The 72089-nt window shown below is 38.7% G+C and overlaps 4 protein-coding genes across 4 annotated transcripts; 1 reads left to right on the forward strand and 3 right to left on the reverse strand.

Moving 5' to 3' along the window:
- Positions 1–20136: 20136 nt before the first annotated feature.
- LOC132622456 (premnaspirodiene oxygenase-like) lies at positions 20137–23737 on the reverse strand. Its single transcript, XM_060337063.1, has 3 exons — positions 23008–23737; positions 22251–22528; positions 20137–20436 (listed from the first exon to the last, which is right to left on the reverse strand). Exons 1-3 carry the CDS (start codon positions 23702–23704, stop codon positions 20293–20295), a joined length of 1119 nt encoding a protein of 372 aa, XP_060193046.1. The 5' UTR covers positions 23705–23737; the 3' UTR covers positions 20137–20292.
- Positions 23738–25605: 1868 nt separating this feature from the next.
- On the reverse strand, positions 25606–31551 carry LOC132622953 (TMV resistance protein N-like). Its single transcript, XM_060337646.1, has 5 exons — positions 30863–31551; positions 28677–29760; positions 28268–28543; positions 26810–27949; positions 25606–26709 (listed from the first exon to the last, which is right to left on the reverse strand). The coding sequence occupies exons 1-5, from the start codon at positions 31378–31380 to the stop codon at positions 26038–26040; spliced, it is 3690 nt and encodes a 1229-aa protein (XP_060193629.1). The 5' UTR covers positions 31381–31551; the 3' UTR covers positions 25606–26037.
- Positions 31552–40389: 8838 nt separating this feature from the next.
- Positions 40390–41428, forward strand: LOC132622173 (uncharacterized). Its single transcript, XM_060336723.1, has one exon. It carries the CDS (start codon positions 40455–40457, stop codon positions 41091–41093), a length of 639 nt encoding a protein of 212 aa, XP_060192706.1. The 5' UTR covers positions 40390–40454; the 3' UTR covers positions 41094–41428.
- A 915-nt stretch (positions 41429–42343) lies between these two features.
- On the reverse strand, positions 42344–43564 carry LOC132623438 (uncharacterized). Its single transcript, XM_060338195.1, has one exon. It carries the CDS (start codon positions 43452–43454, stop codon positions 42582–42584), a length of 873 nt encoding a protein of 290 aa, XP_060194178.1. The 5' UTR covers positions 43455–43564; the 3' UTR covers positions 42344–42581.
- Between the last annotated feature and the right edge of the window lie 28525 nt (positions 43565–72089).

Raw genomic sequence — 72089 nt, forward strand, 5'->3', positions numbered from 1 at the left:
AACAGCCCAACCCAAAATTCATATGTAGAAATTAAAATATTAAAAAAACAGAACCAATCCTTCCACAAATGAAGGATCCTTCTCTCCAGGAGCTCTTAAGCAAAAAATGCGTGGAAATAAAATGTTCATTCTAGGATTAATCTTTTTCATTTTGATAATTTTCCTTTTCTTGTAATAATTTTAATTAAATTCAAAATGTTTTCCTGATTCATTTTCATGAGCGAAAATAAAATGTTGTGGCTTGTGATGCTAACTGTTGAATGATGGAAATCTCATGATTGTGGTACGCAAACAAAAGTATTAGAGGAGGAAATACCCATGGATAAGCTTGTCCTTGATTATTTAATTATATGCTTAACGACTAAATTTTGAGGAGAATTGTTCTTGAAAAACATTTAATTACCTTTGTAAATATTATATTGGTTGATATAAATATAGATAAATATTTACCAACTTTTTTTCAATCTTAGGGCATATTGGCCATTTTTTCCAATATATATTGAAAGTTACATTATGTTGGATAGCAGGAAATCAAATTTTATGGAGTAATAGAATTATTATTATTTGCATGTGAAGTAATAATTTTTTTCAAATTTATTTTAGAATTTTAATATCCACGTATAAGTTTTAGATGGGTCGTTTCTTTTTAATTGAGTTTGTATCTATTAGATTAAAAATAAAAAAGAATAAAACAATATTACCCATCGGCAGTTGAATTTTTTAGTAGGTGTGATTTTTGTGTTAGTAAGCTCGTTTTGTGACTTTTGTGTTAGAAAACATAATTAAGTAACTTTGGTGAAAACAAATTTATGTGACTTTTGTGTTAGAAAATATAGTTAAACGACTTTGGTGAAAAAAATGATAGTTATATGATCATTTGTGAAATTTACCCACCAATTTACATTTACCATACTTACCAATCCCCCAGCGGAAAAAAGATCTGTCACCAATTTTTGGTCTTGACTCAAAACACAAAGTATAAAGGTAAGCTTTTCAACAAATCTGTCACCATCTATAAAATTACAGGAAGAACATATATGCCATAGCCTATCAAGAAGATTAAGTTTAAAAAATTGATGTAAATATCCTTCAAACATAAAAGATATGATATTTAATTCAAGTCAATTCCCTTTAATAATCCTTAGTGAAGCCTGGCCAAGTAAATGCCAAGCAACAAATACTTCTTCTGTCGTTAATTAGTTTTTTTTCCCGTCTCGCATGTTTAGTTGTTTAAAATTCAGTGGCTTAGGTCAGTAAGAGAGAAATTGCTGGAAAATTAGGTATCTTCTTTTCTAAACGTACATAAAAAAAATAGTACTCCTTCCGTCTCAAATTATTTGTTGCTTTATTTTGTTTACTCGCCCATTAAGAAAAATTAATTAGGAGGGGTATTTGACTTACTTTACCCTTATTTATATCCAAATTATATTATAATCTCTCTCCATTAAATATTTACTCTATTTATATGTCATTTTCATTAATGATAAAATTCTACCAAAGATAAAATGAAAAAAAGTAATTAATTATATTTTGAACTTCTAATACGTCAAATAATTTAAGATAACTATTTTTAATAATCACGATAAATATTTTGAAATGGGGGAAGTATCATATAAAGGTAAAAGAGGAAATATATATGACATAAGTTCTAGAATTCCTCAGAAGCTCGTACAGAAACACATTTAGTACCTCGATTTCATTTGCCCAACAAAGAATGAAACTTAACTAAGAAGGCCAAGGACAATGGGATGGATCCCCTCCAGTAACTAATGGTCCAGTAATATTCAATAGTACTCTAGATTGAAGCCACGTGTCTCATAAATTTTTAAATACCCAGATTACATCTCTTCTTTTCTACCATAACTCCCTTTCTCTCACCTTAAAAATATTTACGGAGGCCACAACGTTGTATCCTGCTCTTGCATTTAATCTAGCTTGCAATGTCAACTTGCCTTTTCCTTTGTTTCCAGAGAGCAATTGAATTATACACACTACACTAATTGTGTTCCTCTCCTTGTATCTAATTTCACTATAGCACAGAGATTGCCAATGCATGAAGTAACCCAAGTCAGAGTAGAACACAAGATCTGTTTCGACTACATTGCCATAATAAAAGAATGTCTGCTTTACATAAAACTGACTGTGCTTTACATAAAACTGTGTTAATACGCTTGAAAACTGAGAGGTCACACGCAGCATGCGAATTAGAGAAAAAGCTATGAGCCCGTTTGGATTAGCTTATAAGCTCGTCAAAACAGCTTATAAGTCATTTTTAACTTTTTTTGCGTGTTTGACAAAATAGAAAAGTGCTTAAAATAAGTTTAAAATACTTAAAATAAGCCAAAAATAAGAAGTTAGGAACCCCAACTTTTTTCTTTTTGCTTAAAAGTCATTTTGATTTGATTAACGATTTTACTATTCTATTCCTTATATTTTCTTTTAATTCCAATGTTACCTTCACTGTCAAAAAAAGTGCTTAACAATACTTGTGTATCAAACACACCAACAACTTTTTTTCAGCTTTATCACTTTTATCCAAACACATAACTACTTATTTATAAAATAACTTTTAGTACTTCAAAAATACTTTAAGCACTTATACTTGAAAGTCACTTTTTTGCCGCTAATTCAAACGGCCTCATAGCTTGTGAATTGGTCATTTTCAATAAATTTAAATTTCGAATTTGTAGAAAGAAAATTTCTATTGGATGAGCTTTTCGTTACTTGGTTGGAGTTCCCTATTTGCTCTTTCATTTGGGAGAAATGAATCTGGGCCTTTGAAAATTTATGGGACGCGTGGCTCCAATCTAGAGTACTATTGAACATTACTGGACCATTAGTTACTGGAGGGGATCCCATCCCGAGGAAAATAATAGGGCTAACGAAATCCAATATAGGCAAGTAGGTAACAGTAATAAAACAGGGAAGACTCTCTGCCTGATCACTCTATTACTTCCTTCCATGTTATTGCAACGACTTAATTCCACTAATTACAAGATTAAAACCTCCAAACAAACAAATCAACCAACTGTAGGCGAATTTAAAATTTCAATCTTATAGGTTTTGAATTTTCGAACAACTTTAAGTGTTAATAATTAAGTTCTAAATTTAGCATGTGTATACATTTAATGAACTTTTCAATACAAATACACTGTTGGAACAAAAACTATTGGTTTGGCCAATTGGTATCTGTTTAGCTTATGATAAGTACTCCCTGTGTCTTTTCCCACCAACTACTGATCATATTTCTATTAACATCACATTTCTATGCTAATATCACCGACGACTTTATTGAAAATAAATTGAGCTAGTATTTCATTTACTTGTGCGACTATGTACATTATCAGTTGGCGAGGATCATGTGTACATTGATTGGAATTCTTTAGAGGCAAATAAAAAAGCGAAACATCAAACAAAATATTTTCACTTTCAGCTTTACAAAAAAGTCCAAATTTTAAAAACGTCACGTCTTATCAGACTACTTGTCAAGAAAGACTATATAAAAGGGAAAATTAATCCTAAAAACTGTTTCCAGATTGGCATAAATATTTTGCTGAAAGTTAGATAGCCAAATTATATGTAAGACTTAGATATTGATCGTTACGTATCAAAAAGTCTCATTTAAATAGGGGTGAAAGATGAGAAGGGTTGAAATATTTTCTTGAAGGAGTCGTAAATGGTTCTATAATAACTTGTTGACAGCCATGAAAGGGCCACCAGATTTAAAAAAAATCATGAAGAAAGTGGCCTTTTACACTATTTTTAGTGGTCCATCATCGTGTTCTAATCAAACACTGTTGGTGATTAATTAGACATAATGTTTGGTTGATAAATACAAGTTTAATTTAGCTCACCTTATTATCTCAGTTCTCAATTTGCCAGTTAATGCCTATTCTTATATATCCCCTTATTTTGGGTGATCTACATAAATAGAATTATTTTGCGACATTATTCGATATTTTCCCCTTAAGAAAGTTGTGCAAAACTAATTAATATTCGTGCCAAAAATTGGAGTTCAATTCCTGGCTAATCACCATAAGACTTCCTAACCACAAATCATGACAGATAACGGAAATTTAGTACAAAAAGTCTTGGCGGATCATCAGAAATTCTAATTGATGGGCTTACCGCAAGTCCCGTCAAATTATCAGAATTTTAGTAAAAATATTGTGTCATAACTTTGGAGAAATTGTTCATAAATTCAAGGGTCACTAGGAGTTTTTTAATGGATTAACTTGACACAAGTCCACAATTTTAGTAGGGATCTAGTAGCTTAGTTGCTTAACTACCTGAACTCTTACCTTGTTGGTGCATGTTCGAATTTCCACGTTGTAATTCCCTTTCCCATTTTCCTACCCCCTATGTAATAATAACAATTTTTTTAAAAAAAAGTCTACAATTTTAGGACAATTTATGTCATAATTTTGAAATAAATTGTCCACATATTGACGGATCACCAAAAGTTTTTAAGAAATTTCATCAATACAGTTCCAAATTGATCCAGATCAACTACAAATGACTCCAAATCTGATATCCTCCATTGTAATATCAATCCTAAAAATTCTTAATGGTTACATCAACTGATATCTTCAAAAATCAATAGACCTACTTTGTCTTCTTTAACAATAAAGCCAAAAAAGCCTCAGAGAAGGGGTAAAAAAAATGATGGAAGATGAGCAGAAATTCAGACGGATATATATTTGCACGAATTTTCTTTAACATAAAATTAAGCATCAGTCATTAAGGAGGACACTAGTGAAATTTCTTATTTCCTAAACTGTTAAGTGTACCCATTGGTTGACTGAATGAACTCTCATTATCTCCTTATATGATCTTGATAATTTTTATCTCATGTTTTGATTTTGAGTTAGACCCGAGATTGACACATTGCTATACCAATTATTCTCTATAAGAACATTTATTTTAAAGGCCAAGTGAATTTTTGAATTGATTTCTCATATTATGTTATATTATATGCTCTCTATAATGACATTTCACTAAAGCAAGCTAGCAGCAAAAAAATATCATAACAACGCTGCCATAAAGAGGTCTGATTATATCATATTGTTACGAAAGATACTACTAATTATTCGATCAGATATTAGAATTAACTAGAAGAATTTAAAATTGTGGAAAAGGAAAAGATAATAAAGCATTAATTACTGATATCTCATTATACCTGAAGTCTACATTTCTTCCATCTTCTTATTCATCTGCTTTATTAATTCTAGCAATCAAATACCAGTATTACAAGTAGCAATTACACACAAATTATCTTTTCTTCTGCAGCTAGAACCAGGAGTTTCAGTCACATCAACATCCTTAGGCTTCATCCCATTAGGCAGCTTCCAATTGAAATTGTAAATTAGTTGTGCTAAAGGAAGCTCAATATTTGCTAAACCAAATAAAATTCCAGGACACATTCTTCTTCCTCCACCAAATGGCAAATATTCAAAATTTTGTCCAATAAATTCCACATTACTAGCATTAATAAACCTCTCTGGTAAAAAACACTCAGCATCCTCCCAAAATTCAGTATCTCTATTAATTGCCCATGCATTCACTATTACTTTTGTTTTTATTGGAATGTCATATCCATTAATTACACATTGGTCCCTGCATTCTCTTGGAAGTAATAGAGGAAGTGGTGGATGTTGTGTACGGTAAAAACCGGATATGGGTCAAACCGGTGGAACGAGAAACCGAAGGAAGGAGGGAGCAAGAACATACATGAAGACTTTCACTCTGAACCGGAGGAACGCCTGTCCGGAACCGATCGGGATGACCATTTGGTCCGGTTCCTTCATCACCGAGTTGCTCGAGGCCGTTACCCCGAGTATCCGTGCCATTTGGTCCGGTTCCTTCATCACCGAGTTGCTCGAGGCCGTTACCTCGAGTATCCGTGCCATTGGTCCGGTACAGCCGTTGCACACAGGCCACACGTTAGTAGCGTCCTGCCATGGTCAACCACCAACCATGCGTGTGTTAGACCATACGGTCAACCTAATCCCACCAAATCCGTTCAGAGTTGTCCTTATTATTATTATTTTAACAATTTGTATGGTATGAGACCCATGGAGGCAACACTATAAATAGGACTCATCCCCCTCCTTTGAAGGGGTTGGCTTATTCATTTTCAATAACACTTGTAACATCAAAACATATATACAAACTCTCTCTCTCTCTCTATGATCTGATTCGGTCCATAGTAACCATTTGCATCTTTATTGTATTTCCTCAAACAAATATTGCATGTCATTCAACAAGCATTAATATCCTTCATCAATTGCGTTCCTACATAATTTCCATATACTCTATCCCCTACGGTATTTGTTGAGATTCAAACACATATCCTATACCTACTTATAAATTCAATTAGTTTCCCGAATCCGGGGTAAACAGTTTGGCGCCCACCGTGGGGCTAGGATAATAGTGGTCTTTGGTCTTGATTTCTATCATATTCATCAAAATCAAAAACATCTCCTACCGGTCTCTACAAAAACGGACTAAATGGCCAACATCGAACAATCCGTCCATGTCAACAACACCGAGATTGTGGCGGAAAATGAAGGCAGCGGACTACGGGGATTGCCAAATCCCGCTGACTCGAACCTCGTCGATTCGAGGGAGGGGCTCAACCGGCAAAATTCCGTGGACCAGGAGAATGCCGCCTTACCGGCCACTGATCCTCTAAATACTCACAATTCCGTTACGTTGTCCCGGACCCAGGGCCGGAGAGAACCGGACGCACCAAACGACGGTGTTAACTTACGTTTAATTTTTGAAATGTTGCAGGAACAAAGAGCAGCAATCGCCGAGCAAGGAATCGCAATTGCCCGGTTGCAGAATAGAAAAGGTGAAGCAGAGCCGGAAAAGGCAAAGGGTACCGCCGAAACCGGAAGAAACGAGGCATGAATTGTTGAGAGCGACGGCTCCGGAGCCGGTTCTTCTACCGAGGTTCTAAAGATGCTCGAAACTTTGGCAAAGCGGGTATACTCAACCAAAAAAAGGGTCGAGACATACAATTCTCGGGTGGACCAGATCCCGGGGGCTACGCCTTTACTGAAGGGGCCGAATTCAAAAAGGTACATCCAAAGGCCTTTTCCTCCGAGCGCACCCCGAAACTGATCCCAAAGAGGTTCAAAATGCCCGATATACAGAAATATGATGGCACGACGGACCCACACGAGCATGTGACCTCATACACCTGTGCCATAAAAGCCAATGATATGGAGGAAGATGAGATTGAGTCAGTGCTGTTGAAAAAATTTGGGGAGACTCTATCAAATAGAGTGTTGACGTGGTATGACCACATACCCCAGCATTCGATCACTTCTTTCGAAATGCTCGCTGATGCCTTCGTAAAGGCTCATGCCGGTGCCAAAAAGGTGCAGGCCCGCAAGGCCGATATCTTCCGAATAACCCAGAGGGACGATGAGTTACTGCGTGAGTTCGTCAACCGGTTCCAGAGGGAACGGATGGAACTCCCCCGGTTCTAGAAGAATAGGTCGCGCAAGGTTTCACAAAGGGGCTCAACGTGTTAAGTTCAAATGCTTCGTTCAAATTAAAAGAAAATTTTCTGTAATACGAGGCTGTGACATGGGCCGATGTCCATAATCGGTATGAATCGAAGATTCGGGTGGAGGATGATCAGTTCGAGCTCCCCCCGATCCCGGTAAGAGCGGATAGAAGTTTTGAAAAGCCGAGGAAGGGTTATGAAGCAAAGGCCGAATCATCGAGGGAAAGGTTTCGGCCATACTCCCATTCGGAGAGACAAAATTTTAGGTCGGAAAAGTCAAGGGAGAGCCCGAGCCGTTTCTCAGGCCGGGGTAGCAAGCGGGTCGAACGCCCATCAAGCAGCCGGGGGCTCTCGTTCAGGAGCGATGCCGGAAGTTCTGCCGGTAATAAGGGTCCACCAAATATTTCGGAGTACAACTTCAACGTTAATACTTCGGGCCTCGTCTCGGCCATCGGCCGCGTCCCGGATGTAAGATGGCCGAAACCGCTAAGGTCAGATCCAGGCCAACGGGATCCGAACATGGTGTGTGAATATCACGGAACCCATGGCCATAGAACCAAGGATTGTCGCAAGTTGAGAGAAGAGGTAGCCCCGTTATTGAAAAACGATCATCTCCGAGATCTGCTGAGCGAGCGAGCCAAAAATCATTACAAGGAAAAAGAAGCTCATCGAAGGGCCGAGCCGGTCGAACCCCAACATACAATCAACATGATAGTTGGGGGTTTTGACGCCCCTCGGGGGCCAGTAATGAAACGGACAAAGGTTTCTATCGTTCGTGAAAAGCGCATCCGAGATCACTCAACCGGGGGCTCTATTTTCTTCAATGACGAAGACGCAAAGGGCATCATTCAACCGCACAATGATGCATTGGTAATTTCTGTACTTATCTTTAAAACTAAGGTTAAACGTATTTTGGTTGACCTAGGTAGCTCGGCCAACATCATCCGATGGAGAGTGGTCGAACAACTAGGACTGCTCGACCAGATCGTACCGGTGGCCCGGGTACTCAGCGGGTTCAATATGGCGAGCGAAACCACGAAGGGGGAGATCTCATTGCCCGTGAACGTGGATGGCACCATTCAACAAATGGTGTTCTATGTGATCGAAGGGGACATGAAATATAATGCGCTATTGGGCAGAGCCTGGATACATAGCATGAGGGCGGTACCCTCAACACTGCATCAGTTGCTGAAATTCCCCACCCCGGAGGGAGTGAAAACCATCCGAGGTGAGCAGCCCGCAGCAAGGGAAATGTTCGCAGTAGAGGAAGCGGGGCCTCGGCCCAAGGAGCCGGCTCAGGAAGAAAAAGATGTAACCGGAGAGGAGGTCCCCCAATAGCAATCAAAGTATGCCGGGTCGGATCCAGTGCATGAAGAGGATGATTTCGAGGTACCCAGATCATTTGTCATGCCAGATGGCTCGGATGCAACCAAGTCAACCGTAGAGGAGCTGGAGCGGATCATCCTGTTCGAATACTTACCGGACAGAAAGGTATACCTGGGCACGGGGCTTACCCCGGAGCTCAGGCGCAAATTAATTGAGTTTCTTCGAGCTAACGCCGATTGCTTTGCATGGTCGCATATAGATATGATAGGTATATCATCGGAAATAGCAACTCACTAGCTCAGCTTGGACGGGAAGTTTCCCCCGGTGAAGCAAAAAAAAAAGGCCCATGGAGGAGCCAAAACACGCCTTCGTGAAAGACGAGGTAACAAAGCTTTTAAAAATAGGTTCCATCCGGGAGGTGAAATACCCGGATTGGCTTGCTAACGTGGTGGTAGTGCCCAAAAAAGGTAATAAATTTTGAATGTGTGTCGATTATAAGGATTTAAACAAGGCATGCCCGAAGGACTCATTTCCATTGCCTCATATCGATAGAATGATCGATGCGACGACCGGACATGAGATGTTAAGTTTTCTCGATGCTTACTCCGGGTATAACCAAATTCGGATGCACCCGGGGGATCAAGAGAAAATATCCTTCGTCACCCGTTATGGGACCTACTGTTATAACGTCATGCCTTTCAGATTAAAAAATGCCGGTGCAACTTACCAACACCTAGTTAATGGAATGTTCGAAGAACAAATAGGGAAAACAATGGAAGTTTATGTTGACAATATGGTTGTTAAGTCCCTGGAAACAGAGGACCATTTAAAGCATTTGCAGGAAACCTTTGATGTGCTCCGCAAATACAACATGAAGCTCAACCCAGAAAAATGTGCCTTCGGAGTAAGGTCCGGCAAGTTTCTGGGTTTCATGGTGTCCAACCGGGGAATTGAAATCAATCCGGACAAGATCAAGGCCATCGAGGACATCGAGGTTGTGAACAACATAAAAGGGGTACAGAGGCTCACCGGAAGAATAGCGGCGCTGAGTTGTTTCATCTCGAGGTCCTCGGACAAGAGTCACCGTTTCTTCTCTTTGCTTAGGAAGAAAAACCATTTCGTTTGGACACCGGAGTGCCAAGAAGCTCTACGAGAATTGAATAAGTACTTGTCTAGCCCCCGAAGGCGGACGAGCCGCTTTTCCTCTACCTAGCTGTTTCCAAAGTGGCGGTAAGCGGCGTTTTGGTCCGAGAAGAATCAGGTACGCAATTCCCCATCTATTACGTAAGTAGAACTTTGGGGGATGCGGAGACCCGTTACCCCCATTTGGAAAAATTGGCATTAGCACTGGTAAGCGCTTCCAGAAAGCTCAAACCTTATTTTCAATGCCACCCCATATGTGTAGTAACTACTTACCCTCTGAAAAACGTCATGCATAAACCCGAATTGTCAGGTAGATTTACAAAATGGGCTGTAGAAATTAGCGGTTACGTTATCGAGTATAGACCTCGAACGACCATCAAATCTCAAATCTTGGCCGATTTTGTGGCAGACTGTCACACCCCAAATCCTGGTAGGGCATGATGGGCACCCGACCCTTACTTAGAGTCGAGCGAACCCACTGCTTCTCGTTATACTTATAAATCTCACAAGACTCTTTAAGTCATGAAATGAAATGCACAATGGGAGCTTTTCGAAAACATTCTTTTCATCTTTCTCGAATCAAATAAAATTTGTAATCATGTGAATCTGTAAAGTAATGCATAATGATACATCGGCTTAAATAGCCTCTTACAAGACTAGCATACTGTATACATGACTCTGTCTGCAAAGTCTCTAACATAAATCAATATACCATAACACACATACTCTGACTCGGCAACACTCCGGAAAGAAATGGAGCTCGCCAATCCCGCTGGAACATCTGCTAGCAATATCCTCTACTCATCTGTATACACCTGCGTGGCATGAAACACAGCGCCCACAAGAAGGGGCGTCAGTACGAATAATGTACTGAGTATGTAAGGCATGAGTAACAACATAACATAGATATGAAAAGTAACAAGGAATAAGAGAGATAACATGTACATCTGAATGCCTCGTAGGGCGGATGTCATGCATGCTTAGCCTTTTAAAAAAAACATTTTTATACATATACATAGTACCATGCCCGGCCATTAAGGATCGGTGTCATATATATAGTATCATGCCCGACCATTAAGGCTCGGTGTTATCATCATTAGCCTGCGTCCAGGCCTCCCGCGTCCGGGGCGATATCATAACATGTCCACTGCAGTGGTGTGCACATCTACGTGCCTGCCCGACCAACTATAGCGCGTCGCGGTGTGAGAAAATACATACATATATATATAGCGCATGCATGAGAGCCCAATCAAAAGTCACAACTATATCGGAGTGACGTAAGGTCGGTAGCCTCCGATTATATTATGGATCAATCATCGTCGTTTATCCCACCTCGAAGGAACAATTATTATACGGTGAGATTACCAACAATGAAGGAAAATTAAGAAATTGCAAAATTAAGCTCCATCACCTCATAATAACATAAAGCTCATGTACATGGAAATCTCTATGAATGAAAATCATCTCATAAAAACATTGATCTCATAACTTGAGACTTTTAACCATAAAATCATCATCATCATAATCATCATAGAAAATATCCTCATCTTTGACATCATCATTATCATCGTAAAAACATGCTCATCGTTGTTATCATAAGAGCTCACAGAATCATAAATCTCTGGTTTGGAAAAATACAGCATTTTGGGAAAACAGTTATGAATTATTAGGAAAGGAATTATGCCTTGGAGTCGCAAACATTTAACTTTTGAAAACGAGGAAGATATGGAAACATTTATGAAGCCATAGCATCGGAATCATGCCTTTAGAAGCTCAATACTAGTATAAGGATCACGAAATTCGTGGACTTCTATCATTTGCGGAATCAATGATATTATGAGTACGACACAAAGGTTCATATCGAAAGGATCATGCCTTTAGAAAGAAGGGGACTAGCCTTAACATACCTGGAAGGTAATTTCTCGACTTCCAATTTACTTCCAGTTTTGCAATTCACTTAAGATCATTGATAGCCTCGTAATCTACATATAGAACCATTCATAATATTATTAGAATCATCATCATACGCTCGTCTCGAAACTTTAATTAAAATCCTTTTAGATTCTGTCGTAATTCGGGCAGCATCTCCCCTGTTTATATGCCCAGCCCGAATTCTCAATTCAACAACCAATACAACAATAACAATACCAACATCAATACAATCATTTCCATACCAATATACTTCCTAAAACATCCCACACGATGTTTCCTAAATTTCTCAACTAACCCACTTGTGATACGACTATTTAATAATCTTTATTTCCGTAAAGAAGCCGAAATTAATACTAACAACATCAATAACAACATCCTCACCATCCTACATGATAAATATATGTATTTTCATCCAAATTTCTCTTCAAACCCAATCCATAAATCAACAACATCAACACAACAAAATATAACCTTTATTCTTGCAATTACTCCTTAATCCATATTGATAAAGAAAGAAATTCAATGATTCATACCTTGTATTTACCAAAGTAACAAGATCTTCAATTTTTACTTGTTCCCAAGCTCCTCCAACACCAAAATGAAATCTTAATCGCGTCTACACGTTGCCCGGACTTCGATTAGTATTCCGTAGCTTGAAATTTTGCTCAAAATCTTCACTTTTATGTGAGATTAAAAGCCCTTTTTGTGGCTGAAATTTCTGGAACATTGGAGCATATGTTTGATGAAGAAAAATGGGTTTTATCCCCTTTTATATTAAATTGGGTCGGCATCACTGTAGTTACAGTACTGTAGCAATACTATAGCTACAGTATTGTAGCAGTTCTGTTTCGGCTTTGTCAACTCAGTTTGTAACGTCTATAATTCTCTACTCCGATGTCCTATCGATGAGCGGTTTGTTGCATTATAAACTAGACTTGACGAACTACATTTTAGGCTTTTGTTTCACATTAAAACTCCTAATATACATGGATATATACCCCTCCAAAGTCGACTAAAAATCTGTCCAACATTTCTCAAATTTGCGTCGAACTTATTTTCTTCAATTTGCTTGACCTCTAACCCTTCCAAAACTCTTCATACATGATATTTATCATTTATTATACATGATAATGGCCATATTCTTGTGTTTCAAAATAGTCTTTCCCGATTACGGCTTACGAGGTCGTAATTCGTCCTTTTACTTCATTGTTACATACTTCCCATGGCTTGTACCTTCCAAAGCATCATGGGACGTCTTCGATATTCCATTACTACGGTGATGTACGTGTCATGCTCATGCTCTGCAAGTGCGGGGTGTAACACATACTTTACCCTGGCTATGGTCCCTGAGGTCGAAAGAGAACTTCTGCTGACCTCGAGAAAGGCCACGGGCATTTGGTCTCTATACACGGATGGGGCCTCGAACCTCAAAGGTTCCGGGCTAGGGATTGTCCTTAGGACCCCGGCCGGGGATGTCATTCGACAATCCGTTAGAATTGCTAAATTGACTAACAATGAAGCTGAGTATGAGGCTATGATTGCAGGTTTGGAATTGGCTCGAAGTATGGAAGCCGAAATAATCGAGGCAAAGTGCGACTCGCTTTTGGTCGCAAACCAGGTGAACGGCGTATTCGAAGTCAAGGACGTACAGATGTAGAGGTACCTCGAAAAAACCCAAGTGGTGCTTCATCAATTTAAAGAATGGACCATGCAGCACATACCGAGGGAGCAGAACAGCGAAGCCGTTGCATTAGCAAATTTGGGATCCTCGGTCGAGGGGGAGGAAATCAACCCCGGGACAACGGTGCACTTATCAAACACGACCATAGAAAGTGGACACGCCGAAATATACACAATGGGCTTAACTTGGGATTGGCGCAACAAGTACATTGACTACTTGCGTGATGGTAAGCTCCCAAATGACCCGAAGGAATCACGGTCACTACGGACCAAGGCTGCCCGTTTTTGCTTGGTGGACGACCAATTGTATCGACGCTCTTTCCTCGGTCCCCTAGCTAAGTATTTGGGCCCCGGTGAAATGAAATACGTGATGAGAGAGGTACACGAAGGAACCTGTGGCAACCACTCCGGTGCAGAAGCTCTGGTTCGAAATATTATCAGGGCCGGTTATTACTGGAACCGGATGGACGAAGACTCGAAAAGTTTTATTCGAAAATCTGATGGGTGTCAGAAGCATGCTCCGATGATTCACCAGCCCGGGGAGTTGCTGCATTCGGTGGTCTCACCTTGGCCTTTCATGAAGTGGGGAATGGACATTGTGGGTCCGTTACCTTGGGCACCAGGTAAGGCCCGTTTCATTTTGTTTATGACTGACCATTTTTCTAAATAGGTTGAAGTGCAGGCCTTTGAAAAAATTAGAGAGAAGGGAGTCATCGACTTCACATGGGATCACATCGTCTGCCGTTTCGGCATCCCCGCCGAGATAACTTGTGATAATGGTCCTCAGTTCGTGAGTGGCAAGGTCAACAATTTTCTCGAGGGATTGAAGATCAAGAAAATCGTGTCAACCCCGTATCACCTATGTCCAAACGGACAGGCAGAATCCACGAACAAAACGATAATCTAAAATCTGAGGAAAAGACTTGAAGCATCAAAGCATCATTGGAGAGAAATATTGTCGGAGGTGCTGTGGGCTTACAGAACCACATCCAAATCGAGCACGGGGGAAACCTCATTCTCATTGGTTTACGGGGCCGAAGCCCTTATCCCCGTGGAGGTTGGCGAACCGACCCTCCGGTTCAGGTATACCACTGAGGAATCAAACGAGGAGGCCATGGCCGTAAGGCTCGACCTCACAGATGAACTAGCGAAAACGCATTGGTCCGCATAGCGGCCCAAAAACAGAGAATGGAAAGATACTACAATCGAAGAGCCAACTTTCGACATTTCCAAGCCGGGGACTTGGTGCTTCGAAAAGTTACCTTGCACACCAAGAATCCCAACGAGGGAAAGTTGGGTCCAAACTGGGAAGGCCCGTATAAAGTAACCGGTATAACGTGCAAAGGATCGTACCAGTTGGAGTCCATGGACGGGCAACGTCTGCGTAATAACTGGAATGTGGCTCATCTGAAAAGATACTACTGCTAAGGTATGACCTCCCCGTATTCTCTTATTAACTTTTCTCTTTTGCAGGGAGTCAAGAACGTGATATAATTAGAATTTAGGCCTGAAAACACGTGTTGCACTCTTTTCCTTAGTACGGTTTTGTCCCAAAAATGGGTTTTCCGACAAGGTTTTTAATGAGGCAACAAGTACAACGTGTTACTCGACAAAGATAAAAGACCAGCGACCGGAAATCCGAGGTCACATCCTCTGATTGGGGACTTAATAGCACTCACCCGACCTTGCAGCTCGGATAAGTGCTAGGGGAATACTATGCCCGCATCAAAGATGACCCCGGTCAAAGAAGATGGGGAAACTCAACACTTGCTACGGCAAAATTGTCTCGGCCATAGCCTTCGATGTAAGGACCAATCGATCATAATGAATCGTGTCCCATTTAGCATTTGCTACGGCAAAACTAAGGCCCGGCCACCGGCCATAGCCTTCGATGTAAGGACCAAACGATCATAATGAATCGTGTCCCATTGTATATTTGCTACGGCAAAGGTAGAAGGAATTAAAATTCTCATATGTACAAACATTTTGCAAACACAAAGTGATCAAAAGTTTGGATAACCGCCGTATTCCGGCACTGCCTCATTCCCATACTCTAAACCGAGTATTGTGCCCGAAATTCGACAAAGGCAACAAGGTCACAATGATCCGAGCCAAAATTTGATGAACTCCCCCAAACGAGGACTGCTACGTCAAAAAAATTAGCCAAGGCTGAAAAAATACCGACCCTAAAGGAAATGCCTATCGTAATTCGGAGACGTCTGAACTTATGAAGCATCGGATAAGTCCTACGGGCACGGTGAATTAACGACTATGAGTCGACTTGTCCTAAAACGGACCAACGATCATGGCAAAAATAATAGCAAACATTCAAAACGAAGAAACAAGAAAGATGCGTTTTTCATTTGTACAAGTGATATTTTTACATAAAAAACAGAAGTCCTACAAAGGCAAAAAATGAAGAGATAAAAGCCAAATACAGGCCCTAAAACTACCCGGAATGGCTGGAGCTGGAATGCTCGAACACCGTCCGCTCGGAATCATCAGAGTCAGAACCGAGGGCATCCTTAGCCTCTCCCTCGATCTTCTTGGCCTCGGAAATAAGGGTCGGAAGATCAGAAAAGCCATGCTCGGCTTGCTCAAGAGTGATTCTCCGAGATTTCCATTTCTAGTACTGAGCAACAATGATAACTTGAGCCTCGGCGGCCTCCACGCTTCTCTGAGCTTCATCCAATTCGGCCTCGGCCTGGGCTAGCTTTGCCTCGAAAGCATCCCGAGCCTCCCCAAGAACATTCTGCAATTGAATGGACGATTGAAGCTCCGCCTGGAGGGTGTCATTCGCATCGGCCGATTCCTTGAGTTGGTTCTTCAGGTCATCGCACATCCGAGACCTGTCCTCCGCTTTCTCTTCGAACACCCTAGCACGCTCCTGATACCTGGCACTCTCATATTCAAAAAGCCAATTCCTCTCGGCCAAACTAGAAGCATCGGACTTCACCGCATCTAGCTCCTCCCGGAGCTGAGAGAAAGCAGTCTCTAGCTCACCCAGCCTCGAGGAAGTTTGAACATTATCCTGGTTAAGGCTGATCTTCTCAGCTTTGAGGCTCCGATTGTATTCGGTCATAGCGACCAGCTCGCTCCTCAGCCGGCGGTTCTTGGCCTTTGTCTCGTCAAGCTCGGGCTGAAGATGGGAGAGAGCAACTGCTCGACTCAGCTCCACCTCCTTCTCCCGAAGAAGATGCACATACTTCTCCGTTTCTCAGCCCTGGGCATCCAATTGGCCCTTAAGATCGTCCATCTCTTGTTGGGCACGAATGAAGGCTTCGTTGGCAAGCACCACACTCTGCAAAATGAGGTAAGTTCAAAGTTATCGGCAAAAGCGAACGAGGCAAGGTTAAGGTTACCAGCAGAGTTATACAAAGACGACCAAGAATCTTACCCGGTTGGCCGTGTACATACTCTCATTGATAAGGCACTGCCAAGTGACCCCGGTCATCTTCCGCTTATCCGAGTCCGACACAAGAGGCCTCAGGTAGCTGGCCACACCCACCGGACGGGAAAGAAAGCTGCAGTCCTCGGGGACAGTAACCACAGCCGATCTTGTTCTCCTCAGCTCCACGCTTGGGGCCGGAAAGATGCGCACCAAGCCATCCCTGGTCCCAGATTTGGATGTCCGGTTGGCAGACCTCGTGGCCCGAGGGATCGTAAGATGTTCGAATCCTGCGGCTTCGCCGGTAGCGGGAGGAGTCCCCGAGAATATATCCTCAAAATCGTCGGGTCTCGGAGCCGGAGTCGAAGAACTTGGAACGGCACCAGTATCTTCAGCAAAGCTCGAGGGCCCCGTGGTAGCAGCAGACTCGAGCTCGGGAGCCGGATGAATATCAGTAGGAACTTCGACTTCCGGTACCGGCCAAGTCTTTTGACCGACCTCAGCAGCGGCCACCTCCCCGGACCTCCTTGTCCTTTGCAGAGGAGCTTCTTCAGAAGAAGTTTCACCTGAAATGTCGACAAAGTCAATCAACCTTAGAGGAGCCGGGGAAAGAATTTCTTCCACACCTGTTCGTGAAACTGGGACTATAAGCCCCTCAGCAGCAGAAGGAAGGGGTAAAACAGCAGCGGCCTCCTCCGGGATCGGAGCCACGGAAGGTTTGGCACCGACTCTCCGAACTATAATATCGGGCTCTGATTCGTCCCGCAAGGTCCGAGTGACGCTTCTCACCCTTTTCTTCTTCGACTGCTGCCTTTTGTCCGAGGGCCTTTTTTCTTTTAGCAGCAGTAGCGGCAGCAAGGGCACGAGATGCACCCGCTGTATCAAACTCGGACTCCGATGTTGTAGGTTTAGCTGTCGACTCCGATCTGGGGGCTACCGAGCCCTTAGGCAAACTTGAAAAGCAAAGATATTAGCGAAGGTCGAAGGAGGAAAACGAACAGTAAAGGATGCAGTAAACACGAGTAAAAGTAGAGGGCTACCGTGATTCTGGGCAACCCACCGACCACGTGACAGGTAGGCCCAGTTCCAGTTGTCATGAGGACACTGGCGGAGGAGTGTTGTGACCCATTCGCTCAGATTGCGAATGACCGGGGGGACGTAGCCATTGGCTGATAAAAGTAAGGAAGAAACAATGAGAAAGCAAAATCAAAATTTGACAAAGCATGCCAAAGCAATTACACGAGGTTTCGAACTTACGCTTGTTATTCCACTGGAAAGGCATGTAATTGGCTAGAATGATGTCTTCGGTCTTCACCCGGACATATCGCTCCAACCAACCCCGGTCTCTGTCTTCATCCATTTTCGAGAAAAATGGATTCCGGCTGCGCTTGGCAAGTTTTATTTCACCACCCCGGAAAATCCTCGAGGAGTATAGACGTATCAGGTGGGCCAGCGTAAATTCCTTCTCGGCATTGTTGGCCAACTTCCGAAGACATGCTACGACCCTCCAAACGATTGGACCGATCTGTGCTAGGGTCACGTTGTAGGTCCGGCACATGTCCAGGATGACCGGATCAACCGGGGGGTCGAGTTTGAGAGTGAAAGGATAAATGTACACGTACAAAAACCCTTCCCGGTGGTCAGCAACAGATTCATCTGGACCGGGGGCAAAAACCTAACCGGACGGGTGTCCCACCCGCAGTCGACCCGGACTATGTCTAGCCTCTCCTCAGTAATGGATGAGGGGTATCGCCTCACATCAAATCCCCTATCGGATACCAAGGAAGGTTTCTCAACCTCAAGGTCTTTGTTGAAGTTGGTTTTGGCCGGTATAATATCCGAGGCCGTGGGCTCAAAAGTGCTTTTTGTTTTGGCCGGAGATGCAGACTCGGAACCCGGGGACGAAACCGATGGAACATCATGGGAAGTGGTTTCAGACATTTTGAAAGATATGAAAGGGAGAGGGTTCAGAAGAAAGCTCAAAAAGATTGAGGAAACTGGTGATTCGAGAAACGGCAGAATGCAAAGCAACACTCAAACGAGGGCAGTTAGCAGAAATGGTGACAAAGTTGCCCCCTTTTCACATAGTATGTGCAGTAAATCGGCGATAGATTGGCTGTAGAAGACAACTAAATATGGTGAAGATGAGGAAATGCAGTGAAGAGTGGAAAATGAAGAAGGAATGGGTTGTGAAAAGTGTTGGAATGAAGGGGAAAGTGGCCTTATATAGGCATGGAACTGTAACGGTTACGATTCCCCAACCAACCGGGGGATGCCACGTGTCCCCCGTAATTAATGAGAAACGACTCGAAGCGACGTGCGTGCGGCGGTTGTCAGAACCGGTCATTCATGACAAGACACGTGGCCGATAAAAGGGGAACGTGACGCAACCGTTCCCGCCAAAATAAGAAGATAACGACGAGCCAACGGAGTCACCAGTTTCGTGGTTTATCCACTTCCCGTTACTCCGAAAGATTGGTGATACGGGAAGTGTGGGGGCTATCTGTGTATGGTAAAAACCGGATATGGGTCAAACCAGTGGAACGAGAAATCGAAGAAAGGAGGGAGCAAGAACATACATGAAGACTTTCACTCTGAACCGGAGGAATGCCTGTCCGGAACCGATCGGGATGACCATTTGGTCTGGTTCCTTCATCACCGAGTTGCTCGAGGCCGTTACCCCGAGTATCCGTGCCATTTGGTCCGGTTCCTTCATCACCGAGTTGCTCGAGGCCGTTACCCCGAGTATCCGTGCCATTGGTCCGGTACAACCGTTGCACACAGGCCACACGTTAGTAGCGTCCTGCCATGATCAACCACCAACCATGCGTGTGTCAGACCGTACGGCCAACCTAATCCCACCAAATCCGTTCAGAGTTGTCCTTATTATTTTTATTTTAACAATTTGTATGGTATGAGGCCCTTGGAGGCAACACTATAAATAGGACTCATCCCCCTCCTTTGAAAGGGTTGGCTTATTTATTTTCAAGAACACTTGTAACATCAAAGCATATATACAAACTCTCTCTCTCTCTATGATCTGATTCGGTCCATAGTGACCATTTGCATCTTTATTGTATTTCCTCAAACAAATATTGCATGTCATTCAACAAGCATTAATATCCTTCATCAATTGCGTTCCTACATAATTTCCATATACTCTATCCCTTACGGTATTTGTTGAGATTCAAACACATATCCTATACCCACTTATAAATTCAATTAGTTTTCCGAATCCGGTGTAAACAGATGTAACCTCAGAGTTTCTTTAATTATCAATTTTAGGTAGCTAACTTCTTTCAAATCACTCTGATATTGTGTTCTTTCCCTTGAGGATGCTTCTCAGTTCCAATTGTGCATTTTCCATAACTTTGGGGTTTCTCATCATTTCGAACATTGCCCAATCAAGAACAGTTGCTGAAGTTTCAGTCCCTGCTAAAAACATGTCCTGCATATGTGCATTTAAAATTAATTACAACTTGCAACTTTCAAATTATTGGTAAGTCATCATATGGATATATTCTAATTTAGCCGAAATAAATACACCCACTGTTTCAATATATATATATGATTGTGTTTGATTTGACACGCAAAGTTTTTTTTTTTTTTAATTTTAAAAAATACTTTTAGCATTGTAGTCTAAACCTGTCATGACATTTCTATGGCTATAAGAATATGGTATTATAGAAAATTGAAAACCTTAAAATTAAATTATTTTTAAATATAAAAAGGATGTCTTTTTTTTTTTAAACGCGGACTAAGGAGTGACATCTAAAATGTAACAGGAGTATAATAAGATTTATATGTGTCGTGCTTGTAGAACAGAGGACCTTAGTAATGAAGACCGCCGTTTCTTCTAGTAAAAATGTTCTAAAAGAGATTGATAATGTGCTTTTATTAAGTTTTATGCATTAAGGTTAAAAATATTTATATAATCAGGTCACTTGTTAGATAATTATAGGTAAACCACTTATTGATGTAATGTAATAAAAATGATAAAATACTTACTTGCATACAGGGCGGAGCCAGAAAATTTGATAAGGGGGTTCAAGAAAATTAAAAAATAAACAGTAACCTTAAGCGAGCATATCCCATTTCAAATGCCTACAGATGATCCTATTTCATAAAAAACTCTACCAAATATCTCAATAAGCAAGAAAATAACTTAACCACAATCTAGCACACATAAAAGGGAATTGATTACTAAATAAAAATCTACACTTTGATTCTTTTATTAGCTAAAAATAAAGATCTGGAAGACCAATTTTGCAAACAAACAACATTTAAGAATTAAAACAATCAAGGCTTGGGGTTCATGGATGGAAAATGAGTCAGCTACCCATTTCACAAAATGGGTTAATTAACAACTAACAAGAAACAATAATGGGTTTGTTGTGATTTTGAGTATGGTGGAAAAAAAAAAAGAAAAAAAAAAAAGAAGAACCTTGGAATTGGAAGCCATGGGCGAAGGCCCAAGAAGATGACAGAGTAGGCGCAGGGGTGGAGAAGATAAACAGGAGCAGAGGTTTGAATAAAAAGGCAGCCAGCAGCAGCACAATTGAGTTGACAAAGAACAATGTGTTTTGAAATTAGGGATTCTTTTATCCCAAATGGCTCAGGTTTTTCTTTTTTAATAATAATAATAAATAGAGTCCAGTATGACGTCGTTTTTGTTATTTTTTTTTTTAAGGGACTGGATGAAAAAAGTGAAAAAAAGGTGAAATGGCTCAGGTTTTTCTTTTTTAATAATAATAATAAATAGAGTCCAGTACGACGTCGTTTTTGTTATTTTTTTTTTTAAGGGACTGCATGAAAAAAAAAGTTAAAAAAAGGTGAAATGGCTCAGGTTTTTCTTTTTTAATAATAATAATAAATAGAGTCCAGTACGACGTCGTTTTTGTTATTTTTTTTTTTAAGGGACTGCATGAAAAAAGTTAAAAAAGGTGTTGTTGCCGAGAATCGAATCCGTGACCGCGGGCTCAATCATAGGCGCCTCATCCACTGATCCAAAATCCTCATTTGTTAAGGGGATGCAAAACTAATATTTGTACATGAATAAAAAAATTCACCGTATATATATTGCAATTTTCCGACGAAGGGCGTTCGATTGCCACCCCTTGCACCCCTGTAACTCCGCCCCTGCTTGCATAGGTTAAATGATAAAATACTTACTTGCATAGGTTAAAATTCATTAATAACATAAAAGAATATTTACACTTAGTCTATGTAACCAAAAATAACTCCCTACTAAAGAAATCTCACCATTATGACTGCTTTGATATTGTCTGTACTGAAGGGAAATTCAAGAGTGCCACTTTCTTGGAGTCTTAATAGCAAATTCACCAAATCCTCTTTTCTTATTGATTCTTCTTCACCATCCTTTAGTTCCATGTTTACTTGCTGCAGCTTCTCCTTGTGCTCCTCTATTATCATATCAAGCATCTTGTCAAGCTTCTTGTGAAGCTTCACTAATTTTGCGCTTGTCCCAGTAATGGTTTGCAAGAATTTGAGAGAAGGAAACACCTCACTTATGTCCAAAACTGTTAAAAAAAAAAAAAAAAAAGGACCGTGATCTTGGACGCTTATGAAGAACTTTTGATACTATGATTTACTTCCCCGTTTGTTTTAAATGTTTTTGTAAAAGACTTGTAATATATTAATAGCTTTCTACCCGAGCTGCTAGGAAGCTAAAAATGTTTATTTAGTTTTTTTTCTCCAAAAAAAAAATGCTTATTTGGGAGAGCTTAGGTGTTCGGCTAAACCTTTCGGACAAAAATAAGTGCCTTTGAAGAGTAGCAGAAGTTGTTCTTGGCCCCCGGAAGTAATTTTGGACCTTGGTCAAACACAAATTGCTGCTCAATATTGGCAAAAGTACTTTTCAAATTAAATATTTTTTTTTATAAAACATTTCTAACAAAAATCACTTTTCAAAATAAGTAGATTTTGTTGGTCAAGCAGGCGATATTAGTACTGATCATATTATCCTTTAAATAAAAAAACATAACAAAAAAGTCCGAACCTGTTACCATTAAAGAGACTTCCTTTATCAAAGACATGAAATATGCTGATTCTTCTTTTCTCCTCTTCCCAAATGCTGCTCTACAAATTACAGCATTTGCCAAAGCATACATCTTTTCTGTAAGATTAATAATTGATCCAGATTTTGATTTAACATATTCAACAAGATTGTATGCTTCTTCCACCCTAATAGTGGCAAATGATTGCACCTTCTTGGCACTCAATAGTTCCAACGTGCACAACTTACGCATTTGTCTCCAGTAATTGCCATAAGGTGCAAAAGCTATGTTCGAATAGTTGTAACACAAAATCCTGATACTTAAAAGCTCAGGCCGATTTGTGAACGCAAGATCTTGAGTTTTTAATACCTCTTGGGCTACACGAGGACTAGAAATAACAATCGTAGAGATCTCACCGAGCTGTAAGTGCATTAATGGACCGTGCTTTTTGGCTAACTCTCTTAGAGTATGGTGAGGTAATTGGCTTGTAATTAAATGGTGTATGCTTCCTATGAGAGGCAATTTCCATGGACCTGGAGGCAAGTTTAGAATTTGGTTTTTGGCTATTTTCTTAGGTAAGTACCTCACAGTGAGAATGAGAAGCAATAGTGTCAAAAAAGTGGTAAGAGAGAGGAAATAATGTTCTAACTCCATTGTTGAATGAGAAAAAGATTGGGTTGCTAATCCTTTTGCAAGCATATTTTTGTTTATTCTTGGATAATTTATTGAACACACGTTTTCTTCGAAGTTGATTTCGATAACCAAACATCTCATGTAAATCCACACTACTAAAAATAGATGTTTTTTTCACAAATATTTAGTGAAAAATTTGTGCTATAAAACATAATTTTCCCACCTTATTCACACCGAACGAGCTCACCGGAAAAAATGAATGGTGGGAAATAGGTTACTATTGAAGCTTTGGGAAACTCCATAATTTCTCCCTGTGAAAACACTAATATTTACGTTTTTCCTACCGACATTAATTGAAAAATAACCACTGAACATTTTTCAGTTGAAAAATAAAGATATTTTTAGTAGTGCCACGTTATCATGATTGAGCTAAACCTAACTACAATAATTGGCGCATTTTTTTAGTATAGTTGTAGTCCCTAATGAAAAGCATAGGGCTGAAATCGGAAGAGATTCACACAGTGGCGGATCCAGGATTTTAAGCTCGTGGGTGCTCACTTTTTTAATAAATATAAAATTGCTACAAATCACATAGTATAAGTGCACAATTATTTAAATGTAGTAATAATAAACAAGTAATGAGAAAATTACAATTAATAGTATTGATATAGGGAAAAAAAAACTTTTCAACTTAAAAAAAAATGAATTAGCTCGAAGAATTGCTTAGCCAAATCGCCAAGATTTCTGAGGAAAAACAAAAAATGTGCTTGGTAGTTTATTCTTTTTCTCTTTTTGTCACAAAAAAAATTACATAAACGTAAAAGCAAATGAGACATAAAAGTAAACAAAGTAGAAGGAAGACTCTGCAGTCTGTATTGGAAAAAAAGGACTTGTCAACGAAAATAAGTTTTAAAAAAATAAGAATCACTAAGTTGAAACCAAGCAAAAAGAAAAGCCATTAAATAAAATATAAAAATAAGGAAAAAGAATCTGCAATGGAGAAAAAAGAATAAAACAAAAAGAAGAAAACATTTACTACAAGCAGTAAAAGTTAATGAGTTTATTAAAAAGCATTTGCTTACCTTGGGTATCGAACCCCGCACCTGATATATAAAAATCAGGTTTTTAATCTAACCTGCCAACCAAAGCACCCACCAAGCTTTTAGTTCAGTGGGTGCTGCTGATTTAATACAACCATATTTTTCAAAGTTTCTATAGAGATATCAATAATTTACGTCGGGGTTAATGGGTGCTCGAGCACCGATAAATTATATGTGGGTCCGCCCTTCACATGGATGCCATAATAGGACAAAAGAAATTGTGTCTGATTTTCCATTATATCCGACGTAAGTAAGATGCAATTACACGAGTTGAATGATGATAAAGTAAATAGTAGCATATCCAAATGATTGAGTCTCTGGATCTTGCAAATACGAAAAAGTAAAGGTTGTTTGGAAAATATACTGACTATTGAAGAAATGTGGTTATCAAATAGTATCAACTACCGAGCGAACATTAGGTCTCTATTTACAACAAATTCAAGCAAACAAGGAGGCCTTGCTAAAAGACCTAAATCCTTGTTAAATTGTAACGCTGAGATGTTTAACATTGTGAAGATCTTTTTTTGGGGGCTAATAAAGTAGATATATATTATTTATAGTTAATTCGGATCACTACAATATTGAACTGTTTTAAACCGATACTTGCGTGTCTCATCGTTAAAGTTGAGTGATTTTTTTGCAATACAAAACAGTTAAATGATTTTGGAACAATAAGGTAAATAAGTGATTGATACCTGCAATTACCGTGTTCTAAATAGTTGAGCGCTTCTACTAGGAAATACTGGATAGCGATTACACATTTTTTCCCACCATAGATATTACAGGTTTAGAAATCCCAATGGTTGCATCATATCCTTTTAAGTAACAAAATTTCTATATAAAAGCAATGTAAAAGGATCCATATAGTTAGAGAACAAGCACTCTTCCATCAATACAAAGATATGTAGGATCCACAGTTAGAAAATACACACTCTTCTATAAATACAAAGATATAAAGGTACATTCATGTTGTCTTGTAGATACAAATCCATACAGAGTGTACATTATATCGAACTAGCAAACAAAAGAAAAACAACCACATTACACAGTTCGTTTCATACTGCACGAGAAACCAAACAATTCAACTAAATCAAAGCCAACTGTTATTTCTGATTCTTCTTATTTCCCATGGTAGTAGTAGTAGAGTACTACTCAATCTCCTGCATGGAAGTAATCACAAACAAGCAAACCAAGAAAGGTACCAGCAATGAGCAGAAACATCAAGCAACAGCTCCAAAAGCCAGAACCAACATGCGACGATTAATACAAGCAAACATTATTAGCTAGAGAACAAATACTCTAGCAATCAAAAGAAAGAGTCTTCTGAATCTTATAGTCAAGCGACTTTCTCAAATTCGCAAGCTGAATGTTATCTTGCCCAATGGAGTCATCATCCCAATTCAAATCATTAACCCCAGCCATTAGTGCCACTATATCCTCTTCAACCTCTTCTTTTCTTTCTAAATGATCTCCATCATACACCACCAATTCTTTGCTCCCAGGTGCCAATGGTGTTTTCAAATCTTTTTTGCACACCAGATGAATTCCACACCTCCTCACCTTGGTCCATGGCTCTTGTCTCAGGCTAATTGAAAGGCAACCACAAACCTTAGTCCAATCTTCTGTCGTGCATTTGGGGAAGAGGAGACGAAAAAGATGGAATGAGATATAAGCTATCCACAAGTGGTCTGATTCGTAGACCTCCCCCATCTTTGAAGCAGCAGATGCTGGGGCACTTTCATATGTGTATTCTCTGTGGTTTGGGCTTATCAACTTGAAGGTAACACCTAGCTTTGATTTTGGAACAAGGAGCTCGAAAACAAAAGAGAATGCCACCCCTGCAATGTTATCTTGCCAATCTGTAGGTAGCTGGACTGAGATCGAGCGACCCATTTTTTGATAACCAAACCAATCCGGGATTTTTCCTCCAGCAATAACTATACTAAATTGACCATATATGGTGGAGTGACCCTGTTGCGCAAGTAGCAAATTCAAACTCTTGATGCTTTATTTTGAAACATAGTGATTTTATAAATTCAAGCAGTTCTGAAACAGTACCCTGGAGACATACCTGGAGAAGCGAATGCAGCAACAAATCCGCAGCGCGAATGCTGGATTTTTGGCTTTGTTGGTCCAATTTGAAACAATTGAAAAACGAGACCTTCCTCAAGAATGCATGTTGAGGAGAAAGATTTCCAAGACTCTGCAAGGAAAGGCACTCATTTGCCTCTATCACTTCAATACTCCAGGGAAGATCAGGCAACGCTTCAAGGCTCTTGCACTCGTCCAATTTCAGGAACTTGAATTGTGGGAGTCCAGATATTCTTGAAGGAAATTTAATAAAATTATTTTGGCTCAAATTTAACTCCTCCAATGAGGATAACTGCCAAATATCAGGAGCTATTTCATCTACCAAATCAGAGTCGCTAAGATCTAATTTCTTCAAGACAGACAAACCAGATAATGATGGTCGTGATACTTCTGGCTTCTTATTTTTAGCATTTGAACGTCTTGTGATGCGCTTGACATTTGGTAGTGAAGTTAACTTTAAATTCAAGTGAAAGCTAAAACTGTTTTGCCAGAATGTTTTATCCTTTTGCTTTTTCTTGCATCCACTGAAAGAAAGGATTTTCAAATTTCCCATCTCAGAGACAGTTGATGGAAGCTTGATAATTGCAGTTCCATCTAGAAGTAGTTCTTCTAACGTTTCCAATTGACCAAGGGTTTCTGGCAATGTCTCAAGTTTTGAACAGCCAGAGAGATTAAGAGTCCTGAGACATCTCAAACCACAAATGCTGTAAGTTATACTTTCCAGATCTTTGCAATTACTGAGGTTTATGGAGACAAGGCCGCTGAGATTTATGATGGACTCGGGTATCTCTTTAATCGCAGTCCCTTCCAAGTGAAGTTCCGAAAGCTTTGGCATTAAGCCTATGATTTGAGGAAAACTTTCAAGTTTTGTGCAGTCCCAGAGAAGAAGTTTTTCCAAAGACTCGAGATGGATGCGTTTCGAAAGACTCCTTAGCTTTGAGCAGTGAGACAAATTCAAGTACTGAAGCCTTGTAAGAGCTCCTAGTGATTCGTGAACTCCTACCAGGTTCTTACAGTTGCTCAGGTTCAACTTTTCAAGATATGGCATTTGCCCCAAGTTTGGAGTGCTAATTAACCCTTTGGAGTAGCTGAGGTTCAAATACTTCAGCTTGTCAAGATACTGTTTGAATCAGGAAACAGATAAAGAGTGAGAAATTAAACAATGAGATCAAAAAATCTTTTTAACATCACATGACTCTTTTCATTTTTTGGGAAAAGTAAGCCTTTGGTGAAATAAGTGACTTCGTTTGCCTGATTGCAAGAGATTAATGAACACTCAAGTTAGGGTATATATTTAGTTTGTAATGTATTTGACTTCAGTTATTTTTAAGATTGAACACTGAAAGTTAGCTTTACAATGGTTGTCACTCTAACAAAGAAAAGTAAGTACAAACAATGAAGAAAAACAAGGGAACAATGTTTAAGAGGGAAAAGGTACCTTATCTTCTGGCCAAAGTTGTGAAATTTGGCCATGAATTAGTGTAAGTCCAACAAGCTTTTCTCCCACAAAGTCTTGTGGAAGTGAGATTGAAGGGAAATTGTGCCAATTCAGCCATTGTAACTCATTTGGAAGATAACTTGGACCTTTACGGAAGTAAGCATTCTGGATTTTCAGAAGACGTAGATTTTCCATACCCTTTAATGCTTGTGATCCTAAGTTCATCCTCTGCTTATCAGGGTACGCTAATATTATTCCCTCAATTGCTGCTGTACCCTACACATTTAATAAGAGAAGTTACAAGTAATTTTTATTATGACAGAAGTAAATTGTCAAAAAGACTTATTCAGTTTATGTCAACGACTCTCTAGATGTAGTTCAATATATCAACCATGTAGTGTAAACTTACTGATTTCTTTGACATAACATCACATATGTCGTCAGGAATCCACAACCTGCTGTATCTCTCTTTAGTTTGTCCATGGCGAACCATGTACCAAGCAGTTTCTTGAACTAAATCATGCATCTGGAACCTGTCATCATCAGATATGGATAAAAGTGATCTTTGAATAAGTACCGGCACTCCAATTTCAGGTTTGAAACCGAAAGCAAGAAGTTTTCTGGTGACAGGCTCTCTTCGTTTCCCCTTGAAGAAACAAGCAATATCGAGCAATATTTGCTTATCTAGATCGCTCAATGCATCAATGCTCAATTTAAGTTTCCCTATCACGTCATCATGGGGAATTTCTTTCAGCCTCCTCAACTCGCTCTCCCATTCTGCTTTTGCTCTTTTGTGTAGAAACGAACCCAAAACTTTGAGAGCCAGCGGTAGGCCCCAAGCACATTGCACGACATGCGGGGCCAGTTCATAAAAATCACCTTCCGGTTCACCTCCCTTGAAGGCAAACTTGTTGAAGAGCATCAAAGCCTCATTACTCCCTAAAGGGCTAACTTCATACACTTGATCCACTCCGTGAGCCAATAGCAATTGCCTGTTTCTAGTGGTGATGATGATTCTGCTCCCAGCTCCAAACCATTCGTGCTTTCCGGCCAAACTGTCTATCTGCTCATCCTTATCCACATCGTCAAGAACAACCATCACTCTTTTATAGCTCAACCTGTTCATCAGCAAATTGGTGCTGGTATAAAGATTGTCTTTAGTCTCTTTCAATGTCTCAGATAACATTTTTTCTGTCAAAGCCTGCATTCCGAATTTTGTTGAAACTTCTCTAACATTATCAAGAAAGCAGCTACCTTCAAACTCTTCTTGAAGTTGATCGAAAACAGCTCGTGCGATTGTTGATTTGCCAATGCCGCCCATACCCCATATCCCAATTGTGCGAATATCAGCCTCAGAATGCATATTCAACATAGATACGACTTTTTGCACGTGGGGCTCTATGCCCACTAAATGGTCAGCAACTTTTGGTCGTATACGGCCCAATCTTTTCAAAATTGTCACAGCAATTTGTCTAATGCACCTTGATTCATGTCTGAAAGAAACATCATGAAGTATCAGATTTGCAATCCAAATTGTTAACTGGTGCATGATGCAGTTCGATTTCCCTTGAATTCAAATTTCAAGTAAAATGTCCAGGTTTTATCCAAGATTAAATAAGAAAATGCAAAACGAAACACTTTAATTTTGAGTCCGACGTATTGAACACTAGTCGAAGATATACTTATTGGCTATTGGACTCTCAATCAAGGCATATTAAAATGTACTTCACCTCTCTTCTATTATCTCCGTCATCCTCCTCCTACCATCACCACGACACCACCATACAACTGCAGCCACCACTTCCAGTGGCTTTTTGATTATAGAAACAAAAGATTCACATTTTTTCCTGTTTGAAGGATATAAGAGTACACATCAAAGGACCTACAGTTTCAGCCTAAGTTCCGGTGTATGGAAGAGGACGCGATGCATACACCCCAATGCGCACCCAAAGGGTAATTATTGCGGGTTTTCCGGGTTCCATAAAAAAATCACTTAAATTAGACGTAGGTAATCTGTTTTATGCAAACAAGTCGCGTGAATAAATGTTATAGATCAGCATCAAGTCAAAATGAGTGTAAGGATCTTTAGTAACTTGGTTAGTTGGCTATCTAAACTTTCACATTGTTGTTAAGGGTCCGAATCCCCACGTAATCCCACGCCTACTTTCCCTTCCCCCGACCCTATGTAATAAAATTTATATAAAAAAAAAAAAGTCAAAACGGGGACAGATCTGCTTCTTCATAGTGAATGCATTTAAAAGAAGAAAATTTATTATTGAGTACTAAAGTAGAACAGAAAAAAACTACAATGAATAGTCAATCAACTTTCTTACTTTAACCTATTTTTCTTTTTTCTTTCTGCAAATATTTCCATTCTAAATAAAATTTCCACATATTGTTTAGGGTCAATATGACAACTAATCAAACTGACCAATTGAATCGAAATTAAAAGTCCAAGAGCGCATACACCACACTAAAAACAATAGGCTGTGTTTAGACCAAATTAATAGATGAATTACATGTATTTGTATATAGAATTTATCACTTAATTATGACTAATTAATAGATGAATTAGTGTTTTGTAACTTTACTTACCCATCTTCCATGTGTTGGACGTCAAATCCAGAGATGTTAGCAGCTTCATTCAAAGCATCCCTCCATGCTTGGACCTTATTGCTCTCTGCTCCCTTAAAATTTTCTTCATGTTTAGCAAAAGCTTCTTCATAACTTCCCTTCTGTTTTCTCACAACAGAAGGATCCACGGTATAAAACACAGGTATCAACGTTTGCCCCCTCTGCTTGTTGCATTCAACAATCTTCGTCAGCTCCTCCAAACACCACGACGAGTCTGCATAGTTTTTCGAGAAAATAACAACTGCAAACCTCGATTTTTCTATAGCGTTAAGGAGTTCAGGGGAAATGGATTTGCCCCTCCTTAACTCTATGTCATCTTTAAATGCGTGAATTCCCTTGTCATGCAGAGCTGTGTAGAGGTGATCAAGAAAGTTCTTTCGAGTATCCTCGCCTCTAAAACTCAAGAATACGTCATAGGACCATTGTTGAGATGTTTCATGTTGAGTGTGAGAAGAAGACGCATTGTCTTCTATGTCCATTGTAATGGACGAGGAATTTAGAATGCTTGCATCTGCAAACCACGCATAGAAGAGAAGAAGTTTTTTGATTTGCTAGTAGGCTGATGTTATCTACCTATCTATTTATAGAGGAAATTGGATGCAACTTCCCTTTGAAGATTGTTCCTTCTCTTGATGTTTCTTTTATAAGCTTAATTTCCTTTATCACTTGTGCGAAACTTTTCTAAAACAAACGCCTTATACAAGGGAAATTTTTCAGACAATTTCCTTACACCATAAATATACGTAATTTAACCTGTTGTTATCAGTTTATACTTATTAAACAAATTACTTGCATTTAAGTACTTTTAAGTGTGAAAAATTAAAGTTAATTTTTTGGAAGAATAAATATTATAGATATTTAGAAGAGTTTCTAAAAAGCTATAATGTAATATCTTTGATATATATTGTATTTAGGAAATGTCTAGAAATTCTAGACACTTAATATTTGTAGTTAAGAATAGAATTATCTAGATCCTTTTGTATCTAGAATAATATCAAGATATTCTAGAGTAGTGGTAGGAGATAAAGATAACTAGATATTTCTAATAGATGTATCTAGAAGTATTTCTAGAACCATCCCTACACAAGTATAAATAGGGGTGGTCTTAGTCATTTGTAGCCAACCCAATTGTAAGTCATTCAAGCCAATTCAAGGAAGTCTTCTTCAACCAAATTTTCCTTTTCATAGCTTCCTCTTCTTTAGTTAAATCTTCCGATCTTAGATAACGATCTTGGGCTAGCAGAAGGTCTTCCCGATTTACCTTTCTTCTGCTATATTTCTCTACATGGTATCAGAGCCATAGTCGTAGTTGGCTTCTGGATTTTATTTCAAGATCGGGTTAGTGGTAGATTCAACTGGTTTTTCTAAATGGATTTGAGCGGTCGTGTTAATGGACTGGGGATGGAGTTGTTGAATCAGTCCAATTACAAGGTATGGAAGACATGTATGGAGTCATACCTTGTGGGAGAGGATTTGTGGGATGTTGTTAATGGTAGTTACACAAGTCCTCCTATTGACAGACCGGAAAAAAGCAGCGCATACAAGAAGTGGAAGCAAATTAATGCGAAGGTGGAGTTCATCCTGAAGAGATCCATTTCTCACAACTTGTTTGATCATATTATAAGGTGCAAATCAGCTCATGAAATTTGGAGGACCCTTGATCGTTTGTTCAATAAGAAGGATGAAATGTGGCTACAGATCTTGGAGAATGAATTGGCTAACACCATTCAAGGTAATCTTTCTATTACCGAATATTTTTTGAAGATTAAGAACTTATGTTCAGAGATCTCATTATTAAATCCGGATGAGGCTATCTCTGAAGCACGAATGAGAAGAATTATCATTCGTGGTTTGAAGAAAGAATATATTCCTTTTGTTACATCAATTCAAGGATGGGCTCAACAACCATCCTTGGAGGAGTTTGAGAATTTATTGTCATCACAGGAGCTACTAGCCAAACAGATGGCTGGTGTGTCGATCAAAGAAGGGGAAGGAAATGCTCTTGCAGCTAACCGAAGGAATCTTAAGGTAAGGCAAAAGCAAAGTGGCTCAAGAGAGATGACGTATTGTCAATTCCAAGAGGGTTCAAGCTCGCCAAGATAGAAGGAGGAGTCTTCTAATTATGGTAAGAAGTATATTAAATGTTACCGATGTAGTGAAGTAGGACACATAAAAAGATTTTGCCGAGCCAAAGAAAGTAACATGGCACAAACCGAGAAAGCTCCTGAAGAAGAAGAAGAAACATGGCACAAACCGAGAAAGCAACATGACACAAACTGGGGAAGGTGCTTTGTAGCTGAGACTTGAGCAGTAGACGCCTTGGCTTCCCTTAATTTCAAAAGAGACTGGATTGTGAATTCAGGATGTGGACACCGTCTCACTGGAGATGAATCTAAATTTTCCAACTTCCGAGAACATAATGATTGTGATGTAATTGTGACAGCAGATAATACGGTCCATGAGAAAGAATACACTAGTGTCATCAACAAAAAGCAAAAAAAAAAAATTGAAGATGTTCAAACTGGTGACGTGATAGCTGCCATCGAGGAAATCAACGAAGCAGATCCTGAAATTGGTAAAAAAAAGTCTGGACGTGGAGGATGTTGAAGTAGATCCTGAGCATGAAGTTTCTGAAACTATAAATGACAATGGTAACCATTCTAGAGAAAGCATTTAAGGAGTTGTAGTGGAAGTTGAAGTCTCTGGTCAATCATCTGCCATATCAGAGTCAATCACTAGCTCAGATCAAATACTGGAAGCATATGGAGAAGCTGACGGTCAAATAAATGAAGAGGTTCACCTTGAAGGCTCAATTTCATATGGAGAGACAGATAATATGGTTCTCGGATGCTCTGAAACTGACAAACAGTTCATTGAGGAGCTGAAAAGGGAATCTGGTGGTGGATCCTACGGTAGTGCTGAGTCTTCGCAGGAAATTAACGGTCAAATCGTCACTGACTCAGGTGCTTCTCCAAATAACACAATTGTCAAGGAGCTAAGAGAAAGGGGGAGTCTGGAAACTCAAGAATGTGAAACTCAGCATGAAAATGATTCACGTAGTTCGCAAAGGCCAAAAAGAAATATTGTCAAGTTTGACCGTAACAGAGATGAAAATTTTATCAAGGCGTATTCATGTTTCTTTGGAGGCCCAATTATTAGCGGAAAATCATCATCATTTGAAGAAGGAAGAAGTGTCGAGAAAATATTGTTAAGATCTTCATCATGGCACGCTCAAAAGCTTCGTCTGAGTTCTTCCGCGACAAGTTCAGGATAGCTTCCAAAAAATTACTTTAAGGGGGAGTGTGAAAAATTAAAGTTAATTTTTTGGAAGAATAAATATCATAAATATTTAGAAGAGTTTCTAGAAAGCTATAATGTAATATCTTTGATATATATTGTATTTAGGAAATGTCTAGAAATTCTAGACACTTAGATATTTGTAGTTGAGGATAGAATTATCTAGATCATTTTGTATCTAGAATAATATCAAGATATTCTAGAGTAGTGGTAGGAGATAAAGATAACTAGATATTTCTAATAGATGTATCTAGAAGTATTTCTAGAACCATCCCTACACAAGTATAAATAGGGGTGGTCTTAGTCATTTGTAACCAACCCAATTGTAAGTCATTCAAGCCAATTCAAGAAAGTCTTCTTCAACCAAATTCTCTTTTTCATAGCTTCCTCTTCTTTAGTTGAATCTTCCGATCTTAGTTAACGATCTTGGGCTAGCAGAAGGTCTTCCCGATTTACCTTTCTTCTGCTATATTTCTCTACAACATGATGATCTATAAAATCCTTACACCGTTTGTATATAAAACTTAAACTCCTAAGTAATACTTACAGTTCATATTATCTTTCGGGATAGAAACAAATTAATCTTTTTTGGAAATGAAATATCTACAAATTGAGATCAAATATGTACAACATTTGAAGTATGTATACAATATGAAATATCTTTCGGGTTAGAAACAAAAAAGCTCATATTATCTGATAAAGTAGCATTCTATTGAGATAAAATATGTACAAATTTTGATTTAAAATTAATGAAATAATCAAATAATCAAATGCGTGTTGTAAATATTATTATGTGGATGTACATAACTCCTAAGTGTAATTCCACCATTATGTGTAGTTATAACACCCACACCTCTGCACTACCTCCTCATTCATCTCCCACACCCCCGCACCCCCCACCCCACATTCTCAAGGGTTAGTGTCATGTTTATGACACCCTTTTTTGCTATTCAATGTAACTTATAAATAGAGGTATTGAGAATCATGTTGTGCACTCTTATATACTTGGAAGAAATAAGATAGCTCTCATCTCTTGTCACTCCATTTTTATTACTTTCATCTTGTAATATTATTACTCTTTTGACTTGATTTTATAATACATACTACCTACCAAGAGATGGATTTACAAGGACAAAAGTGAAGAAAATAATTTTTTCGCATGTCTCGTTGAAAATGAACTCAAGCCCAAAAGGGAAAAGCCAAAAGCCCACTCCTTCCGTCTCAAAATATATTCCATTCTCGCTTTGATGGTCGATTTGACTCATGTAGGCGTTTAAGTAAATGATGACTGAAGAGTAGTACGTAATAAAATTTGCATTTCTTTCCGTTTCATTTGTAAAAAAGGTGACGAGTTTTACTATGGATCTACAGTACTTTAAAGTTAAAGCTTAATAGTTTGTTTAGCTTATTTTTCTTCAAAAGTATTAATTTTTTTAATAAGTGTTTATTTTAAAAAAGTGAGTTGTTTGGTCAAGCTTTTGGGAAAAAATAAGTACTTCTGGGGAGTAGCATAACAGTTTTTCAGAAGCTAAAAAAAATAGTTTTTGCCCAAGTACTTTTGAGAAAAATGCACTTAGAAGCACTTTTCAAAGGCTTGGTTAAACACTAATTGCTGCTCAAAAGTATTTTTTAAATATATTGGTCAAAAACAAATTACTTTTTGCCAAAAATATTTTTTTGAAAAACACTTTTTAAAATAAGCTGAATTTCGATGTTTGACTAAACATGCTATAAATTAATACTACTCGTATATTATAGGATTTAATACTACTCGTATACTATATAGGAGTTGGAATGGTACTAAAGTCTTAGTCCTTCTTTTTGTTCTTTTCCTTATATACTACTCCATGCACTTGGGAAACCTTTTCTCTTTCTCTCTCTTTGTGAGTGATAATGTTGTATTTTACATTTCTATAGTGTTTAATTAAAAAGAAAACAATCATCACTTCTGCTTTCCAAACGATGAAGATAAGATCTTTACTTGCCTAATTCCAAAGAATAGCACAATGAATAGGAGACTGATGGAGACTTGACATGTGTTCCTTCAAATATACGAAAAGGCTATCATTCACTTTATTTTTTAAATTGATTTAATTACCTTATCTCTTTTATTCATCTAGGGGTTAAAACTTGGGATCAACTCTTAATAAGATACTCTCTAGCGTTAAGATGGCACAAACAGTTGAGTATCCAAGAAGCTTATATGAAAAGAAGGATTAGATATCCTCAAATCCTTCAAGATTTCCTTTAAGGATCATTCTTTTATTTCTAAATTAAAATTTATATATTACTACTGTACCAATGCTTCGTCGTCAGTCATCATTTAAAAAAATAATCAAGTGGGCCTCATATTAAAAACACCAAAAATATTTTTTTTTTAAATCAGGTGGGCCCCATACTAAAAACACCAACAATATTAAAAAAAAGGAAAAGAAGTGGATCCCACCACCATCTCCAAACTCATGTAAAAAAAAACGGACCTCATATTAAAAAAATCAAGCAATATTAAAAAAAAAAATAGACCCCATATTAAAAAAAAAAAAAACAATGTCACAAAAAAAACGTGCACCCCATATTAAAAAATCAAACAATATTCATGTAATTCTCAAAGTATCCCCATTAAGTCAATAATGGTGGATTCATTGCCACATGCGCATCAACCGATTAGTGGGAGCAAATGAAATTATTGTACACCAAAAAAATATGGACCCCATAATATTGCTTTTCTTCAAAAGGTTAAGTAGCCAAACCATACAATTTCCTTTCTTTTCTTATATTAGCCTAAGATCTAATCTAGATATTTAACTGTTGTATTTGCTATTCCGCCATGTCATTTATTTGTTATGTTTACTAAAATAAATATACTTAAAATATTTATATTTTAAAATAAGATATAATTTAATTACATTTTCGGTTTTTTCCTTACTCTAATAAATGTGAAAAAAAATTAATGTCGTAAATGAAAAAATAATATTAAATGGAAATCAAATAATTAATAAGGTAAATTGGTCAAATTATAATTCTAATTGACGATTCCTTAAAAATCAGTGCAAAAGACAACATGACAAGTAAAATGAGCTAAACCAAGAATATTTACCAAAATTAAAAAATAGTAGTTCTTCGTTTAAATAGAAAATCAAATTTCTACTTTGTTTCGTTTTAAACATGTAAAATTAATTTAATAATTTGAATTAGAATTATCCAAATCAAAATTTGATAAAAAATAATAAGTATTGTTTAGGTCCAGTCTACATACATTAACAATAGAATATTTTAAACCTTTAAATTAATTGAACTAAAATTCAAAGTATCAACTAATGCTTAAATATTGCTATTGTTTTATCTCAAAGAGAGGAAAATAGTTTCCTTTTAAACAAGTCTTCTCTTTTAAAAAGTATTAATAAATTTTTGCCAACTTTGTATTCATAGCAAACACTAATATAATAAAATTTTGGATACAGAACACAAACTACAATGTTATATTAATCGTGTTTTGAACATAGTGTGTGTGTGTCTATATACATATATATATATATATATATATATTATCACTAGCCAAACACAACTACATACACATAGATACACCATAATTCAAAGTGTTGTTGCGCAAGGGCATACGCCGTCTAGTACTATATATAAGCATGAGTTTGGAGGTGGTTTTGTCCTCCACCTCCAACTCATGAAAAAAAAAAAATGGACCCCATATTTTAAAAAATCAAGCAATATAAAAAAAACGTGAACCCCATATTAAAAAATAAGCAATATAAAAAAAATGTGGTCCCCATAGTAAAAGATCAAGCAATATTCATGTAATTCCCAATGTATCCCCTATTAAGTCAGTAATGGTGATTAATTTTTCAAAAGTAGTTGTGAATATATTATTATCAAGCTTCATTTTTTAAAAGTTACTATTACAACTGATTACATTTTGTAGTTCCATGGGGATATCGTACCTCACCAACTGTAATTCTATAATCAAATTAATTGAATATTGTTACAACTGATAAAATAAATTACTCGGATGTTTATTGCAGTACTGTTTAATATCCTAAAAAGAAACTAAGACGGGTATTACATTCTCAAAAGGCATTTTCCAATGTCTTAAGTTTGTAGTTATATACGGAGCACCATAATAGCCAAAATAATTTATTAGTACATACTTATGATACGTTAAGTAAAAAAAAAGGATAGAAATCTTATACCGCATCTATGCCCATGTTATATGACACAATATACATAATCACCATATGTATAAAAAGTTTCACGTTTTAGCCTAGGGGATTGGTTGTTCAAATGACGTTTCCGTATTTAGAAATAGTTAAAAATTCAATAAGTTTTGAAATTCTAGTTCAAATTTGATTAACGCGTAGTTTAAAAAGTGTTTATTAGTCTTTTTCTTAAATAAAGTCATATAAACTGAAACAAAGAAAAACATCATGGCACAAATTATTGAACCCGTGCTCCCAAAATTTCTATCTTTACATACGTGACTTTCAAGAAATGTTGTAGAATATATCAATTCTTTTTATAATTGCATAAAAATAAAATTATAAATATATGTTGGGCCCGTGCTCTGGTATCTAGTAATACTATAAGGGATTGTTTGATTAGGAAACAAGTTATCCCAGGATTACTTATTCTGGGATTAGTTATTCCACTCTCCCATAGGGATAAAATAACACTACAATTCCGGGATAACTAATCCCGAGATTAGTTATACCGCAATTTTATACCAACCAAACGTCGAATAAACTTATCTCAAATTTAATCCCGAAACTATTTATCTCTTATCCCTCGTACCAAACGAGCCCTAAGAATCTGTTTCTTTTCTTTAAGAAAACAAAAAAAGCTACTAGTAAATATTAACTTGATTAGAAATATTTTTTCATTGGTATCCCTTTACCCCTCCTTTTTTTATCCTATCTTGCGAAGTCTCTTTCTCAATTTCATATTTCACTGCCTTAGAAGATTGTTTCACAAGCTATCCAAGGACTTGGTGTTAGAGGATTCAAGATTTGAATTACTTTGCGGGTTTAAGTTTAAAATTCTACCACCAACCATTTAATTTACTGGATTTGAATTTTATCATTTGTACTTCTTTAGTAAACTTTTAACACATATGCAGAGTGATACTTTGCACGATTAAATATATAACTTAAGTTATGCCTGATTTTTGCCGAGTGGATGGACCGGATTATTTTATATTACTTTATATGTTCTAGGTTCAGATTGCGGAATGTTAAAGAACAGAAAAAGTAAGGACAGAATATTTTCACTTTCCACCCGACTCACAAAGGTGAAAAAATCACAACCTACACCTCTGCAGGATTTGTCCCAAAACTCCACTATAACTGTGAGCCTATTTTGAGCGTAATTCAACTCCAAAAGCTAGTTTATGAGGAAAGGATTGCCCAAGTCCATATAAGGAGGCCACTTATCTGATTAATCAACGATGTGGTACATTTTCATTCGTTGAAATCTTTTAAACAGAATAGGCCCAACTTGTATCCCTTTTGAGTGAGAGAATTACCCCATGAACAACTATCATTGCTCTATCGTATAATTGGTCATGCATCTTGAAAGATGCTCGGGCTGAAATGAATTTTGGACGTAATTCAACCTCAAAAGTTAGCTTATGAGGGGAGGAATGCCCAAGTCATATAAGAAGACCACTCATCTCATTAATCAAATGATGTGGTACATTTTCATTCGTCAACACCCCATACTGCCAAGACTGCCAATTGGACCATGAATAATAATGAGTATAATATGCCAGTCCAAGATCGGGTAAACTAAAACCGGATGAGTTTGGCTCCGAGATTGTTAAGATTGCACTAGATCATATAAAGTGATGAAGTCCCCATCAACCACCCATGTGGGAATCTAACTGATCAAATGTTAAAATGCAAGGATAATATGAACAATTCTCTAACACTGTGTTTGATTCCATGAGAGAAAGGATGACGGACCTTATAAGAATATTTAATCGATTATCTGGCATGGAAGTAGAAGGAATATAGCTCCTTCCACTTTATTTTTTCCTAGTTGGTCTCATGTATTGGAACCCAATTCTTGAGGCCCCAGATGCCATGATTCAAGGAATTTATCCCCAAACAGGGCAAGAAAATTCTTTCAAACTTGCAAATCTGGAAATTAAACGAAATTGTAGCCCTTATAAATAGCCTAGAAACCTCTTCATTCATTTGCACTAACCAAGAAAGACAATAAGGAATTAGAAACTATAGTCTCATAGATCATGACAGAAGTGATCCTCCATGTTTACGATATAACCAAAAGTGACAGTCACGATGCACTCAACTTCGGTGTAGTCCAAATGAACAGGCTTCTCAAAGACAGCATCTATTTCGGTGGCATTTTCCACACGGCCGTCCAAGTTTATGGCAACGTCGAATGGGCCTACGGGTCCTGCGAGAAAGGCAGCGGGGTTTTCAGCTGCCCCGCTGCCAAAAACCCCAATTACACGCATAGAGAAAAGATTGTAATGGGCAGAACAGAGTGCTCTGCCCCCAAAGTCAATGAGATCTTGAAGGATCTTCGTGATGCGTGGCCCGGCAACAAATATGACATGGTGTCTAGGAACTCGAAGCATTTCTGCGACGTGTTCCTGGAGAAATTAGGCGTTCCCAAGCTTCCTAATTGGGCTAACAGGTTTGCTGATATTGGTGGTTTTGCAAAGGACGCAGCTGGGACTGTGGTTAAAGCGAAAGACAAGGCGTTTAAACTTGCGTTTCATCCAGTTGATTTTGCTTTCAGCATTACTACTGCTAATAAACCCTCAAAAGCAATAGATATCCCCAGTGAGTTTGGGTTCAGCTTGAAATGCGCTGTTAGCCGTTTCAAGGTCGCGGCACCTGTTATCCGCTCTGATCAATGACAAGCACGGCTACGTACATGCATGCCTAATTAAGACTAGCTACAAGTATAGAAATATGTATCTCTGCGCTACTCATTTATGACGCAGTTCTATGTTGGTCTTATCCTCTAAAATACACTACTACTTTTGAAAACTTTGACACGAGTACGGTGGCATTTGAAGAGGATCCGAGCAACGCGAATGTAATTTGTACTACTCCTTTTGCTTACTAGAAGTACTACTTAATTAGTACGTAGTTATCACTACTTGTTCATCTGATTTACAGCTACGATTATTATATGAATAAAACTGGTTGCATGCATGATGATAGAAATGCATAGATCAACTTCAAATTATTTTGGGGATCTTTTGGCGGAAGGGTTATTTCACTTGATTTTGTTAAATTTGGCATCCGATACTTTACCGGGCAAAACTAGAGGATAAATCTTTTTGACTTGTGACCAAAAATCATTTTGACTTCCAAAATAATGAGAATATATATTCCAAACTGTGCTAGGGGATCAAAACTGAAACGTGTACTTCTTTGTGGAGGTCACAGGTAGGGGCGTACCTATAGGTGATATTTTTTTTTTTTTTGCTGAATAATTAACGTAATAGAGTACGATAAATTAATACTAAAATTAAACTAACATCCGAATATCAATATTCATAGAGAACCTACAACCGCAGAACTAAGAAATTATAGTAATCTTAAGGAAAAGAAAAGAGAAGAAAAAATTGAGGTCGAATTGCTCCAAATAGCTCCAGTGTTGTCTGCGTTCCCAACGTGAAAGTGAAACTATAGTACGTCAATTGTGCAGAGAACTTCTATCTGCCTTTTTCATAATTCGAAGCTCTAAAGCATTTTTGAAAAGATTGACCAAGCACCAATTTCTTCAATACTCACAAATGTGCTTCTCAAATATATTCCGTCAAACACAAATTACTACAGTAGTATTGAAAAGTACAGTTTTTGAAACTCCATCAGACGAAAACTATTTTTCAAATAAGCATATCTCCAGAATTTGGTCAAGCATAAGTTTGGCTTCACACTTTGGATTTTAAACGCCTAGAAGTTTCATCATCTACTCTCATCGGTTAAACTTTAAAGCATCGGGTTTCAAATGACTAACTGAAATAAAATATAAAAAATGAAAAGTTAAAGCTACCATACCACGATCAACTAGCTTTAATTGATATGATCATAATTTAAGTTACGATTAGAAATGGAGTATATAGTAAATAGTCCTACAAAAAAAACACAAAGGATATACAAAACAAAGAACCAGTTCTTCTAAAACTAAATCTGGCACAAACATTGTTTTACGTGAACAAGACAAAAACGAAAACACACAGAAACATGTCAATCTTAAAAAAAAAAAAAAAAAAAAAAAAAAGACAGAACTATGTTACAATCAAGCTAAGGCCACTCAAATAGTAGCAGTTTCTATTTAATTGCCAACAAAGAAATTAACTCTGTTTCCATTGAACTCAAATAGTAGTGCAAACTCAGGCATGCATGGGCACGGGCTTGTTGTCGGTGTGGATAACAGTACTAGTTGGCCCGTCATCTTTGTGGATAACAGCAGGCTCGTCATCGCTGTGTATAACATCAGACTTGTCATCATCTTTGTTGATTACAGGCTCATCATCATCAGCAACCTCTTCAATTATGGGAATAGTAGCATTAGGCCCTTCAATAGCTTTGATAACAGGCTGGTTGTTGTCAGGCCCAGTATCCTCTTCATTATACATATCAGGAGCAAACACCCTAAAGTTTTCACTGATAAAGTTGATATTAATATTAAAATCACACGGGGTAGCTTTTACTGATTTAGCACTACTTGATTTCTTAGATCCACTGCCAAAAGCGAAATTCATAGGATTCATTACACGTTTTAAAGCTTCGTCTTTCACTTTAAGCACAGTCCCCACTGCATCCTTTGCAGCATTAGCTATATTAGCAACTCTATTCACCCAACTCGGAAGCTTAGGTACTCCAAGCCTCTCTAACAACTCGTTGCTAAAATGCTTCGAGTTTTTGGACACGATGTGGTACTTGTTACCGGGCCACGAGTCGCTAAGCTCCTTTATCATTTTGTTGACTTTGGACTGGGAACACTCAGTTCTGCCAAGTGTAATTTTCTCGTGAAGGGTGTAGCTGGGGTTTTTTCCAGCCGGGCAGCTGAAAACACCGGTGCCCTTCTTGCGGTAACCATAAGCCCATTCGTCGTTACCGTAGATTTGGACAGCGGTGTGGAAGATGCCACCGAAGTTGACGCCGTCTTTGAGGAGTTTGTTCGTTTGGACTATGGCGAAGTTTTGTGCATCGTGCCCGCCGGCTTTGGTCATGTCATAAACGTAGAGGACTACTTCAGCCATATTGTTCTAGCTATGTGGACTATGTCTTTTTTTTTTCTTTTTCTTTTTCTTTTTAATTCTTATTTTGTTTGGTCCCTCTATACTCCGGCTCTTTGTGAATGCAAATGAATGAGAGGTATCTCTGGATTTATAAGGGACTGCTTTGGGCTTGTAGTAAGACTTTTCTTGCTCTTCCCGGTTTCTGGGCTGATTCGTATGTGGCATGCGGGGCCACTCAAGAATTGGGTCCCCGTCAGTTCCGAAAATAAATTAAAAAAGACTTTGAAATACAAATTTGACAGATCTAATATTTAGTATAAACTCAAATACTATTTAGTTGTTCAAAATTTTGATTAAAGCTTTGTACCAAAACTTAACTTGAAAATTCTAGGGAAAAAGTGGTTAAAGAACTGTTTGGGCAAAATGCAAGAGAGTATATAGTCCAACAGCAACGACAACAACATACTGCTCCCTCCGTCCCAAAAAGATTATTTTAATTTGACTTGGCACAAAGTTTAAAAAATAAAGGAAGACTTTTGAAATGTGTTGTCCAAAATAAGTCTTAGATATTTGTGTGGCTGTAAATTATCTCATGAAATTAAATTATTTCTAAATATAAAAATGTTTCAACCTTTTTGGGACAGACTAAAAAGGAAAGAAAGACAATCTTTTTGGGACGAAGGGAGTAATATATTCCGACAAGAGGGGTCTGGGTAGGGTGAGGTGTATGTAGACCTTACCCTACCTTTTTGGGGTAGAAAAACTGTTCCAGATACACCTATCTCCTCAAGGAGAGAGAGTATAGTCCGAATATATAAATCTCAATTTGTTAATAATACTCAACTTTTGTATTCTATATATTTTTATGGGTTTAAAGAAGGGAAAAGGGTCAAATATACCTCTCTATTTTAGTTTATTGGCTAATTTGCCCTCCTTTAGCAAAAGTAGTCAAATATACCCCTCCCATTACAAGTTGGGGCCAAATAGACCCCTACCGTTAGCAAAATTTTAAAAATACTCCTCATGTTTAACATAGTTCCACATAAACAAATCTAGTCATTGGAATTGGGTGACATGGACGCCACATGGTATTTAACTTAGTCTATGTCTTGCCTACATGGCATTTCTTTTTAAAACAATTTGAAAATTTGATTTTTCTAAAAATAAATCTGTTAAAAATGGATTTTATTAAAAATCTGATTTTTTTTTTAATTTTATAAAACCCACTTCTTAAAAAAAATGCTGAAATTTTTTTATTAAAAAACTCTGGAAAATGATTTTTTTTTAAATCAGTTTTTCAGATTTTTTAAAATTAATCCCGATTTTAAAAAAAAATTAGGACACTTTAAAAAAAATACTTTACAGTTTTCCAGATTAAAAAAAAAAAATTCCAGATTTTTTAATAAAAGCCTTTTTTTTTCTAGATTTGTTTTAAAAAATCAATTTTCTAGATTGTTTTAAAAAAAAATTGTCATGTAGGCACCACATAGAATAAGTTAAATGTCATGTGGTGTCCATGTCACCCAATTCCAATAACTAGACTTGTTTATGTGGAAATATGTTAGAAATGAGAGGTATTTTTGAAACTTTGCTAACGGGAGGGGTATATTTGGGCCCAGCTTGTGATGGGAGGGGTATATTTGACTATTTTGGCTAACGGATGACAAAGTTAGCCAATAAATTAAAGTAGAATAATATATTTGACCATTTTCTCTTTAAAGAATAGAGGGCGAGAGGACTTTCAATTATTATTTTTTGATTGCATTAGGGAGGGGAAGAGGTAGTGAATGCTGCGCAGCTGCGGTACTGATGAGATTTAAACCCGTGTGAAAGGCAAAAAGCTCATTAAGCTAGCTAGCCTCGACTTCGGGTGAGAGGACTTAAAATTAGAAGTGCTGCTAAAGGTTTTTCCTTCGATTCCTAAGGAAATTAAAGTGAAGGGAATTGAAACTGGAGGAGCTATTAGTTATCCAATTCTTCGAAAGCTGAATTGAAGCAAATACCCCACTTATACTTTCACCAAATAAATTGAAGCAAATGACTAAAATCATCACAGAGTGCGGTGGGATGGATGGAATTTTTCACTATTGGTCGGAGGCCATGAAAATGGAAAAACTCTTGAAAATGAGTGTCTCCGCTTTTATGGGTCCACATACAACACAAAATCAAATTAATCGGACAATAAATTTTGAATACTGGAAGGGTAAGTAAAAATATACTATTAAATGACAAGAATTATACAACATGAAACTAAAATAGTCATTTTCTGTCATCTTTACATCCTCTCGCTCCCAAAATTAGCGTATCATACAAGGTAGGGATTGAAATCGAAAAAGAAAAAAAATCAATCGAAAAAGAAAAATCTTATTTTTGGGAGGTGATTTTCACTTGGAAAAAAAATTATTATTTCTTCTCGAACAATCTTGAGCCGAGGGTCCTTCGGAAACAGTCTCTCTATCTTTCAAGGTAAAGGTAAGATCTGCGTACACTCTACCCTCTCCAGACCCCACTTATGAAATTACATTGGGTATGTTGTTCTTCTTCTTGAACTAGTTTTCTAACATTGCATTAATATTTCATATACTTATGACCATACTTCAATTTGTTTCAATATTGCAATAATTCTTTTAATACTAACCAGACATCAATTTGCAAATAATGACTTACAGTATTTGCTAACTCATGTCAAAAACTTGTTGGTTCATGTATCAATGTCTTCATACACTTCAACGAGTTGCTTTGATTCAGTTTCCTTGAATATCATCCCCACTGTCTCATAAAAAGTGGGACGATTCAGATTACATAAAAGCAAAATAATATAAAATAAATTATTTTTAGGTACCTACTTTTTATTTACGAAAACAAATGCACATTTATAGACGCCGATATTCCCATCCTACCTTCTCGCTGCCGCTTCTCCACCGGAAAATCAAGTTCTCCCGTGCTTTCCTTGGACAACGCCTTCTCTCCATTTATATTTGTATATCATTATTATACAAGGCATACCCGTGACATATACACAGCATACAATGATACACATTGTGGGTGTTAGAATCATAGAAAGGTGCCTTTCGGGAAACAATGGAAGCAACTAGCAAGCAGCATGTGTCTTTTCAGAACATTTGACCCCTAAGCCGAGAAGCTAGTGTATAAGTGCTTTCCCAGTAAATTCTTCACCTTTCTTCAGTGTGGGACAAGATCTTTTCATTTTCCATTCACTACCTAACCCAAAAATATCAAACTCAATTCATACCAAAAACCCTACAATCTTCGCCCTAGGACCTCCACAATTATATGATTTCATATCGACCCCTATTTTTCCCCCTTTATCAGTTTTTTTTTTTTTTTATATTCTCCTTTTAAAAAATATATATATTGAAAATGGTCATATATATATATATATATATATATATATATATATATATATATATATATATATATATATATATATATATAGTTCATGTATGAACAATATATATTTACTATAAACAATATATATTTACTATAAATTTGGCAAATAAACAATTGCAAGTGTAGAAGCTTAATGGACTCCAATCCATTTCATCAGTTGCATCATGCATGTTCTATAAAACATATTACTATTAAAATTGTTTTCCTACCTTGATCAATATCCATTCTCGTTTACTTTAATCACATTGCTTTAGTTCATCAATCACTCTCTCTTGTCTATCTCAAGTTTTGTGCTTGTTCGAAGTATTTTCCCTATCTCCATCAACTTTAGTCCTTGTCAAACATCAATTTGAAATATTGCATTATCAGTGTCGGATGCAGAAAGGTTGTTCTACTATTTGCATTATTATATAGTACTCTTCGTCATTTCTAAACTTGATAATTTTATTTCGAAAAACTAAAATATTCTGTGTCGTCCAAATGTATGATCAAACTTACGAAGTTTGAATCTCGAAAAGCTAAAGATGTCACGTAAATTGAGACTGAGGAAGTAGCTGATTCAGGCTAAATATATAGTCAAAATTGACCCATAAATTTTTTTATCAAAATATCTAGATAAAAAAAATATTTTTCTTTGATATGTTATAAGGAAATTTTTTATATTAATTTTGTTTGCTAATGAAACAAATTATAAGGTAACAAACAAATAAACTAAAACTTGGTAAGAGTTGAGCGGAGAAGAAATTGCACGGTTTGTCCTTCAAATGGGCTGGTCTTTAATTTTGCCCTTCAAATGGAACTTAGGCCTAGTAGGGCATAAGTCCTTTAAGGAATCCGACATAATTTGTGTCGGATCCTTAAAGAACTTATGTTTCGCCAGGCAGAAGTTCCATTTGAGGCGCAAAAATTAAAGATCAGCACAAATAGGGCAAAAAGTGCAAATGACCCTTGAATGGATTGAGTTTAACCCATCATTTAGTCCATCTTTGATCAGCTCATCTCAGCCCAACTAACTCTTACTTAGGAAGGCTCGAAAAATTATTCATTTTTTTAGTTAGCCCATTTTAATTTGCCCAAATTCAGGTCAAATCATCCATTTATCATCGTAATTTTAGTAGAAAGGTTGCTCCACGAAGGCAAATGAGCTATTCCACTTTTGCATCCGATAATTCAATGTTTCTCCTATTTTATTGAATTATTTGCTTCGATATCATGGACGCCAGATCAATAATGTTATGTCTAACTCATAACTGGGGACTATATTATGCTTTGAAGATTTAATATATCGTACCTACTTTATATAAAGAAAGATATATTATGTGCCCCATTTACAGCACCATATATGGTTGTTATTATTACCAGTATGCTAATAAAATTAATTGTAGCGTTCACATATTCTATGGAGATGGACGCGCCTCCCTCTTTAATGTACGAAGTACTTAAATATTGGCTATTGATGTATTATTGTACTAATAGTGATTTCCCTAATCCTACACACCCAAAACAATTTTTTAATACTAAAAAGAAGTCGTAGTCTATGAATTAATATCATGGTATTGCTTAAGGCTTAAAAGGAAGATTCTGTGGTGGAATAATAATAATTAAAAAGAACACATGATTCGGATCATCCTATAGATCGAATACATTGATGGAATCAACTAAAGCTTCACCCCAAGGCAAAAAATAAAAAGCAAGAAGAAAATAAAAGAGGATAAAGATCAACCCTCCCCCATAACTTTCATCTTTCTTTTATTTTCTCTCATTAATTAAGCTATACTTTGGAAACCATTAGGCAACTAGCGATCTTATCCATCATCATTTGGAAAGGAAAAGGGAGGATTGTTTCCTTATGTCATTTTCGTTAAATGCTAAAAATAATTGCACTATCTTTTTTATTTCCTACTCAGTATCCGTACATATATATTGGACTCTAATTAATACGAATTTGCACTGTATAAAGTTCATTTAAACGGAAAGCATTTATTATCAAAAAAAATATATATATATATAAAGTTAAAACTCGAAATCTCAAATTAAAAAAAAAATTCATCTCACGTCACAACTCACTGTGAAAAAGCACTACTTATCAGTTCTCACGGGAGGAACAAGAAAAGAAGAGAGAGAGAAAGAAAGGATCTCATGATATCATGTGTTTACCCCGGATTCGGGTAGTCAATTAAATTTATAGGTGAGTATAAGATATGTGCTTTGTTGTTGATGTGTGCTAGACAAAGAAAACAAAATATTTGAAGGTTCCTTGGTAGAACGGCTAATGACGACAGTTGGCTAGCGATACAAAGGTTTGTGAGCAATGTATGATACTTGATAGATGAAATGCAATAATAACAATAACAGGTGGCCTTGGCCGAAAATGATGAGAGAATATGTATATAAGAATTCTTCTATTACAAATACTCTTGGAAAGTAAGAAAAGCCAACCCCCTTAAGGGAGGAGGATATACCCTATTTATAGCAGTGAGCCCATGGGCCTCATACAATATGAATTAATAAAATAACAATAAAAAGGACAGTCCCTGCACGGATTTGGTGGGATTGGACTGACGGCACCGTCTGACACACGCATAGTTGGTAGCCGACCATGATGTGACACCACTGATGCGCTTCAGCAACGGTCATAACGGACCAACGAACACACGGACAAACGGTCGTCCGGATCAACGGTGACGAACCCTCGGGAAGAGTCCCCGAACCATCGGTGGCATAGAGACCGGGCCAAATGGCGTCTCTGCTCAGCTTCGATTAAAGCTCTTATCCGGAAAGGTGTGATGCCCCTCGTGCGAACTCCCGGCCCTTTTCTTCCTCCGATCCATAGTTTCTCCGGATTGACTCATATTCGATTTTTACCGTATACAGATAGCCCCCACACTTCCCGGACCTACGATCCATCGGAGTAACGGGAAGTGAATGAATCATACAACCGACCGCCCGGATGGCCTATCCTTATCTCCTTATTTTGGCGGGAATAGTTGTGTCACGTCTTCCCTTTTGCCGGCCACGTGTCCTGCTCCGGATGGTCCGCTCCTGTCAACCGCCTTTTGCACGTCGTTTCGGGTCGCTTCGCATTAATGATGGGACACGTAGCGATCCCCAATTGGCCATCCTCGATAACCGTTCCCCTCCTTATGCCTATATAAAGCCCCTCATTTCCTCATTTTTTCATTTTTACGATCTGCTCTTTCATTTCTTCTCTCCTCTACGTTTTATCTTCATCCTTTCTTCAGCAAATCTGTTGCCAAATCTTCGCTTATTTTCACGTGAAAGGGGGATTAATTTTGTCACCATTCTCGCCAACTGCTTTTTGCTTCAGTTGCTCTTCAAATCACCATTTCCTTCGTTTCCTTTGCATTATTTTCCGAAATCCTCTTCCCTTCATTCCTTCAACATGTCTGAAACCACTTCTCCAGAAATTCCCTCGGTTTCATCCCCGGGGGCCGAGGCTGTGTCTCCAGCTAAACAAAAGAGTAACCCCGAGACTACGGCCTCGAATATCATACCGGCCAAATTTAACTTCAATAAAAACCTTGAGGCGGAAAAGCCCTCTACCGTCTCAGACCGGGGATACGACGTGAGGGGGTATCCTTCCTCCATAACCGAGGATAAGCTTGACATAGTCCGGGCAGACTGTTTGTGGAACATACGCCCGGTAAGGGTTTTTGCACCCGGGCCGGACGAATCCATTACCGACCACCGGGAAGGGTTCTTGTACGTGTACACTTATCCCTTTACCCTTAAACTCGACCCCCCGATTGATCCGGTCATACTGGATATGTGCCGGACCTATGGCGTGACTTTGGCACAGATCGGCCCAATCGTTTGGAGGGTCGTTGCTTGCCTCCGGCTGCTGGCCAACAGAGCGGAGAAGGAACTTTCACTAGGCCACCTAATACGCCTGTATTCTCCGAGAATATTCTAGGGCGGTGTCATAAAACTAACCAAGCGCAGCCGGAACCCGTTCTTCTCGAATATGGACGAAGATCGGGACAGGGGATGGCTAGAACGCTACGTCCGGGTAAAAACCGAGGACATAATCCCGGCCGCCCATCTACCTTTTCCGGAGAAATGGAACGACAAGCGTAAGTTCGATCCTTTGAGCAGTCGTTCTTACTTGTTCAGCCGCTTTTGGTATTATTTGCTCATTGCCCTTCCCTTATTTTTTTTTGCAGCAAACGGATTTGTACCCCCGGTTATTCGCAATCTGAGTGAATGGGTCACGACACTCCTCATCCAGCTTCCCTATGAGGACCGAACATGGCCCATTTGTCACGTGGTCGATGGATCGCTCAAAATCATGGTAACGTTTGACTTTCCTTCGTTTTTACTGCATCTTTAGCCATTCGTGGTCGTCAGTTTTCCCAATCCTGCCTATGCCTTTGTCGTTCTGGTTTGCCGAAGGGATCGGTGGCATCCAGATCGGAGTGGGGGGTCGCTTCCCCTGCACCGGCATCCGCGTTCGACACGGCGGGTTCTTCCCGTGTTCTTGCCGAAGCTGCCAAAAGGAAACGGCCCTCCGAAAAGGGGCAACCGTCCCAACGGAAGAAGGCAAGAAGTGTTGCCCGACCCCCGAGAGAAGAAGCGGAGCCCGACATCATAGTTCGGAGGGTCGACCTGGCTCCGTCAACGGCTCCCGCACCCGAGGAGACTGCCTCCGTTCCGCCTTTGCCTTCTATTAACGAAGGTCTCTTGATTCCCGTTCTTCCTTCAGGTGCGGAAGAAATCCGTTCCCCGACTCCTCTTCGGTCATTTGACTTTCTCGACATTTCAGGTGAAACTTCTTCGGAAGATACTCCCCTGCAGAGGGGAAAGGGACCCGGGGAAACGGCCGTCACTGCAGCTGATCAAAGGACTGCCCCAGTTCCGGAGGCCGAAGCCCCCATTCACGCTCATCCGTCTCCCGACCATGAACCTGTTTCTACTGCGGAGCCCCCGGGCTTTGGCAGAAACATTGAGTCCACGCCAAGTTCATCTACCCCGGCTCCGAGGGCTGAAGATTTTGAAGATATGTTTTCAACCACTCCTCCTGCTACCGGTGACGCTGCGGGTTTCTGCCATCTTCCAATTCCTCGGGTCACGAGGTCGGCCAACCGACAGTCAGAATCTGGTTCTAGAGATAACCTGGTGACCATCTTCCCAGCCCCGAGCGTAGAACCAAGAAGAACCAGATCGGCCGTAATTACCGTCCCCGAGGATTGCGGCTTTCTATCGCGCCCGGTGGGAGTAGAAAGCTATTTGCGGCCTCTCCTCTATGACTCGGACAAGCGTAAAATGACCGGGGTCACCTGGCAGTGCCTTATGAACGAAGGCATGCACGCGGGCAACCGGGTAAGAACCTCAACCACCCTTGTATTTCAGTAGACTTTATGCTCGCTTTGTTTGATTCTTCATGTTTATTTTTCTTGCAGAGTGTGGTACTGGTCAACGAGGCCTTCATCCGTGCCCAACACGAGATGGACGATCTTCGAGGCCAACTAGATGCCCAAGGCCGAGAAACGGAGAAATATAAGCATCTCCTCCGAGAGAAAGAGGAAGAGTTGGGTCGGGCGGCTGTTCTTGCCAACCTTCGTCCCGAGCTCGATGCGGCCAAGGACGAAAATCGTCGCTTGAAGAGTGAATTGGCTCCCATGACTGATTATAATCGAAGCCTCGAGACTGAGAAGATTGGCCTTAGCCGAGACAAAGCCCAATTTTCGTCGAGGCTGGACGAGTTGGAGACCACCGTATCCCAACTCCGGGGGGAACTGGATTTGGTGAAGGCCGATGCAACGGGCCTGGCCGAGAGGAATCGACTACTGGAATCCGACACCGCTCTGTACAAAGAACTTATGAGAGTTTTCGAAGGGAAAGCCGAGGAGCGGTCTCGGATATGTGAGGGCTTAAAAGCCGAGCTGAAGGAGGCGGTGAGCGCCAACGATGTTCTTAAGGCCGAGCTAGAAGTTGCTGTTCACATGAGGAATATTGTTGTGGCAAACCGGGCCGAGCTGGAAACTAAGTTGGCTAAAGTCGAGGCTGATTTGGAAGAAGCCTGGAAAGGCGTGGAGGCGGCCGAGGCTCATACTGCCATCGTCGCCGAGTACGAGAAGTGGAAGTCTCGGCGGCTCACCCTCGAAGAAGCCGAGCACGGATTCTCCGATCTTCCGGCCCAGATAAACCAGGCCAAAGAGATGGAGGAGGAGGCAAACCATGCCCTCGGGTCCGACTCAGATGATTCCGAACGAACCGAGTCCGATCATTCTTGTCACGACCCAACCCCGTGGGCCGCGACTGGTGCCCTACTTAGGCACCCCAAACAGACTCACAACCAGATCATCGTATTCAGACTCATTCAAACTCAACATACGTTATTTGAACCGAAAATGAACAACAAACGCCAGACACAAACATTTATCGAACACTTATCTTAAGCGGTCGCCCGTTCAAATTAGTCAAATCAAAATCAGAAAGGTGGCGGAATATACGTAGCCCAAATGCACACACACGTACAAACTCAGGGGCCGTCTTGGCCATAGTAGCGTACGGGCCGCTTAAGAAAGCACAACAGATTCACATACAAACACACCGGACCCACGACCCACAAATGTGACTACAGGCCTCTAAACAAAACAGAACATACGAACATATGACGGGACAGGGCCCCGCCGTACCCACACAACAAAAGGTATGTACCAAAAGTTAGGCTCCAGATCAAAGGGAGCTCTCCAACACAGCAGAATGAGTAGCCTAAACCGGAGGACCACCCAAACGAGATTCTGTACCTGCGGGCATGAAACACAGCCCCCGAAGAACCGGGGGTCAGTACGGGAGAAGTACTGAGTATGTAAAGCAGAAGGTACATAAATCGCAAACACAACTGGAGTCAGAAGAAACAAACACAAACGTCAAAGTAGCAAAGCAAACCTGTGCGGAAGGCAAATGTACAAATGCAAATGAAAACATGTATAGGGTTTAGGAACGTGGTCACCCCCAACGCTGGTGCCACAACACATCATAACTCCAGAAGTTTTCAAATCTCCGTATAGTCTCCAGACACATCATATCACACACACATCACATCATCAGAACATATCAAATGCCATATCACATCATAACTCCATAAACGGTAACCGGCCCTATGGCGAGGCCTCGGAAACCGTAACACATCATAACTCCCGAATATGTTATAGCGCGCACGATCACAAAGTCGGCCCGGGTACCGACGAACGAAAGGATAGCAAATAGCACGAACGGAGTAGTGCAGAAACCATATGCATATCAAAAGTAAATTAACGGACTCAACATATAGTTACAGATGAGCACATACCGACGCCAGAGGGCTCGGAGTAGGAATCAGATTGATCAAAATTTGTGTATAAAAGTTACGAAGTCCAGACTGCCAGATTTTTAGAAAGCCGTTCATAGGTCATTTTCCGAAAATTTCACATTACTCGAAGTGCAAAACGTTCACTAACGGCATAGGAAGTTTCAAACGCACCATTGAGTCATAAACAAACGATCACTGATCATAGCGGACACAAGCGAACCAAACAAACCGAATAAGAGAAGCCTCGGGGCTTGCGGGCCCACCTCGGGTCGAATTGAGGCGGCGAACACAAATCACAGACCTTAGGCTCCCTAGAGCCATCTACGAAAGTTTCGGAGAGTTTCGGACACAACAGCAAAAGTTATGACGATTCGAACATTCTTTTGACCAAATGCCACAAAAAGGTTCAATTGCGCTGGATGAATAGTACCCAAACTTGAACCTAAATTTCCAAGAGCAGAGTTACCCCCGAGATTCCGATCTTAACCTAGTATGACTAGGACATGCTAAAAGAAGGATAGGTAGGCTTTACATACCTGGTTGGCGCCTTACGCTCGCCAAATCGCGATTTCCGTTTCGTCCGAAAACTGCAAATGGTCACTTTTACCAGTTACTATTCATGAGAGTTAACATTTTCATCTTTGGGGCTATACTTGGCTACCGAAATTTCGGCAGCACTTCCCCTATAAATCTAACACCCCCGAGACTTGGCTCGGCTCAAAATACAATAACAACAACAATCCCAAACATCATTACACAATACAAACCACAATCAAAACGTACTAGCTTCAAAATTTCACCCTATTACATAAGTTGGTAATCCTATATTCAAACTTCACAATTCCAACTCATGTCCACATTATTGTATTCATTCATTCAAGATTATTCCACCACATAACATACAAGTTCCAAACCATATACAAAGTTTCTCAAAATCCATTACTTTCCCTATTTCATTCAAAACACCAAAAGTTACGACGAACATTCTAACTTGCGTCGTTTCATTCCGAATTCATTATCATCAACCCTAAATCATATTTAAAGTCTTTAGTATCATAAATATACTATGATATACACAAATATACAAAAGGTATACACTTTCCGATAACGTCCGAAATCATTTTCTAACGCCAACTCAATTCTTTAATCAATCCTTTACGACATAAAGATCACCACAACACATTATTCAAACTAAACAAGATAAAATTCCTATGCCTTGCACCTCATGAACTCACGGCCAAACACACCCTTCTTACACACACCCGCCATGCACAAACGCAACACCATTCCGAAATCATCATGCTAATCCAATCACTAACACATATATATCCATTTCATAACATAAAAACATAGAAATCTTACCTTGATCTTAAGATTCCGATTCGCCGCAAACGTCGCCATTTCGTCAAAATAATTGTACCCCGTTAAAGAGGGGCTCGAGTACTTCATAATATGTGAAGAACAAGAATTTTTGGATCAATAAACAAGCTTGGAAATTTTCTTTTTCTCTCTTTCTCTCCTACGGCTGAATGCCCCTATTCTTGGTGTTCTTGACTTTTCATCTAAGTTCTTGATAATTACAAGTAAAAGATGATATTTATCCTTTTTAAGAGTCATGTGCTATGCACATGACATTAAAATAATGGGTTGGGCCTTGCAAAGGCCGGCCACCCTAATCCCTTGGGCCTAAATTTTTGTGTTGCATTTTTCTTGGCCCAATTCATTAAACGTCCCGTTTTGTAATTTCCGAAACTAATTTCCAAAATTCCAAATTTACCCTCGGCCTTCCCCGAGGTCTTGACATTAATGATTCCATAACCAACATAATCATAACAACTCGAATCAAAATATTTCCTCAACTCACACAAGTCTTCTTTATTTCTCAATTTCCCGTTATACGAAAACACGGGACATAACAATTCTGCCTCCAGTCATCTAGCATAGGATTTTTACTTGGCTTTTGCTTTTTGCCTTTGCTGGCCTTTTGACTTTTGGTGTAAAAGTATTCTTTGTAAAAGTATCTTTTGTATATATGAAAGTTGCACTTTTCTTGTTTCTTCATTTGAGTGCTTGTTTTTATTTTGCTTTGAATTATTGGTCCGTTTTTCGGACAAGATGATCCGTAGTCATTGATTAATTCTGCTCATAGGACTTACCAAATGTTTTGTGACTTCGGATCTTTCCATGCCCATGATAGGCGCTTCTTTAGGACCGGCATTTTTCGTGGCCGGTTCGCAATGACCTCGTTGGCCTTGCCGAATTTCGACCATAGTACCCGGTGTAGGACGTATAAATTGAACAGTGCCGAAATACGACCATTGCAATGGTTTCTGTATTGCAAGTGTTTGTACATATGAGAATTTTCATTTCTTGTATCTTTGCCGCAGCAAACACTAAATGGGACACGATTCATTATGATCGTTTGGTCCTTACATCGAAGGCGATGACCGGTGGCCAGCCTTTGTTTTTGCCGTGGCAAATGCTGAATGGGACACGATTCATTATAATCGTTTGGTCCTTACATCGAAGGTGATGGCCGGTGGCCGGCCTTTGTTTTTGTCGTGGCAAATGCTGAGCTTCTTTGTTTCTCTTTATCGTGGCATACTTCGATGTGGGTACTGTGCCCCCCTAACACTGATCCGAGCTTCGAGGTTGGGTGAGTGTTATCAAGCCCCCACTCGGAAGGTGTGACCTAGGGTGTCCGAGTGCTGGCCCTTTATCTTTGTTGCGTAGCACGTTGTACTTGTTGCCTCATTAAAAATCTCGTCGGAAAACCCATTTTGGGACAAAACCGCACTAAGGAAAAGAGTGCAACACATGCTTTCATTCCTAAATTCTAATTATAGGATTAGAATACGGTTTCCTGCAAAAGAAAAATACGGTTAACAAAAAGTATACGGGAAGATCATACCTTAGCAGTAGTATCTTTTTAGATGGGCTATGTTCCAGTTGTTGCGTAGGCATTTCCCATCCATGGACTCCAGCTGGTATGATCCTTTGCCCGTTACATCGGTTACCTTGTACGGTCCTTCCCAGTTCGGTCCTAGCTTTCCCTCGTTGGGGTTCTTTGTATGTAAGGTGACTTTTCGAAGTACTAAATCCCTCACTCGGAAATACCGAAAGTTGGCTCTTCGGTTGTAATATCTTTCCATCCTCTGTTTTTGGGCCGTTATGCGGACCGACGCTCCTTCGCGTAGCTCATCCGCGAGGTCGAGCTTCACGGCCATAGCCTCCCCGTTTGATTCTTCGGTGGCATATCTGAAACGAAAGGTCGGTTCGCCAACCTCCACGGGGATCAGGGCTTCGGCTCCGTAAACTAATGAGAACGGGGTTTCCCCCGTGCTCGATTTGGATGTGGTTCTGTAAGCCTAGAGCACCTACGGGAGTATTTCCCTCCAATTATGCTTTGATGTCTCAAGTCTCTTCCTCAGATTTTGGATTATCATTTTGTTCGTTGATTTTGCCTGCCCGTTTGCACACGGGTGATACGGGGTTGACATGATTTTCTTGATCTTCAACCCCTCGAGGAAACTGTTGACCTTGCTACCCACGAACTGGGGGCCATTATCACAGGTTATCTCAGACGGGATGCCAAAGCGGCAGACGATGTGGTCCCATATGAAGTCGATGACTTCCTTTTCTCTTATCTTTTCGAAGTCCTGCGCTTCAACCCACTTAGAAAAATAGTCAGTCATAAACAAAATGAAACGGGCCTTACCTGGTGCCCGAGGTAACGGACCAACAATGTCCATTCCCCACTTCATGAAAGGCCAAGGTGAGATGACAGAATGCAGCAACTCCCCGGGCCGGTGAATCATCGGAGCATGCTTCTGACACCCGTCACATTTTTGGACAAAACTTTTCGTGTCCTCGTCCATCCGGTTCCAGTAACAACCGGCCCTGACGATTTTTCGAACCAAAGCTTCTGCACCGGAGTGGTTGCCGCAGGTTCCCTCGTGCACCTCCCTTATCACATATTCTGTTTCACCGGGGCCCAAACACTTAGCTAAAGGACCGAGGAAGGAGCGTCGATACAGTTGACCGTCCACCAAACAAAAGCGAGCAGTCTTGGTCCATAGCGATCGTGACTCCTTCGGGTCCTTTGGGAGCTTACCATCACGCAAGTAGTCGATGTACGTATTGTGCCAATCCCAGGTCAAGCCCATTGTGTATATTTCGGCGTGCCCGGTTTCTATGGCCGTGTTTGATAAGTGCACCGTTGCCCCGAGGTTGATTTCCTCCCCCTCAACCGAGGATCCCAAGTTCGCTAATGCATCGGCTTCGCTGTTCTGCTCCCTCGGTATGTGCTGCATGGTCCACTCTTTAAATTGATGAAGTACCACCTGTATTTTTTCGAGGTACCGCTGCATCCGCTCGTCCTTTACCTCGAATACACCGTTCACCTGGTTCACGACCAGAAGCGAGTCGCACTTTGCCTCGATTGTTTCGGCTCCCATGCTTCGAGCCAATTCCAAACCTGCAATCATAGCCTCATACTCGGCCTCATTGTTAGTCAATCTAGCAGTTCTAACGGACTGTCGGATGACCTCCCCAGCCGGGGTCCTAAGGACAATCCCTAGGCCGGAACCTCTAAGATTCGAGGCCCCGTCCGTATGTAGAGACCAAATGCCCGCGGTTTTTCCCGAGGTCAGCAAAAGTTCCTTCTCGACCTCGGAGACCATGGCCGGGGTAAAGTCTGCCACAAAATCGGCCAAGATTTGGGATTTGATGACCGTCCGAGGCTTGTACTCGATATCGTAACCGCTAATTTCTATAGCCCATTTTGTTAACCTACCGGATAACTCAGGTTTATGCATGACATTTTTTAAAGGGTAAGTGGTTACCACACATATGGGATGGCATTGAAAATAAGGTTTGAGCTTTCTGGAAGCGCTTACCAATGCTAACGCCAGTTTTTCCAAATGGGGATAACGGGTCTCTGCATCCCCCAAAGTTCTACTTACATAATAGATAGGGAATTGCGTACCTGATTCTTCTCGGACCAAAACGCCGCTTACCGCCATTTCGGAGACTGCTAAATAGAGGAAGAGTGGCTCATCGGACCTCGGTGTGTGCAGCAACGGGGGGCTGGATAAATACTTCTTCAATTCCCTTAGGGCTTCTTGGCACTCCGGTGTCCAAACGAAGTCGTTCTTCTTTCTGAGCAAAGAGAAGAAACGGTGACTCCTGTCCGAGGACCTCGAAATGAAGCGACTCAGCGCCGTTATCCGCCCGGTGAGCTTCTGTACCCCCTTTATGTTGTTCACGACCTCGATGTCTTTGATCTTGTCCGGGTTGATTTCAATTCCCCGGTTTGACACCATGAATCCCAGAAATTTACCAGACTTGACGCCGAAGGCACATTTCTCCGGGTTGAGCTTCATGTTGTATCTGCGGAGTACATCGAAGGTTTCCTGCAAATGCTTTAAATGGTCCTCTGTTTCCAGGGACTTAACAACCATATCGTCAACATAAACTTCCATCGTTTTCCCTATTTGTTCTTCGAACATCCCATTAACTAGGCGTTGGTAAGTTGCACCGGCATTTTTTAATCCGAAAGGCATGACGTTATAACAGTAAGTCCCATAACGGGTGATGAAGGATGTTTTCTCTTGATCCTCCGGGTGCATCCGGATTTCATGCCCGGCCGTCGCATCGATCATTCTGTCGATGTTAGGCAATGGAAATGAATCCTTCGGGCATGCCTTGTTGAAATGCTTATAATCGACACACATTCAAAATTTATTACCTTTTTTGGGCACCACCACCACGTTGGCAAGCCAATCCGGGTATTTCACCTCCCGGATGGAACCTATATTCAAAAGCTTCATTACCTCGTCTTTCACGAAGGCGTGCTTTGGCTCTGACATGGGCCTTTTTTTTTGCTTGACCGGGAGAAACTTCCCGTCCAAGCTGAGTTTGTGTGATGCTATTTCCGGTGATATACCTGTCATATCTATATGCGACCATGCAAAGCAATCGGCGTTAGCTCGAAGAAATTCAATTAATTTACGCCTAAGCTCCGGGGTGAGCCCCGTGCCCAGGTATACCTTTCTGTCCGGTAAGAACTCAAACAAGATGATCTGCTCCAGCTCCTCCACGGTTGACTTGGTCGCGTCCGAGTCATCCGGCATGACAAAGGATCTGGGCATCCCGAAGTCGTCTTCCTCGTGCACTGGATCTGGTCCAGTATACTTTAGTTGCTATTGGGGGGCCTCCCCTCCGGTTGTACCCTTCTCTTCCTGAGCCGGCTTCTCGGGCCGGGGAGCTGCCTCATCTACTGCGAACATTTCCTTTGCTGCGGGCTGCTTGCCCCGGATGGTTTTCACCCCCTCCGGAGTGGGGAATTTCAGCAATTGATGCAGTGTTGAAGGAACTGCTTTCATACCATGTATCCAGGGTCTGCCCAATAACGCGTTATATTTCATGTCCCCTTCGATCACATAGAACATCGTTTGTTGAATGGTGCCATCCACGTTTACGGGCAACGAGATCTCTCCCTTCGTGGTTTCACTTGCCATATTGAACCCGCTTAATACTCGGGCCACTGGTACGATCTGACCAAGCAGTCCCAGTTGTTCAACCACTCTCCATCGGATGATGTTGGCCGAGCTACCTGGGTCAACCAAAATACGTTTGACCTTAGTTTTAAAGACAAGTATAGAAATTACCAACGCATCATTGTGGGGTTGGATGATGCCCTCCGCGTCCTCGTCATTAAAGAAGATAGATCCCTTGGTCGAATGATCTCGAGTGCGCTTTTCACGAACAATAGAAATCTTCGTCCGCTTCATTACCGGCTCTCGAGGGGCGTCAATGCCCCCCACTATCATGTTGATCGTATGTTGGGGTTCGACAGGTTCGGGCCTTTGATAAGATTCTCTTTCCTTATAATGATTTTTGGCCCGCTCGCTCAGCAGATCTCGGAGGTGACCTGTCACGACTCAACCCTGTGGGCCGCGACTGGTGACCTATTTGGACACCCCAAACCCATTCGATTATCAAATCAACAGATCGAAGACTGATTCGAATTTAGCATACGTTACTTTAAACAGATACTGAAAACAGATGTCATCTTAAGCGGTTTCCCGTACAGATATATCATATCAAGACTGGTAGGCTGGCGGAATATACGTCGCCCAGACAAACATACATATACAAACATATAGGCCGTTTTGACCAAAGTAGCAAGCGGGACCGCTTAAGGCACAAATCACAACGCAACCGAACAAACATGACCCATGACCCACATACATGTCTACAGGCCTCTAGCGAATATAACAGAATCGTATGACGGGACAGGGCCCCGCCGTACCCCTGAACAGATAAACATATGTACAACGATAGAATATGTACCCAAAATATGGCTCCGAACAAAAGAGCACCTTAACTGCTGGAGAGATGTCCTACGCTGGCGGATTACCAAAACGATTGTCTGTACCTGCGGGCATGTAACGCAGCCCCCGAAGAACAGGGGGTCAGTACGGAATATGTACTGAGTATGTAAAGCATATAATACTGTGAATGAAATCATAAACAGAAATGAAGTACAGAATACAGGTACAGAAAGTAAGCACGAAATGTAGAGTAACCAAACAACTTACTGGAACCATAGACCATACATGCCAAGAACAGTATCCGGTCCTTTGCAAGACCCGGGAAAAACGTGGCGCCGCCCTGCCCTCGGCGCCACACACAACTAACTCCAGAAATATTGCTCCGAAATCTCCAACACACAAATCATAATATCATATCATAATAACATATCATATGTGGTTCAGCGAACCAGAACACATCTAACTCCATAACACATCTAACTTCGGAATTTATATACGGTGCCCGACCCTCAAGCGAGGAGCTCGGGAACCGCACGCACGATATAAACCGGCCCGGGACTCGGAGAAGGAAGTCAAAGCATATGCACGAGCAGAGCAGTGAGAAACTAAATGCACATAAATCACGACTCAATGAAATGATCGAACATATTATCAGAATATTCGTAATGGATTTCTCACATAGCATATTCTTGTCAGAATACTTATATCGGAATACTTGTATCAAAATACTCATGTCCAAATATTCATATCGGAATACTTATGTCAGAATATTCATGTCGGAACACTTATATCGGAATGCTTATGTCGGAACACTTACGTCAAACTGCTTATGTCAGAATACTCGTAGCGGAATACTTGTGTTAGAGAAGGCATGCGAATCATAACAAACTCGGAGTAGTTAAAACAACTATTTTTTTGTAGTTGGAAAGATAACCAAAAGTTTCCTTTACTTATCGTACGGAAATGAGACAAACAGAACAATAGGAGAGGAGTCGGGAATAGTGGGCCCACCTCGGGTCAACAGAGGTGGCGTACACAAATCACGTACATTAACCTTTATAGAGTCACTTATGATAGTTTTAGTGTAATTCGGTTCCATCTGGCAAGTCATAGATGCCTAGACACTTGTTTCAACAAGTTATGAAAAACTTAGTTTAATTCTATTGAATGGAAAAGGGACAAATTCAAACTCAGATTTCTAGGAATAGAATCACCCCCGAGGCTCGTGTGAGGGACCATGACCTATGGTTGGAAATCTAATTCAATTATCTACAACTTTTATTTCTGGGAGTTTTCCCAAATTCCAAACTTTTAATGTCGTGTTTTCCCTTAGAAGTCAGATCATCCGAAAATGTTTCCTTAAATTGTCCTTTTGGAGGGCTTATGCCCATTTTTGGCTTATGGGTCCTTCTTATGACTTGCTCAACTTTCCATATACTACGCGTATGTATCTTCATATGACCTTTTTAAAATTCCGACGTGTGGGCCCCACTTAGCTTGCAGCCACGAGGGCTTTTCGTCAATTAACATATGAACTAATTTACATCATATGGTCTCCAAATGTCATATATATGCTATTATTACCTTCTTATAACACAACCTTCATTCCGAACTTGATTTTCAAATTTTTGTTCAGCGCGTTCGCGCCACGTGGGCGCGCGTTCGCGATGTATTGGCCCTTTGGCCTTCTGCGCGTTCGCGCAGACCATTTTCCTGGCTCGCCCATCCAACTTGTAATGTCCATATCTCCTTACCCCGATGTCCGATTGAGGAGCGGTTTGTTGCGTTGGAAACTAGACTTCCCGAACTTCACTTTAAAATTTTGTTTTACTTAAAAATTATTAATATACTAGAACATATCATTTCTTCCATTTAGACCAAAATTTTTGTATTAGACCTTGCCTAACTTTCTTTCAAAGCCTCAGAAGCTTAACCTCCTTGATCCTGGTGTAACTTTACTCTTCATTTGGCCTATACTAGGCCATCTACAGCTTTGGTAACGCAAAATTTTTCCGGGGCGTAACATGACCATTTTTCAACAATCGGGCTACCTCCTCTCTCAATTGGCGGCAATCTTCGGTTCTATGACCGTGGGTTCCGTGATATTCACACACTACGCTCGGATCCCTCTGACCCGGGTCCGACCTCAATGGTTTAGGCCATCTTACATCGGGGACACGTCCAATAGCCGAGACAAGTCCCGAAGTACTAACGTTGAAGTTGTACTCCGAAATTTTTGGCTGAACTTTATTACTGGCGGAACTTCCGGCATCGCTCCTAAACGAGAGTCCCCGACTGTTCGACGGGCGTTCAACCCGCTTGCTGCCCGGTCCAGAGAAATGTCTTGGACTCTCGATCAATTTTTTCGACCTGAAATTTTGTCTCTCTGAATGGGGATATGGCTGAAACTTCTCTTTCGATGATTCGGACTTCGTTTCGTATCCCTTCTTTGGTGCCTCGAAACCTCTATTTACTTTGATCCTTACCGGTGGGAGCTCGAATTGATCGTCCTCCACCCGAATCTTCGACTCATACCGATTGTGGACGTCGGCCCATGTTACGGTCTCGTATTCTAGCAAACTTTCTTTCAATTTGGCCGAAGCCACCGAACTTAGCATGTTGAGACCCTTTGTGAAAGCCTGCGCGGACCACTCTTCTGGTATCGGGGGGAGTTCCATCCGTTCCCTCTGGAACCGGGTGACGAACTCCCGCAATAGCTCGTCGTCCCTTTGGGTTATCCGGAAAATATTAGCCTTACGGGCCTGCACCTTTATGGCACCGGCATGGGCTTTTACGAAGGCGTCGGCGAGCATTTCAAAAGAAGTGATCGAATGCTCGGGTAGATGTTCGTACCACGTCAACGCCCCCTTCGATAGAGTCTCTCCAAATTTTTTCAACAATACCGACTCTATCTCATCTTCTTCCATATCATTGCCCTTTATAGCACAGGTGTATGAGGTCACGTGCTCATGCGGGTCCGTGGTGCTGTCGTATTTCTGAACATCCGGCATCTTGAATCTCTTCGGGATCAACTTGGGGGCCGCACTCGGAGGAAAAGGCCTTTGAATATACCTTTTTGAGTTTTACCCTTTTAGCAAATGTGGAGCCCCCGGTATCTGATCCACCCGAGAGTTGTACGTCTCGACCCTCTTTTCGGTGGAATCCACTCGCTTCGCCAAAGTTTCGAGCATCTTCAGAACCTCGGTGGAGGAACCGGCTCCAGAATCATTACTCTCGACCGCCCGTGGCTCGTTCCTTCCGATTTCCACTGTACCCTTAGCCCTTTCAGTCCCAGCTTCACCCTTTCCGCTCTGCAATTGAGCAATCGCTAATCCCTGCTCGGCGATTGCCGCCCTTTGTTCCTGCAACATTTCAAAGATTAAACGCAAGTTAATGCCATCGTTTGGTGCGTCCGGTTCTCTCCGGCCTCGATCCCGGGACAATGTAACGGAATGGTGAGTGTTTAGGGGGTCGGTGGCCGGTGGGACGGCGTTCTCTTGATCTACGGTATTTTGCCGGTTGAGTCCTTCCCTTGAATCAACGGGGTTAGGATCAGCGGGGTTCGGCAATGCCCGCAGTCCGCTCCCTTCGTTTTTCGCCACTATCTCGGTATTATTGACATGACCGGATTGTTCGACGTCAGCCATTTGGACCGTTTTCACAGAGATGGGTAGGGACGCTTTTGGCTTTGATGAATATGGTAGAAATCAAAGCCAAAGACCACTATTATCCTAGCCCCACGGTGGGCGCCAAACTGTTTACCCCGGATTCGGGTAGTCAATTAAATTTATAGATGGGTATAGGATATGTGCTTTGTTCTTGATGTGTGCTAGACAAAGAAAACAAAATATTTGAAGGTTCCTTGGTAGAACGGCTAATGACGATAGTTGGCTAGCGATACAAAGGTTTGTGAGCAATGTATGATACTTAATGGATGAAATGCAATAATAAGTTCACATGATCCGTCATCATTCATGAGCTAATTAGGAGATTAACTCCACCTTAAACTGTGTGTGGCACACATCTGTCAAATTTGTAGCCACCAAAGCTCATTGGTTCTTTTTTTTTCTTTTTTTCTTTTTTGTTTATGCGTCTTTAAGAAAATGTAGTAAACCGACCCATCAACAGGTAAATGTACTGCCCGATCGCGGCCCACGCCATCCACTACCAGTTTCATACGTTTCGTCGATCCATTGTCTATGATATCTATTGTTTGGGTAAAACAGCTCAAAGATACTTTTGTAACATGATATAATATTCTTTGCTTTGGACCAAATCCGTACCGATTTTTCCACAGACCTCACACCATTAAGAGTATTCAACATCTTATAGCTAGCTTCTTTTTCTTTTTTACTTTTCACATGTGACTTTATCTACACACTACCAACAATTATATCCTAAATTCGAAAATAATTTAATTTGAACTTTTTTTATTTTAACACAGATGACAATGTTGTTACACTAATATTATTGCATGTCTCAAATAACAAATTTGAAAATTCTTATAATCACATAAATGTTAGTATAAAATATTTAAGGTCATAATTGTTTCAACAAAAAAATCTTTAAACTTTATGCTCAACCAAATTATTTTATTTAAATCCAAACGAGTGGATCACTTCTTCTTTTTTCCTATTCATTCAATAACACACTAATCAAAGGGAAAGAAACAAAAAAAAAAAAAAAAATAGGACCAAGACTTCCATAATGGAATACTACGTTTTCAACAAACTTTTCAAGATATTTAATTGAAAAGATTTTTTTTTGTTGCGTGATGTGATCTCTTTAACTTTTTTCTTTCTGAGGATATTATATTTTAATCAAAAAGGGTCCGAAGTTCTGGCGTAATTTCAAAACGCAGGGACCTGCGTTTTGACCAAATTATAGTTTTTGATACCTGGGTAGACATGATACGGTATGATACGATATTTAAAATTTTGGTACGATAATTTTGATTTTTAATTTTTAAAAATATTATATTATTATCATATCAAATTAATTTGGTATGGTTTGGTATTTTCAAGTTCGATTTTGATATTTTGTGATACGGTAAATCATTTATCATAGTTTGTTCGATTTTAACTTACATATTTTCATATTGTAGAGAATTATGACTTTGGTCCTCAAGGAACGCTTAAATTATATTGTACTAACACCTCACACATATAAAAATATTCAAAAGATAGTAGAAGCAATCCCCTCCGTAAATCAATTACATAAAAAAGACATTCAATCAAGATAAAGTATTCAAAGTTCCAGCGTCTAAATAATTAGTTTTGTAATAATATTGGTTTATATATTTGTTAGTATTATAATACTAATATATATATATGAATTGTATATGTAACTATATACTTCGGTATGGTATTCGGTATTTCGGTATTCTCTTTATAAATATCGAATATCATAATTTTTAAAAATGCATACCAAATACCATAATACCAAAATCACGGTATAAAAAATTTCTATTTCGGTTTAAGAGTAGTCTAGCTTAATATTAAGTCAAGTGGCGTAATATGAACACGTCACTTGGCAACAAATTCTATTTGTATCAATTTAGAAAAGAAATTAATTGACATTATTAAATGAACTCACCTAATATGTTGGATTTTATTGGAGAAATATAATTAATTGATATTCTTGAATCTAATATAAGATATAATATTACATGATAGAATTAAAAAAAAAAAACGGCACAGAATATTCTTAATAAAAAATATAATTTAAATATTATCGTTAAGAATCATATTATATGATGATGAAAAATACTCATACGATAGTAGTAGTGGTGGTGGTGGATTCTATTTGTACTTATTTTAAGAAAAAATATAAACTGACATTATTTGAAATTACTATATACACTTCCCTATTTTGGTAACTATTGATTGGAGAAATATATGAAATAGATGAGTGATAAAAATAAAACATTTTGAAAGTTCAAATGAATACACACTAACCTAGTTTAGTGGGATATTAGTCTTGAAACAAGATTCCATGCTCAAAGGGAGTAATTATAGGACTTTAACATATTTTATGTTTTGAAAAAAGGTCTAGTGATATAAAGTTATTGATCTCATCGTTCTGCATTAGTTAAGATTATTGTCACATAAGGAAATTAAAATTATTGTCACGTTTCAACCAAAAATATTGAAAACTATAATTACTGCCTCTTTAATTATAGATTATTCACATGCTTCAACAAAAATAAAAGATAAAGCATGACGTGATTGAGATTATGTGACTGAAATCATAAAAGATAAAGTTAAATGTAAAAATTAAAAAAATTAAAAAATTTCAAACAAAGATTAAATAATATATAGTAAATCTCTCACGTAGAATATAAATAAATGTAGCAAAAACCTATTCTATTATGTTGAAAGTAAAAGATATAAATATTTAACTTACTAAAAGAATTCCTATTAATACATGTGATTGCATAATAATGGAGTTCATTAATTTGAACTTCTAAAAAGATCTCAATTAAATCTTATAAAGAAGAAGTTTAAATCAAAACGAGATCGCAGATTTCTAATCCCTCAAATAGCCAATCTGTGATATTGATTTGATTGGAAATCTGCGTTTAATAGATTGTGGTGTAATTGGGTAACCATCACATAATGCGAAATCACGTTAAATAAGGAATTAATTAATTTGGTTTAAGTTTAACCATTGTTAAGGAAAACCATACCCCTAATGGAAAGAAAGAAAGAAAGGGGAAAAAAGAGAATAAAACGTAAGGAAAAGGTAAAAAGGAAAGGATAAGCAATGGTAACAAAATCTTCTTCTTTTTGGTAAGTTTATATAATATTTTGAATTCCAACTCCTTGACCTCTTATATATATACTCTCTGTAAAACATAATGTTAGACATTCTCTTCTTTTAATATCAATCGTTATCTCTATTTGTGAAAATTTACTGCATTCTTCATATTTCAAAGATTTCTACAACATTAACATTTTCATTTTCTCTGCGCAAATGGTGAGAAACATATTATAGGAAATGATGCAAATAAATCATTTTTTTGATTACTATTCTCAGGCCTAAACTCAAACAGGTAATATTGTTGATAGATAATACATAAATAAGAAAATCATTTTCTTATTGAGAATTTAATTAGTCGACTCGATGCTTTTTTTTTTTTTGTAGTGTTTGAAACTTGGATGGAAAAGTAAGAACCGGCAATGACAATGAATAAATATGATAACAAATTTCTTACAAAATCAATAAATCACTGGTAATCTTATCACTGTAGTTTCACCTTCAATGAAACTTATTATATTGAAATTTCTTATGTTTATTTTAATGGTTAACCTTTTCTATTTTCTCTTATATGCAACCGTGCATAAATGATAAAGTTGTTGTCTCTCTTCTCTCCGCAAATAAATTTCCTCTATCAATATTATAGACTATTTATGTATAAACATATCAATGAAATATGAGAAGATGTTAGTTTTATTATATTGAAACGTCTAAAGTAATTACAATCGTGACATTAGGCGGAAGTAGTATGCCAAAAGACGTATTTATCACAAATGATAAGATACTAGATTTAGAAGTTTAATCTGAAAACATTTTCAATTTTTTGTTTGTTTGTTTGTATTGATTAAGGGAAGTCTTCCTCTTTAAAAGATCGAACTCCAAGTTTGAATAATAATCATCATCTCATTGACATACCTGAATGATTCTTGGGACAAGCAGTATTTTTCATTTTTTTTATTAGAAAAGCATATAGTGATATTGGAGACTGAAATAACTAATGCATTATGTGCAATAGATATTACAATTTTAAGCTTTGTCATTGGGTAATGGTGTCATGGAAGGTTCGAATTTTTTATTTTATTTAATATTTAAATAAGATTGGTATAGTCACAATTATTATATGAATATAATTTATTTCATAGTACATGTATTTTTCTGCTATCCATCATGTGTAGTTATTTGGCAGTACTTAATTGTTGTCGTAATTTCAAGTTATTATTTGATCTTTTGGTTTGATTGTATGTGTTTTTATTGTTGTTTAATGACGGTGATAATTTATCTATTAATCTAAATTTGAGAGAAATATGGATGAACTACCCATAGAAAAGAAGATTGAGGACTTGTTAATTTAGCCTGTTAACCCAAACTTATGAAAAATCAATTTTTTTTTAAAAAAAAATTATTTTAGAAATTGAGGTGCTTGGCTAAAATTTTAGGAAAAAGGCAATTTTTTTAACTAATGAAAATATATTTTCAAAGCTAAATAATGAGCAAGTTATCATAAACCACCGTGCAATTTCCATCCTTAGCTCACATTTTGAGCCTATCATTTGTTTCAAGTATACTTTGAATTAACTTAGATAATATAATTGATAAATATATAGAATATTCTTATAAAAATAAATGAAAAATTATAAATAATAATTTTTTTTGAGTATTATAACAAACAATTATTTCAAGAGTAAGCAAATCTATGTTATACATTTTATTAAATAGACAGAAGTCAACAAAAGATAATTTAGTATGGAGTCACATGTCAATGAAATAATATTAAGTAATGTATAATGTAATGATAATAGACAAAATCGTAGAAAAGAGAAGTTTTCTAAAATTATTTTTTACAGTTTAGATATTTGGATAAGATCATTTGAACTCAAACCATAACACACAAAGTTAAAGATAAGAAATATTAAACAATAAAAAAATTTCAAGCCTTGATAATGTAATGATATCTAGTAATAAATATAATACCTATAACGATAAAAAAAAATACAAACGTTAAAAACTTTAATGTAGAAATATAGAAAAATAAGATATATATATATATATATATAAAAAATTGAGTATAAATTCACATATATATATATATATAAAAAAAAAAATTGAGTATAAATTCAAATAGTTAATACTTAGTGTGTATCGCAAAGGTATGTATAGTAATTTTATTTAAATCCAAACGAGTGGATCACTTCTTTTTTTCCTATTCATTCACTAACACACTAATCAAAGGGAAACAAACCAAAAAATAGGACCAAGACTTCCATAACGGAGTACTACGTTTCAACAAACTTGTCAAGATATTTAATTGAAAAGATTTTTTTTGTTGCGTGATGTGATCTCTTTAACTTTTTCCTTTCTGAGGATATTATATTTTAATCAAAAGGAACAGAAGGTCTGGCCCAATTTCAAAAGGCAAGGGACCTGCTTTTTGACCAAATTATAGTTTTTGATACCTGATGATTGGGGTGGACGTGATGCGGTATGATACAATATTTAAAATTTCGATATGATAATTTTAATTTTTGATTTTTAAAATGTTATATTATTATCATATTAAATTAATTTGGTATCATTTAATATTTTAAGTGCGATTTTGATATTTTATGGTACGATAAATCAGTTATCATAATTTGTTTCACTTCAACTTAAATATTCTCATATTGTAGAGAATTATGACTTTGGTACTCAAGAAACGTTTCAATTATATTATACCAACACCTCACACGTGTAAAAATATTCAAAAGATAGTACAATCAATCCCTTTCGTTAAATCAATTACCCAAAAAAGACATTCAATCAAGGTAAAGTAATCAAAGTTCCAACGTCTAAATAATTAGTTTTGTAATAATATTAGTTTATATATTTGTTAGTATTACAATACTAATATATATGAATTGTATATGTAACTATATACTTCGGTATGATATTTGGTGTTTCGATATTCTCTTTATAAATATCGAATACGGTACCAAATACCGAAATTTTTAAAAATGTATACCAAATACCCGAAATATTAAAATTATGATATAAAAAATTTCGATTTCGATATGGTAATCGATATCTACCATATCATGCTCACCCCTACCTGATGAGACGTATTAGGGGTTTATAACTTCAAATTCAAGCATATCTCTTTAAATTTTCGTTTTTGTTTTTATCCTTCAATTTTTTTAATTTTTAAAAAAAATTCAAACTATAAGGAAAAAAGTGTTTTCAGGGGCTCCGCATTGCTTTTGTTTAGCTGAGATACATAAGGGAAAAGGAAATAAATTCATGCTCATTTTGGGTGGGGGCATGGTGTAAAAGAATGTTTAATAATTGAGAATGTTTAATTTAAAAAATATGTTACGAAAAAAAAAACTTGGTGTATCTAATTTTCTTTTTCCTGAGTACCTTGCTTGTTAATGCAAACAACCTTAATTCTTCACCCTAGTCTATACTCACCCTAAACAAGATTTTGTTTGAAGATTATATTGTGAATATTACAGTACTGTTTTGTGTGAAGGAAGAATTTTCAATTTATAGAAATACAAAGTTTTTCTTCCAAGAAAGTATCAGTCAAATATGAAAGAGATTTTTTCCACCTAGAAAATCTTTTTTATCAAAAAAAAAAATTCTAATTATTGTAGAAAATTAGAGCAAAACCCTAACACTACTAACATACATAGATGACAATTTGTCCTCTCCACCTCATACTTATCAAACATCACAATGGTTTTAATTGATCTGTGTGATCGTGAACATTAAAAATAATTAGTTCCTAGATCACAAATATTATAATTAGAAGGCGTGGAGAACTTTTTTCTTCCTCGACTCTTTATTTTTGTCCACAAG

The sequence above is a fragment of the Lycium barbarum genome, chromosome 12 (genome assembly GCF_019175385.1).
Source record: "Lycium barbarum isolate Lr01 chromosome 12, ASM1917538v2, whole genome shotgun sequence".
NCBI lineage: Eukaryota > Viridiplantae > Streptophyta > Magnoliopsida > Solanales > Solanaceae > Lycium > Lycium barbarum.

Coding starts and splice junctions, on each gene's coding strand:
- LOC132622456 (XM_060337063.1), bottom strand. CDS start 23,704: ATGCTTGCAAAAGGATTAGCAACCCAATCTTTTTCTCATTCAACAATG. Junction 22,529..23,007: donor AGTCTCTTTAATGGTAACAG/GTTCGGACTTTT, acceptor TTTTTTTAACAG/TTTTGGACATAAGTGAGGTG. Junction 20,437..22,250: donor ATATCAAAGCAGTCATAATG/GTGAGATTTCTT, acceptor GCACATATGCAG/GACATGTTTTTAGCAGGGAC.
- LOC132623438 (XM_060338195.1), bottom strand. CDS start 43,454: ATGGCTGAAGTAGTCCTCTACGTTTATGACATGACCAAAGCCGGCGGG.
- LOC132622953 (XM_060337646.1), bottom strand. CDS start 31,380: ATGGACATAGAAGACAATGCGTCTTCTTCTCACACTCAACATGAAACA. Junction 29,761..30,862: donor GTCCAACACATGGAAGATGG/GTAAGTAAAGTT, acceptor TGTTTCTTTCAG/ACATGAATCAAGGTGCATTA. Junction 28,544..28,676: donor ATGTTATGTCAAAGAAATCA/GTAAGTTTACAC, acceptor TTAAATGTGTAG/GGTACAGCAGCAATTGAGGG.
- LOC132622173 (XM_060336723.1), top strand. CDS start 40,455: ATGACAGAAGTGATCCTCCATGTTTACGATATAACCAAAAGTGACAGT.